Source organism: Ranitomeya variabilis, chromosome 3 (genome assembly GCF_051348905.1).
Source record: "Ranitomeya variabilis isolate aRanVar5 chromosome 3, aRanVar5.hap1, whole genome shotgun sequence".
Taxonomy (NCBI): domain Eukaryota; kingdom Metazoa; phylum Chordata; class Amphibia; order Anura; family Dendrobatidae; genus Ranitomeya; species Ranitomeya variabilis.
Genome location: NC_135234.1, coordinates 276,692,927 through 276,765,015, shown reverse-complemented (window position 1 = coordinate 276,765,015; position 72,089 = coordinate 276,692,927). Strand labels below are relative to the sequence as shown.

At 46.4% G+C, this 72,089-nt stretch overlaps 2 protein-coding genes across 3 annotated transcripts; one reads left to right on the top strand and one right to left on the bottom strand.

The window, feature by feature from the left end:
* The first annotated feature begins 13,855 nt into the window (after nucleotides 1-13,855).
* LOC143815840 (uncharacterized) lies at nucleotides 13,856-16,512 on the top strand. Its single transcript, XM_077295499.1, has 2 exons — nucleotides 13,856-14,131; nucleotides 14,225-16,512. Exons 1-2 carry the CDS (start codon nucleotides 13,950-13,952, stop codon nucleotides 15,225-15,227), a joined length of 1,185 nt encoding a protein of 394 aa, XP_077151614.1. The 5' UTR covers nucleotides 13,856-13,949; the 3' UTR covers nucleotides 15,228-16,512.
* A 13,830-nt stretch (nucleotides 16,513-30,342) lies between these two features.
* UQCC2 (ubiquinol-cytochrome c reductase complex assembly factor 2) lies at nucleotides 30,343-65,118 on the bottom strand. Of its 2 annotated transcripts, XM_077295496.1 has the most exons (5): nucleotides 64,897-65,118; nucleotides 37,823-38,041; nucleotides 32,804-32,878; nucleotides 30,857-30,926; nucleotides 30,343-30,535 (listed from the first exon to the last, which is right to left on the bottom strand). In XM_077295496.1, the coding sequence occupies exons 1-5, from the start codon at nucleotides 65,032-65,034 to the stop codon at nucleotides 30,441-30,443; spliced, it is 597 nt and encodes a 198-aa protein (XP_077151611.1). In that variant the 5' UTR covers nucleotides 65,035-65,118; the 3' UTR covers nucleotides 30,343-30,440. The 2 variants fall into 2 exon arrangements, with proteins under 2 accessions (XP_077151611.1, XP_077151612.1); XM_077295497.1 differs by lacking the exon at nucleotides 37,823-38,041 and having other exon boundaries at nucleotides 64,897-65,086.
* Nucleotides 65,119-72,089: the final 6,971 nt, after the last annotated feature.

The following is a 72,089-nucleotide window of genomic DNA, read 5'->3' as shown; positions in this document are numbered from 1 at the left end:
TGCACGCTTGTGAGGTCTGGTTGGGCCCTGGGGGTAATTAATGCACGCTTGCGGAGTCTTGTTGGGCCCAGGGGGGCAATGCATGCTTGTGGGGTCTGGTTGAGCTCCCGGAGGGTTAATGCATGCTGGTGGGGTCTAGTTGAGCTGCCTGGAGGTTAATGCATGCTTGTAGGGTCTGGTTGGGCCCTGGGGGTAATTAATGCACGCTTGCAGAGTCTGGTTGGGCCCGAGGGTGTAATGAATGCTTGTGGGGTCTGGTTGAGCTCCCGGGGGGTTATTGCATGCTTGTGGGGTCTGGTTGAGCTCCCCGGGGGTAGTAATTGCACTTGCGTGGTCTGGTTGGGCACTGGGGGGGTTAATGCACACTTGCAGAGTCTGGTTAGGCTCCAGGGGGGTTAATGCATGCTTGTGGGGTCTGGTTGGGTCCTGGGGGTAGTAATTGCACTTGCGTGGTCAGGTTGGGCACTGGGGGGGTTAATGCACACTTGCAGAGTCTGGTTAGGCTCCAGGGGGGTTAATGCATGCTTGCGGAGTCTGGTTAGGCTTCTGGGGTTAATGCACGCTTGCGGGGTCTAGTTGAGCTCCCAGGGGGTTAATGTAAACTTGAGGGGTCTGGTTGAGCTCCTGGGGGGGTGGTCAATGCACGCTTGTGGGATCGGGTTGAGCTCCCTGGGGGTTAATGCACACCCATGGGGTCTGGTTGAGCTTCCGGGGGGGGGGTTAATGCAAGCTTGTGGGGTCTGGTTGGGCCCAGGGGGGTTAATGCTCGCTTGTGGGGTTTATACACGCTTGTGGGGTCTGGTTGGGCCCGGGGGGGTACTACATGCTTGCGGGGTCTGTTTGTGCCCCAGGGAGGGTTGATGTATGCCGGTTGGGCCATCGTGGATTAATGCACACTTGTAAGGTCTGGTTGGGCTTGCATAAGGGGGATTAATGCACTCTTGTGGGGTCTGGTTGGGATCCCGGGGGTTAATGCACGCTTTTTGGGTGTGATTGGGATTCCAGAGGGAGGGTGGTTAATGCACAATTGTGGTGTCTTAGTGGCTTGGGGATTGATGCTTGGGCAAGGGGGCATCTGGTGGGGGCTTATGCTCAGAGAGGGCCTGTCTGCATCTGTTGTGACTTGAAGAGGGGAATTGTTTTTGGGGTAGGCGCTCAACTAGCAAGGGTTTATGGTTGGAGAGAGATGCCATCTGGTGAGTTTTATGCCTGGGGGAGGAGCCGTCTGGTGGGGGTTTATGCTTGGGGGTGGGGGGCGGTCCGAGGTGGGTTTATGCTGAGAAATTTGATGTCCTATGAGGGTTTATCCTGGGGGGAGTGGACATCCGATGAGGGTTTATGCTGGGGGGGAGTGGACGTCCCATGAGGGTTTATGCTGGGGAGGGTGAACGTCCCATGAGGATTTATGCTGGGGAGGGTGGACGTCCGATGAGGGTTTATGCTGGGGAGGGTGGATGTCCCATGAAGGTTTATGCTGGGGAGGGTGGACGTATAGCGCCCCCACTGCCGCAGGGCCGAGGGGTACCCGGTGCCGGGCCTCTGAGTCTCTGTTCTGGGGTTGTCACGGTGGCTAGACCCGGTCCGTGACCCTGCTGAGGGGCGTACAATGAAGGTGGAGGATGGTGATGATGTTGTGGTGGTGCAGTGCAGGTCGCAGTAAATAACGAGGACACCAGGTTGCAGTCTCTTTACTGAAGGCTTCGAGATAGTCAATCCGGAGCACTGTTAACAGGGCTGTCTGAGACCGGCCGGTCCAAAGGCACATTAGGAGTTCCCTTGACAGGTGAGAATCAGCTTCTACCTGCTAGCGCCTATGTTTTGTAGTCCTTCCCTGCTGAGCACCCCGGGATAGTCCTCACAACTGATTCTGTCTGCCTCTGATGTTCGTTCTCTCTCCGTCCCCGAGGTGATATGGCTAGGACGCACCCGTATGACGGGGTAGGCCTGGAGTTCTTCCGCGACTCTAGAGTCGCCCCTCTCCCACAGCTGCCTCCGTTGTCTGCTTAGGTCTTTAAGTGAGACAGCCAACCTATAATTGGCTGTCCTGCCGTGGTTTGAAGTAATGCTTAAAGTCTCTTACTTTCTCGGCGTTCCGGCCACCGACTGTTTGCGCCTCAGAAGGATGTTGCTTCGATCTTACAGCACGACTCCTTCTGGTCCTATTGCCTCTTTGCTGTATTCCCGTTGCTCACTTGTTGCGTTGTTCTCTTAGGAGTCTGCCAGGATCCCATCCCTGACAGGTCCTCTCTCTAGCTCTTCCCAGTTACTTCTCCCTCCGTCTTCCTGTCCAACCCCCAGTTTTACCAGAGTGTGAGGAGTGGCCTACTAGATAGAACCACCCCCCCCGGTGGCCGGAGTGTGAAGTGTAGTGTGTGATACCTGGTCAGGTGAACTCCCCTAGTGCAATCAGACGCAACATCACTCCCCTTAGCGGCAGAGCGACGTTACTGCAACGACCAGGACTCTGGGGCATTGCACTCCCTCCCGGTTAAATCCAGTACTCCCGGACTGGGAAAATAAGAACAACAATACATGTTAACAGAAAACACACAAAATTTTGAAACATCATAAACAATTAAACATAACAGTGCTTCCCTTTATGGGAGGTGAGGACTCTTAAACGTTGCAAAAGTTAGGCCATGCACAGTTTATGACTCTCAGTTCAGTGGTTGAAACAGCGGGGACCCCGGGTAAACAAAGGGGTCCCCTTTTAGAAGTTTTTGGAGCAATTCACTGTCCATTACTCCGTTGTCCATTTTTAAAACCTGTAACAAAAGATATGCACACAAACATTTTCAACTAAATAGCAGCCCTCACTAATACCTCCAAGTTTTGTAGCGGAGAGGAGATTGATTCTTGGTGCTGCGTGTCGACCTTCACAGCGTAGGGGTTGCTACTGGCCTAACAGGGCCCACTATGCTTGCTACCGCTGGTGTAGTGCACTGCCTTCTAGCTACACTTCTAGTGAGTCTGGGTAGCACTGGCAGGCTGGAGCTCTCAGGGCTGCTGCTAGCAACAGTGGGTACGGCAGGTTCGCCGATAGCAGAGGGAGGATTTGCCAGTTCAACGGTCGGCACGGCATCTTCAGGTAGGGCTTGTTGAGGTTGCGGGGCCGGATGATCTGGTACCACCATTGGTTCTGGTGGGTTCGGCTGGTGGAACGTTAGAACAGGTACCACGATGGCCTGATTTATCTGAGTCCAGGACTGGGGAAAGTCACCAAGGACAGTGTGGATCATCTTCTCCTTTTCTACAGGTGGGGAGGTTCCTGGATCCATTTCCCTCGCTCTCAGCTTATCGGGGCAGGCTTTAAGGTGGTCCCTGGATATCACCGTCGAGGTCTCCCCTCCATCCTTGCTGATGAGGCAAACCTTCGTGTTGTCAAAATCGGATGGCAGGACGGTATACGGTTCTGCTTCCCATTGGTCGTCGAGTTTGTGTAGCCTCCTCTTTCGTTTGAGTACGTGCTCACCAGGTGGCAAAGGAATTGCAGGGGCATGCTGGTTGTAGTCCCTTTCCTGTTTTTGCCTGGCCTGAGCAAGGCTTCTTTCCACGCACTCTTGTACCTTGCGGTACCTTTGCCGCCTCTCGGTATCCCAATCGGCATCCGGCGATGTATCTTCAGGGGTTAGGACCCCCATGTCCAGATCAACGGGTAACTTGCTAGACCTTCCTCGCATCAGGTACGCTGGAGTGCAGTTGGTGGAATTTACTGGGATGTGATTATATATGTCCACCAAGTCAGGCAGCTTCATTGGCCACAGGCTCCGTTCCTCTACGGGCAAGGTCTTTAGTAAGTCGATCACCACCTGGTTCATCTTTTCGCACATCCCATTGGTTTGGGGATGGTACGGTGTAGTTCTGATCTTCTTACACCCGTACAGTTGGCAGAACTCTTGGAACACTTCCGCTTCGAATGCTGGTCCCTGATCGGTCAGTACCTTCTCCGGGTAGCCATGGGGTCTACAAAAGTACTGCTGGAAAGCCTTGGCGGCCATCCTGGCCGTTAGATCCTTGACAGGCACAACCACCAAAAATCTGGAGTAGTGATCCACGATGGTAAGAGCGTAGACATAGCCTGACCGGCTAGGTGTCAGCTTCACATGATCCAGCGCGACCAGTTCGAGCGGCCCCCTGGTGATGATAGGCTGCAAAGGAGCCTGTTGGCTGCCTCTTTCCCTCCTGCGTAGGCTACAAGGACCGCACTCTCGACACCACTTCTCAATTGCTCTCTTCATGCCAATCCAGTAGAACCTCCCTCGGAGTAGACTCTCCAGCTTCTTCCATCCGAAGTGTTTGGCTCCATCGTGGTAGGCTCCCAGAACCATGGGCGCATCTCGCCTTGGCACTACTATCTGCCATACCAATTCGTGAGTACGTGGGTCGATGCTTCTCCGGCACAGCTTGCCATCATGGATAAAGTTTGCCTCTCCCCTTCCACAGCTGTTGGGTCTCCTGTGGATCATCTGGGCCGGGATGCAACCCTGCCTGCGTCAAGAGCTTTTTCACCCGACGGACCGCGGGGTCACCATCCTGGGTCTCCGCCCATCCGTGATGGGGCAGGAGATTCAGCGTGGCATCCGGTTGGTTCTTGTGCCTGTTCTTCACATGATGGGAGTTCTGAGTGGCTTTGGGGCGATGGAATGCAGGCAGCTCCACCTCTTCAAGTGCCTCTGGGTCTTCCCCCGTTTCTGGCAAATTGGGCATTCGGGACAAGGCATCGGCATTTGCATTCTTGTGTCCTGCCTGGTACTTGATGGTGAAGTCATAGTTGGACAGCCGGGCCATCCACCGCTGTTCCAAGGCCCCGAGTTTGGCGGTATCCAGATGCGTTAGCGGATTGTTATCCGTGAATACGGTGAATTTCGCTGAGGCCAGGTAGTGTTTGAACCTCTCTGTCACTGCCCAGACGATGGCAAGGAATTCCAGCTTAAAGGAACTGTAATTGTCAGGGTTCCTTTCCGTGGGACGAAGCTTCCTGCTGGCGTAAGCGATTACCCTCTCCTTGCCTTTCTGGACCTGGGACAGCACGGCTCCCAATCCTACATTGCTGCCATCCGTGTACAGCACAAACGGTTGGTCGTATTCGGGGTAGGCCAGTACCTCTTCTCCCGTCAGTGCCGACTTTAAGCAAGTGAAGGATTCCTCCAGCCCCTCGTTCCAATCAAATGGGGTGTTCCTCCCCTTGGTCTTCTTCGATTGGCCCACCAACAGGTTTTGCAAGGGCACGGCCTTCTTGGTGAAGTCTTTAATGAACCTCCGGTAATAGCCTACCAGCCCGAGGAACTGCCGGACTTTGTGGAGGTTGCTGGGCTTTGGCCAGTCCTGGATCACCGTGACCTTGTCGGGGTCTGGGGCCACTCCTTCGGCGCTCACCACATGGCCCAGGTACTGCACTTTTGGTTTCAGCAGATGACATTTGGACGGTTTCACCTTTAAGCCAAAGTTGGACAGGGCTTCAAACACCTCAGCCAGGTGCTTCAGATGGTCTTCGTAGGTCTTAGAGAAAACAATGACATCAGCCAAATACAGCAGTACGGTTTCAAAGTTCTTGTGCCCCAGGCGGCACTCCATCATCCTCTGGAACGTCCCCGGGGCATTGCACAATCCGAAGGGCATGTAGTTAAATTCGCAGAGACCCATCGGTGTCGTGAAGGCCATCTTCTCTTTGTCCGCCTCCGCCATGGGAACCTGCCAGTACCCACTGGTGAGATCTAAGGTAGAGAAGTAGTTAGCAGATTTTAAGGCAGCCAGAGACTCCTCTATCCTGGGCAGTGGGTATGCGTCCTTATGTGTAATGCGATTCAACTGCCTGTAATCAACACACATCCTCATTGTACCATCCTTCTTTTTAACAAGGACTAATGGAGCTGCCCAGGGGCTACAACTGTCTCTCACCACCCCAGCCTCCTTCATTTCTCGCAACATGTCCTTGGCACACTGGTAATGAGCTGGGGGTACAGGGCGATATCTCTCTTTTATGAGTTGGTGATCTCCCATGGGGATGTGATGTTGGATCCCTTTCACCTGTCCAAAATCTAAGGGGTGTTTGCTGAATACCTGCTCTTACTCGTGAACCACCCTGTAGGCCCCCTGTTTCTGATGGGATGGGGTAGAGTCAGTGCCCACATGCAATTCCCGACACCAATCTTTCGAGTGCCCTGCAGAACCGTTGTCCTCAGCCACGTTTGACGGGACCAAGGGTTCAGGTGTCTGTATCACACTATTATTGACTGCGAACAGTTTGGCGAGCGTGGCATACTTGGTGAGGTGAACCCCTTCCTCCCCACAATTGAGGACACGTACGGGCACCCTCCCCTGGCGGACGTCGACCACCCCCCGGGCTGTCAGGATAGTAGGCCTATTGTCTGAATATACGGGTTCTACCAAGGCCTGGTAGTCCTTACCCCTGAGGCCTATGGCTGCCCGACACCATATTAACATCTCACTCCTGGGGCTATCGCGATGGGGTTTGAATCACCCACAGTGACACGAACAATCTCACCACCAGTCAGCTCTACCTGCTGTCTCTGCATCAGAGCTCTGATTTCTTTTTGCAGGGCGCGTTGTTCACTGTGGCCAGCGGTTTCTGCTACCTGTTGCAACAAAACAATAACTTCTGCAAGACAATTTTCTATAACATTAGTACCAATAGTCATCATGGGATTACATTCTCGGCAATCAATATCAACAATCACAATCCCTTGGGCTTTCAATTTCACCCGCCCCACCTTGATGGTGACCTCTTTATACCCCACTTGTGGCAACAGCTGACCATTACTGGCTATTATGGTGAAATCGTCATCGGGGCCACGAGTAATATCGGTGTCCTCCCAATACCGTTTATAAAGCACGTAAGGCATAGTCGTCACCTGAGAACCGGTGTCCAGCAAAGCATTCATGGGGATACCGTCAACCACCACAGGAAGAACTGGTCGCCCTCCAATGTATTTGGCTCTCCAATGCTGCGGGCCTGACCGTCCTACTCCTGGGGGTTGGCCCTTTGCCCCAGGGGTTGCTCGTTTAAAGGACAGTACCTTGCAAGATGGCCCACCTGATGACAGCGGCGGCAGATGGGTCTTCCGTCCCGATGGAAGCGATCGTCGTCCCGGCCTCTGGTTGGCGGAGTTCTCCTCTGTCGCATCCAAGGGACATCCTCCGGTCTGGAGGCCAGCAGCATCTTCTCCTTGGGGGCCTCCTGTAGGGACTGCACCGTCCGGGCCAGGGCAGCAACGCTCTTGGTCAGCTCCTGCATCTGGAGGCGGAGTCCTGCAGGGGAGTCGTCCTCTAGGCTCTGGGCATCGGCCTCGGCGGCGACGGGGGCATCCGACGCCACCTCCTGGTGGTACGTGAGAGCGGGATGCCTGGGAGGCGCTGCACGGCTGGGCTGTCGCTCCTCCAATGCCTGGATAGCTTTATCCTTGAATTGCGCAAAAGTCAAGTCTGGATTTTGCATGGCCAGGAAGTGCAATTGGCCCCGTTGGTGACTGCACAGGAGCCCCTCAATGAACCGCTCCTTCAGGAGTTTATCCTCATCCTGCATGCTGTCGGGGTCACTCTGCTTAATGTCCCGCAGCGCCTCCTGGAGATTAAGGGCATAGTCCCGTAAGCTATCCTGCGGTGTCTGTTTGCATCCATAGAAAGTCAGTTTAATTTCTGTAGAAGTGCGGGTATCGAAGGTGGCTTTAAGCTTTGCAAAAACCTGCTGTGCAGTTCCCTTATCCGCGGCGGGCCAGGACTTCACTTCTCTCAGAGCCGCCCCGAAGAGTTGGCCGATTATCATATGAACCTTCTGAGGCTCCATCAGGGGATAGAACTCGAGCAGACTGCAGATTCCTTCTTTAAAATCAGTTAATGTGTGCGACTCCCCGGAGTATCGTGGGAGCCAGGCCGCTCTGGGCAGGTACGGCATAGAGAAGGGCATTATGGCCTTTGTGGTAGCGGCAGTGTCCAACTGGCTGATGGGGGCAGCGGGCTCCGCGGCCAACGGTGGTGGTATTAGGGCCGCGGCTACGTCCGCTACGGGGACCGGAGATGCCTCTGTGTTCACGGCTGCGACCGCCGCCTCCGCTTCCCCTGACTCAGACATGGCTGTCCCTTCCTCCCACTAACCTGCTGGAGGTCGGAGTTCCTCTTCCGGGGTTGGCACTTTACCGCGCTTTCTCGTTCCGCGCTTCTTTTTGACCGGTTCCGCCCACGAAGCTAAGGCTCCTCCCTCCGTGCGCGGCGATGGCGAATTGTGGCGGGAACTCTTGGCGCAATAACAATGCACAGTCTTTGCAATAAGTCACAGTCCAAGCACAATAAATCACAGTTCCAAGGCACACATGACCTGATTCTTCAGGCTTAAGTAGATCCTGTTCGTGATGCCAAATTATAGCGCCCCCACTGCCGCAGGGCCGAGGGGTACCCGGTGTCGGGCCTCTGAGTCTCTGTTCTGGGGTTGTCATGATGGCTAGACCCGGTCCGTGACCCTGCTGAGGGGCGTACAATGAAGGTGGAGGATGTGATGATGTTGTGGTGGTGCGGTGCAGGTCGCAGTAAATAACGAGGACACCAGGTTGCAGTCTCTTTACCTCTTTACTGAAGGCTTCGAGATAGTCAATCCGGAGCACTGTTAACAGGGCTGTCTGAGACCGGCCGGTCCAAAGGCACATTAGGAGTTCCCTTGACAGGTGAGAATCAGCTTCTACCTGCTAGCGCCTATGTTTTGTAGTCCTTCCCTGCTGAGCACCCCGGGATAGTCCTCACAACTGATTCTGTCTGCCTCTGATGTTCGTTCTCTCTCCGTCCCCGAGGTGATATGGCTAGGACGCACCCGTATGACGGGGTAGGCCTGGAGTTCTTCCGCGACTCTAGAGTCGCCCCTCTCCCACAGCTGCCTCCGTTGTCTGCTTAGGTCTTTAAGTGAGACAGCCAACCTATAATTGGCTGTCCTGCCGTGGTTTGAAGTAATGCTTAAAGTCTCTTACTTTCTCGGCGTTCCGGCCACCGACTGTTTGCGCCTCAGAAGGATGTTGCTTCGATCTTACAGCACGACTCCTTCTGGTCCTATTGCCTCTTTGCTGTATTCCCGTTGCTCACTTGTTGCGTTGTTCTCTTAGGAGTCTGCCAGGATCCCATCCCTGACAGGTCCTCTCTCTAGCTCTTCCCAGTTACTTCTCCCTCCGTCTTCCTGTCCAACCCCCAGTTTTACCAGAGTGTGAGGAGTGGCCTACTAGATAGAACCACCCCCCCTGGTGGCCGGAGTGTGAAGTGTAGTGTGTGATACCTGGTCAGGTGAACTCCCCTAGTGCAATCAGATGCAACATCACTCCCCTTAGCGGCAGAGCGACGTTACTGCAACGACCGGGACTCTGGGGCGCTGCAGACGTCCCATGATGGTTTATGCTGGGGAGGGTGGATGTCTGATTAGGGTTTATGCTGGGGAGGAGGGGAGGGTGGATGTCCGATGAGAGTTTATGGTGGGGAGGAGGGGAAGGTGGACATCTGATGAAGGTTTATGCTGGGGAGGGTGGACGTCCGATGAGGGTTTACGTTGGGGGGAGTGGACGTCCGATGAGGGTTTATGTTGGAGGAGTGGACGTCCGATGAGGGTTTATGCTGGGGAGGAGTAGAGGGTGGACGTCCGATGAGGGTTTATGCTGGGGAGGGTGGACTTCCCATGAGGGTTTATGCTGGGGAGGGTGGACGTCCCATGAGGGTTTATGCTGGGGAGGGTGGACGTGCCATGAGGGTTTATGCTGGGGAGGGTGGATGTCCCATGAGGGTTTATGCTGGGAAGGGTGGACGTCCCATGAGGGTTTATGCTGGGGAGGGTGGATGTCTGATGAGGGTTTATGCTGGGGAGGGTGGATATCCGATGAGGGTTTATGCTGGGAAGGGTGGACATCTGATGAGGGTTTATGCTTGGAAGGGTGGACGTCCCATGAGAGTTTATGCTGGGGAGGGTGGACATCCCATGAGGGTTTATGCTGGGGAGGGTGGATGTCCCATGAGGGTTTATGCTGGGGAGGGTGGATGTCCCATGAGGGTTTATGCTGGGGAGTAGCAGAGGGTGGATGTCCGATGAGGGTTTATGCTGGGAAGGAGGGGAGGGTGGACATCTGATGAGGGTTCATGCTGGGGAGGGTGGATGTCCAATGAGGGTTCACATTGGGGGAGTGAACGTCCGATGAGGGTTTATGTTGGAGGAGTGGACGTCCGATGAGGGTTTATGCTGGGGAGGAGGGGAGGGTGGACGTCCGATGAGGGTTTATGCTAGGGAGGGTTGACGTCCCATGAGGGTTTATGCTGGGGAGGGTGGACATCCCATGAGGGTTTATGCTGGGGAGGGTGGATGTCCCATGAGGGTTTATGCTGGGGAGGATGGACGTCCCATGAGGGTTTATGCTGGGGAGGATGGACGTCCCATGGGGGTTTATGTTGGGGAGGGTGGACATCCCATGAGGGTTTATGCTGGAGAGGGTGGATGTCCCATGAGGGTTTATGCTGGGGAGGGTGGATGTCCCATGATGGTTTATGCTGGGGAGGGTGGGTGTCTGTTGAGGGTTTATGCTGGGGAGTAGCAGAGGGTGGATGTCCGATGAGGGTTTATGCTGGGGAGGAGGGGAGGGTGGACATCTGATGAGGGTTCATGCTGGGGAGGGTGGACGTCCAATGAGGGTTCTTGTTGGGGGAGTGGATGTCCGATGAGGGTTTATGTTGGAGGAGTGGATGTCCGATGAGGGTTTATGCTGGGGGGAAGTGGATGTCTGATGAGGGTTTATGCTTACGTCCAATGAGGGTTTATGCTGGGAAGGAGGGGAGGGTGGACATCTGATGAGGGTTTATGCTGGGGAGAAGGATGAATGTCCGATGAGGGTTTATGTTGGGTGGGAGGGTTAACGTCCGATGAGGGTTTATGCTGTCAGTGGCGTCCGATGGAGGGCTATGCTTGGGGGGAGGGGCGTCTGATGGGATTGATGCTGTGGGGGGCTTAAACTGGTGGCTGCCGATGGGGATTTATGCCTGGAGGTCATCTGGTGGACTTTGTTGGGTGTATCCTGTGGGGTCCACTGATTAGTGTGAGATGGAGGTTTAGGATTCGGGGAGTGGGACGGTCCCAACGGACGGTCCTTGCCACCATTCCCCCTACCCTCTCACCCCCTCCCCCAGAGGACGCTGACTTTCTAGTGCTTCCTGCCCTCTGCCTATCAGGATAAGAGTACTTTACTTTTGCAACAGAGCACTAAACTCCTGCTTCCCAAGAGATGTACAGTCCAATTTTGGTTGTATTGGAAATGTTCAGGCCAAAAATCAACCAACAGGACAACTCTCCGACTTGCCAGGAAAAGAGACCTTGCTGCAGGCCAGCCCCCTCCTGGCAGCAATGAACCCATCAACACTGGTCTACTAGGCCTGGTTCTAGCAGACTCTCTTTGGCATGATGGGGTATTTTCACCTTGGATGTTTCTCAGGGTTGCCTGCCATCTCCTTCACTATTCAAGGTAGGTATCATGATCTCTGGTCCAGGACACCGAAACCTCCGACACTGGAAGCAGGCCTGGGGGGTTGAGCCACAGACGCTACCAACAGTTCTGCCCACATGCAACAACAGCATATTACAGTTTTACAATACATAAGAAATATCCCCAAAAAGCGAACCAGAGTATAATCCAAAATATTTTTAATTAATATTAATCACATAGTAGTACTGTAACGATGCAATAAGAAAGGCTGCCAAGCTACACAAAAGGAACTCGCTGATTATATAATTACAGATTATTATAATTATATGTAAACAATCTTTGTGCAAAAAAGGCAAATTATTGTAAAAATCCTTCCAAAGATCGTAAGTGTATTGAAGCCCAATGAATATCAAGTCCCTCAATGGGGTGTCATGTAGTAAGTGTTGTACACCTGAAACAAATCTAAGATAGAAGCCACATGCTAATGAAACCTTTACATGGCTCTTCTCATTGCTTTGATAAGAGGCATGTAAGGCGGTTGGATTCTCACTGGCTTTTACTGTAAGTTCCCTTCTGTGTTTACTGGTTTTCTAATAAAAAACATAAGGGTATGTGTCCACGTGCAGGAAACCCTGCGTGTTTGATGCTGCGCAGAGCCGCAGCGTCAAACACGCAGTGTCCAGATGTTACAGCATAGTGGAGGGGATTTTATCAAATCCCATCTCCACTATGCGTGGTAACACGCACCCGGCGGCCCTGCGATTCCGGACATGCTGCTCGTCTTTTAAGATTGCAGCATGTCCGTGTACCTTGCGGCGACGCTGCGCCGCCGCAAGGTATAACACAGGGCCCTATGTGTGGGGTGTGATGATGCTGGATGTGTGCAAAGAACACATCCGGCATCATCGCGTCACATAAGGGGGCGGGGCTTAGGGCGGAGCGGGTTTGCCGCTCCGTCCAAACCGCCGGCCATCCTGAAGGTGGAAACATACCCTTAGTCATGTAAGGGTTTCATTAGCATGTGGTTTCTGTCTTAGATTTTAAGTTGTACAGTACTTACTATATGATACCCCATTGATGGATTTGATATTCATTGGGCTTCAATACACTTGTGATCTTTGGAAGGATTTTTACAATAATTTGCATTTTTTGCACAAAGATTGTTCACATATGTTTGCACTTTATGCATTATCTGTAATTATATAACCAGTGAGTTCCTTTTTGTGTAGCTTGGCAGCCTCTTATTGCATCGTTACAGTCCTACTATGTGATTATTTATTACTAATAAAATAAATATTTTGGATTATACTCTGGTTTGCTTTTTGGTGATGTTCGTTATGGATGCGTTTTCAGCCCAAGCTTAGTGTTTGTGGGAAATTTTTGTGTGTAATACATAAGAAATGCAAAAAAATGCACTTTTATAAAACTTAAGTTTCTATATTTAGTGTTAAAATCTTATTTATCCAATATTTCTATAAGTAAAAGTCTGAGATTTCCGTGGGAAATGGTAATTTGTTCCTCTTAGGCTGGGCTCACACTACATCGTAAGGCTGGGGTCACACATGCGTGTTTTACGGACGTAAGAGCGCAGAAACTACGTCCGTAAAACACGCATTACATACGGCACAATGATTCTCAATGGGTCTAGTCCTATCAGGCGTATATTACGGATCCGTAATATACGGCATTGTACGGGCGTAGAAAATCGCAGCATGCTGCGTTTGTCAGCGTATCGCGCAAAAAATACGCCAATGAAAGTCTATGGGAGAGCGTATAATACGGAATGCTTACGGACCATGCGTGTGCCTTGCGAGAAATACGCAACTTACTGGCAGATGTCCTGAAACGTCCAAAGGCCTCAATCAGGCAGGTGAGACATGCTAATTAGCTGAAAAAGCCAGACAGTGAACCCGGAAGTCTGCTGCACGCCTCCACGGAGTGATATTCAGCATGGCCAACATTGTGAACGCGGACATGCTTATCATTTTGGTACAAGAGAGGCCTGTCATCTGGGACCAAAGAGACCCAAATTATGCCAACAGGGCACTAAAAGAGGCAGCATGGAGGAGCGTTTGTGTGGCCCTCTTCCCACATTATGACCAGCAGCCACGTGCGGCACAGCGACAGATAAGTAAGTACACCCATGTTTGAAATGTAATTTTATTGGGAATCATCAGGCGCTTACTACTTTGATTTTCTCATCAAGAATGGCAGAAATCTTCATGAAGGAAATAGAAAGCCCACTAGTAGATACATGGTGTTGTACATGATAACCGGTTTTCATTAATAATTACAATCGGTGGCCCTTTTACTACACAGTGTTTCCCATTATTTGTCCTTTCTGTGATGGAGGTTATTGGACTCTGGCCTTGTGGCCTTGCTTGCTTTTTTTTTTAATTTTATATTAAATGTGCTCCCCAAATGCCTATTTGGATGCTCCACTTAAATGTGTCTAGTCAGTTACACCTTTTGTGAGCTCTCTGCTTAATGGGCTAATGAATGTGTGTATTTTTTGTGGTTTCAGTGGGTGATGTTACAACAAGGTGGCGGAGTATCCGCGATCAGTACAGGAGGGAGAGGCAGCAGCGGGAGAGAAGTGGAGCCGGGGCACCTCCCAAAAAAAAGAAATACATCTATTTTGACCGGCTCAACTTTCTGAATCCCAGCATGGACCTCAGGCCGTAAGTAACCACCTCAATTAATTTTTTTAATATCTTTTTTAGTGTAATTTTTTTGGGGCAAAATTTTGTACCTAAAACATTGTTCTTTTTCAGAACTCAGTCTAACCTCACTGACAGGGAGACAGGGTCTGACTCGGAACTGGTCATTGACCCAGTTGGTGAAGGTGAAGAGGTGGCTGGTCCATCTGCTGCTCCCTCTGGCTCCATCCCTCCTGGATCCCTCTCATCTGGTCAGGCAGCTCCATCTGCATCCATACCACACCAAGAGGACCCACAGTTTGCCTCTTCCGCCGCAGCATCATCAGCAGCACCACCACCTAGCCAGGATGACCCTGGAAATAGCAGCAGCCCGACTGTTGCCCTGGATCCATCCCCACAGGCTGCAGTAAGACCACAGCGTGCACGCCGCAGAAGACAGCTGATCCAAAGCCGCCAAAACGTGGATGCTGGGGTCATGAGCTATTTGGCACGTGTCCGAGACGATGATGGGGAGGAGGGTTTTACCAGGAGCCTTGCCCAGTACTTAAGGTCCATAGAGCGGGAGTTAAGGCTTCGTGTGAGAGGCTGTTTTCAGATCCTTGTGGACGCATGCACCCCCCCAAATAACCCATACAATCTCATGCTGATGATTGAACAGTGGCAGATGTCACCTGAAAATGTTCTGCGGCCTCAGAGATTACAAGGCCTGGCAGCTCCACAAGGATCTGAAGCACCCCCTCCACGTCAGCCAACACCTCAGCCCCAACCCACAACAAACACACAATGGCCACCTCAGCAACATATGGCGGGATATCATCAAACATCCCAATATGGCCACTTGTCCACACCCAGTGCTGGAGGCTGGTCCCAACCTGGGTATGGACAATATGGTCATTTTGGTTTGGGTTATGATTCCCGGCCATATGGTCATCCCCAGCAGGGGTATCTCCAAAATCCACGCCCCACTCTTCCAAGTTCCCAGCATCATAGCTGGGCTAATGTCCCTCAGGCCACTACAACATCTGCACAGGGTGCTGGACAATTGGGCCTACAAGTGCCACCTGATGCAGACACTGAGCAAGCTACTTCTCCTGCACCAACCTACCAGGACTTGTAATTTTTTTGTTTTTTGTTTTTTTGTTTTTTTATGTTTCTTTAAACTTTTTTTTAAATTTTTTGTTAATATGATTTTTAGACACAACTTTCATTTGTATTGTCCCTACAGAGCATTGTTTATTGTGGATGTAGTACCAAGTTTTGGATGACAACAAAAATAGGCCTTTCTTAGGCTAAAAAAAAGGTTAGGACAAAATAATAACCTAGACATTTCAAAAAGTTATACAGTAAAACGTTTGATTATTACCAATCACCGTCTGGATGCGCTGTATTCATTCTTCAATCACACACACATGATATGCTGATAACCATATGTGAAAAAATAAATTACAACACACAGAGTTTTAAACTTGGTTAACACATACTTTATAGAGCTAATTAATTACACATGCAAAAAGGAATAGTCTTGCCAGGGAGTAGCACCTTCAGGAGTCAAAAAATAATTTGTAAAGATATCACGAACTTTAAGACCAGAAAGTGGACGACGCGGAGGAGGGACATATGGGGTAGGCCTACTAACATTGTTCATGAGGTTATCTTCAAAATTTGGCGAGGAACAATCATGTATTCTTGTGAAATTATGTAGAATTACACAGGCTTTTATCACTTCGTTGATTGAAGCCTCACTCAGCTGGATGGCAGACTGAAGAACACGCCATTTGGCAACAAGAATCCCAAAGGCGCACTCAACCAGTCTCCGTGCCCTGGCAAGTCTCAAATTAAACACCCTCCGCCGGTGGTCAAGGTTGCGCCTGGGGTAAGGCCTCATGACGTGCCTCGACAGTTGGAAGGCCTCATCTCCAACCAAAACAAAAGGCACTGCTTCCGCATTTGAGCCTGGGAGTTGTTGTGGTGGTGGGAGGTTCAACTGGTTGTCACGTAGCCGCCGACCCATTATGGACGAATTGAAGACCCTAGAGTCTCCAGTTCGCCCATAGGCCCCAATGTCTACAATTATAAACCTGTAGTTACTGTCAGCAACTGCTAACAGAACTACAGAGAAAAACTGCTTGTAATTGTAGAATTGGGAACCAGAGTTCGGCGGCTTACGCACCCTGATATGTTTCCCATCCACAGCTCCAATGCAATTAGGGAAGTCACAATTATTTCTGAAACCTGTGGCGATTTGAATCCAATCGTCCTGTTTTGGCTCAGGCAACACAGCTTCATGTAGTTTCTGCCAGATTTGGGAACAGGTTGTCCTAACAATGCCTGAAATGGTCGACCGCCCAATCAGAAACTCCAGGTGTAGACCCGCATAGGACAAGCCTGTGGCCAGGAAGCTGCAATACAACAAAAAGGGGAAAAAAAAAACATGAGGACGACGAAAAAAGGAATAAGCACAAGTGTATATTTCATTTACTATTCAATTATTTACAGTATAAAAAGTTTCAATAGAAAATCTAAATCGACTTGAAGCTTGACAACATTCTTTTATATGTGCTTGTGGCTTCATGTCCAAGTGAAGTTAATGAAACCTAGTAGGACACCACACATTTTGAACCCCCAAAAATACCAAAAACCGTATTTGCAAATGTGGAATACCTACCGTAAGGTTAGGAGCAGACGCTCCTCAGCAGAGATGGCTTTTCTCATCCAGGTGTCCTGAAAGGTGAGGCCAGGACGTAAGATCTCCAACAACATGTCAAAAGTCCGGATGGACATACGAGTATACTGGTAAAACTTGTCTGGATGTGCCCTCAAAGCTGAATATAGTCTCGGGAAATGGCCTTTACTCTGGCGTTGGGACAATATAGGATGTACCCACAATCTTTGTCTCCTCCTTCGCGGATCCACATTGACCTGATATGGCTGGCCAAAGCGACGAGACAACACCCAGTGAAGCAACACCCGCTGAGTTGTGCTTAAATACACAGGGTCAGACATGTTTGTAATCTCAAAGCAACACAGCCAAAATATGCTAGAGAACATATAGGGCAGATGGGAGGGCTACACCTGGTGTAGAGGGCTTAAATAGTGTGGTTAATGATGGTTTAAATGATTTGCAGGCCTGAAAACCGTTAAATGTCCATTTTGTCATGGTGCGTGATAAATACGCCATACGGATCACATACGGATTACACACGCACAAGCACATGCGCAAAATACGCGACCACACCTAAGCAACGCAGTAACTACGGAAGTCGATTACGGAGACATTTTGGCGTATTGAACGCGTAGTACGGACGTATAATACGTGGCGTATTGTCTTACGCCATGTGTGACCCCAGCCTCATACGGATGAGTGTTCAGCGATAAAAAATCGCATAGCACTCGGCCCAATGTTAATCTATGGGGCAGCTCCCATCATCCATTTTCTTTTCTCATCCGTATTACACTTGCAAGTGAAATCGCAGCATGCTGCGATTGTCTGCCTATCTCAGCTAAGAAACGCCAATGCAAGTCTATGGGTGCGGGAAAAAAATCACACAGCACACGGACCATCAGTGTGACTTGCGAGAAATTCTCAGGCATTGGGCAGGTGACAGGAAAGGCTCAGCCATTATTTGCTCATTTTGCAAGTGTGTGAGAATCTCACCATACAGATGACATACGGATGACACACGGATGCTTTTTTGAGAAAAAAACGCATCCTGGCATTGCACACGGATGAGATACGGATCACCATACGGAGAACATTTGTGCGATTCTCAGCAGACAAAATTGGACAGATTTTTTTATACATTGTGTGTGACCCCGGCCTTAGGGCTCATACCCATATGTGAGAAAAAAATGGTCCGATTTCTGGACCAAAAAAAACATGAGGTAAAACATGCGATTGTCATGCGAGTGTCAATGCGAATTTTTTATCGCAGTATCCGTATTACATCCGTGTGCAATTCGATTTTAACATGAGCTTTTACATACAGCAGTTCTCTGACATTTACACATCGTTTTACAACTAAATATTGTTCAAAACACACATCTACTATATAATTGTCTAAGGGTCACTTCCGTCTGTCTGTCTGTCCTTCTGTCTGTCACGGATATTCATTGGTCGCGGCCTCTGTCTGTCATGGAATCCAAGTCGCTGATTGGTCGTGGCAAAACGCCCACGACCAATCAGCGACGTGCACAGTCCGGAAGAAAATGGCCGCTCCTTACTCCCCGCACTCACTGCCCGGCGCCCGCATACTCCCCTCCGGTCGCCGCTCACACAGGGTGAATGCCGGCGGTAACTGACCACGTTATGCCACGGGTAATGCACTCTGTAACCGCTGCTATTAACCCTGTGTGTCCCCAATTTTTTACTATTGATGCTGCCTATGCGGCATCAATAGTAAAAAGAAATGTAATGTTAAAAATAATAAAAAAGCAAAAAACCTGCTATACTCACCCTCCGTAGTGTGACACACACTCAGGACGAGCGGTGGATGCCGCGTCCGCATAGCACAGCACCGGCACCAAGTGTAGCCTGCTATTTATAGCTGTACCAGCCACAAGCAGAGGGATTAATCTCCTATTAGAACGTCAATCTGTGAAATACTCTGAGAGGTACGTTGATGAAGGTCTAATCTGAGACCGAAACGTCAATATTGTATGTACTCTCTTTCAATTAAATCTCACTTTCATTTGACCACGTGTGTGCCAAGTTTATCCACAACATAAGTACGGTTTGGGCACCTACTTGTGCACCACAATTTATAGTAGTGCCTACGGCTATCTTCCACGTAAAATGCAGAGTCATGAAAATAAAAAGTTTTTTTTTTCCTCAAAAATGATTTTTTTTTAGCCCCCAATTTTTTATTTTCCCAAGGGTAACAGGAGAAATTGGACCCCAAAAGTTGTTGTCCAATTTGTCCTGAGTACGCTGATACCCCATTTGTGGGGGGGGGGGGGACCACTGTTTGGGCACACATCAGGGCTCGGAAGGGAAGTAGTGACGTTTTAAAATGCAGATTTTGATGGAATGATCTGCGGGTGTCATGTTGCAGTTTCAGAGCCCCTGATGAACCTAAACAGTAGAAACCCAACAAGTGACCCCATTTTGTAAACTAGACCCCCCCAAGGAACTTATCTATATATGTGGTGAGCATTTTGAATGCCCAAGTGCTTCACAGAAGTTTGACACAGAGCCGTGAAAATAAAAAAATTTTTTTTTTCCACAAATAATTTTTTAGCCCCCAATTTTTTTTTATTTTTGCAAGGGTAACAGGAGAAACTGGACCCCAAAAGTTGTTGTCCAATTAGTCCTGAGTACATTGATGCCCTATATGTGGGGGTAAACCACTGTTTAGGCGCACGGCAGAGTTCAGAAGGGAGGGAGCACCATTTGACTTTTTGAGCGCAAAATTGGCTGTTGCATTTGGAGACCCCCTGATGTACCTAAACAGTGGAAACCCCCCAATTCTAACTCCAACACACCCCTAACCCTAATCCCAACCCGATTCATAATCCTAATCACAACCCTAACCCCAAAACACCGCTAACCCTAATCCCAACCCTAACCATAAACATAATCAAAACCCTAAGCCCAACACACCCCTAATCCTAATCTAAACCCTAACCTCAAACCTAACCCTAATCCCAATACACCACTAAGCCTAATCCCAAACTTAACCCTAATCTCAACTCTGACCCCAACTTTAGCCCCAACCCTAGCCCTAACTTTAGCCCCAACCCTAATTTTAGCCCCAACCCTAACTTTAGCCCCAACCCTAACCCTAATTTTAGCCCCAACCCTAACCCTAGCTTTAGCCCAACTGTAACACTAATTGGAAAATGGAAATACATCCTTTTTTTATTTTATTATTTTTTCCTAACTAAGGGGGTGATAAAGGGAGGGTTATTTACTATTTTTTTTTATTTTGATCACCGTGACAGGATCTGTCACAGTGACCAAAATGAAACAAGAGGAAGAATCTTCCTCTGCTGGCCAGCAGATCATGGCAGGCGCACTGCGCATGCACCCACCATTTTCTTACCGGAGGAAGAAGCTGGTGGCCAGTAGGGTACGCAGGAGGACCCAGGGACAACAGTAAGTATGAAGAGGGTCCCCGATCCCCCTATTTCTCTGTCGTCTGATGTGCGATCACATCAGAGGACAAAGAATGACAGACACATCTATTTTTTTTTTTTGCTGTCGCCAGTAAACGGTTAATTACCGGCGATCGCAAAACAGGGGTCGGTAAAAACTGACCCAGATCATGTTCTTTGGGGTCTCGGCTACCCCCGGCAGCCGAGACCCCAAAGATCTACTGGGTGTCGGCCGGTGGGTGCACTGCACATGCGCCCGCCATTTTTTGGCCAGAAGATGGCGGTGCCCATGGTGGAACCACGAGGAGCACCGGGGGACACGGGTAAGTATCGGGGGTGATCGGGGACCCCATTTCTCTGTCCTCTGATGTGCGATCACATCAGAGGACAAAGAAATTAAATGGCAAATTGCGTTTTTTTTTTTTTTTTTTTGCGGCCGCCGGTAAACGGTTAATTACCGGCAATCGCAACCCGGGGTTCAATAAAAACCGACCCGAATCATATTCTCTGGGGTCTCTGCTACCCCCGGCAACTGAGACCCCAGAGAAAATCCGACTCTGAGGGGCGCTATTCACTTTTTTAATTAACGGCGCTGTGGTTTAAGTACCCTTAACTACCGCCGTTAAAAAGCGTATCGGTGGTCATTAAGGGGTTAAAGTGAAAAAATGCATGGGTATGAAGAGGTTAAAGAAATTTACATTTTTTTCTGTTTGTATTTATTTTTTATTTTATATAAAAAAAAACTAATATTTTCTTCAACTGTACAATACAGGAACATAAAGATAATGCAATGTATCTATGTGTACCTATATCCTCTGCTTCTGAACTCAAAACCTGCAATACAGCTCACTATTAACAAACGTTGCAATCTTTTTTCAGTGTGGGCTGTTGACCACTGGTAGAGCTGTTACCTGTGGGCATTATTTTTATTGATTTTAATATGCTTTGAATAAAGTTTAGTCTATTTCTATTTTTTAATGGTGATGCAAAGTTTTTTCTCTCTCTATATATACTCCATTCCGATGTCATCACTAATATACACCTACCAGGAGCCCATACATTCTGATATAATCACGAATATACTGTATACCTGACAGGGGCCCATACATTCTGATATCATGACTGATATATACCTGACAGGAGCCCATACATTCTGTATCATCACTAATATATACCTGACAGAAACCCATACATTCTGATATCATCACTAATATAAACCTGACAGGGGCCCATACATTCTGATAATCACTAATATAAACCTGACAGGAGCCCATACATTCTGTATCATCACCAATATATACCTGACAGGGGCCCATACATTCTGATATTATCACTAATATAAACTTGACAGGGGCCCATACATTCTGATATTATCACTAATATAAACCTGACAGGGGCCCATACATGCTGATATCATCACTAATATAAACCTGACAGGAGCCCATACATGCTGATATCATCACTAATATAAACCTGACAGGGGCCCATACATGCTGATATCATCACTAATATAAACCTGACAGGAGCCCATACATTCTGTATCATCACTAATATATACCTGACAGGGGCCCATACATTCTGATATCACTAAGATATACCTGACAGGGGCCCATACATTCTGATATCATCACTAATATATACCTGACAGAAACCCATACATTCTGATATCATCACTAATATAAACCTGACAGGGGCCCATACATTCTGATATCATGACTGATATATACCTGACAGGAGCCCATACATTCTGTATCATCACTAATATAAACCTGACAGGGGCCCATACATTCTGATATCACTAAGATATACCTGACAGGGGCCCATACATTCTGATATCATCACTAATATAAACCTGACAGGGGCCCATACATTCTGATATCATCACTAATATATACCTGACAGGGGCCCATACATTCTGATATCATCACTAATATAAACCTGACAGGGGCCCATACATTCTGATATCATCACTAATATATACCTGACAGGGGCCCATACATTCTGATATCATCACTAATATATACCTGACAGGGGCCCATACATTCTGATATCATCACTAATATATACCTGACAGGGGCCCATACATTCTGATATCACTAATATATACCTGACAGGGGCCCATACATTCTGATATCACTAATATATACCTGACAGGGGCCCATACATTCTGATATCATCACTAATATATACCTGACAGGGGCCCATACATTCTGATATCATCACTGATATATACCTGAGAGGGGCCCATACATTCTGATATCATGACTGATATATACCTGACAGGAGCCCATACATTCTGTATCATCACTAATATAAACCTGACAGGGGCCCATACATTCTGATATCATCACTGATATATACCTGACAGGGGCCCATACATTCTGATATCATCACTGATATATACCTGAGAGGGGCCCATACATTCTGATATCATGACTGATATATACCTGACAGGAGCCCATACATTCTGTATCATCACTAATATAAACCTGACAGAGGCCCATACATTCTGATATCACTAATATATACCTGACAGGGGCCCATACATTCTGATATCATCACTAATATAAACCTGACAGGGGCCCATACATTCTGATATCACTAATATATACCTGACAGGGGCCCATACATTCTGATATCATCACTAATATAAACCTGACAGGGGCCCATACATTCTGATATCACTAATATATACCTGACAGGGGCCCATACATTCTGATATCATCACTAATATAAACCTGACAGGGGCCCATACATTCTGATATCACTAATATATACCTGACAGGGGCCCATACATTCTGATATCATCACTAATATATACCTGACAGGGGCCCATACATTCTGATATCATCACTGATATATACCTGACAGGGGCCCATACATTCTGATATCATCACTAATATATACCTGACAGGGGCCCATACAGCCTACATCTACAATAACATATACCTGACAGGAACCCATACATTCTACACTCACCGGCCACTTTATTAGGTACACCTGTCCAACTTCTTGTTAACACTTAATTTCTAATCAGCCAATCACATGGCGGAAACTCAGTGCATTTAGGCATGTAGACATGGTCAAGACAATCTCCTGCAGTTCAAACCGAGCATCAGTATGAGGAAGAAAGGTGATTTGAGTGCCTTTGAACGTGGCATGGTTGTTGGTGCCAGAAGGGCTGGTCTGAGTATTTCAGAAACTGCTGATCTACTGGGATTTTCACGCACAACCATTTCTAGGGTTTACAGAGAATGGTCCGAAAAAGAAAAAAAATCCAGTGAGCGGCAGTTCTGTGGGCGGAAATGCCTTGTTGATGCCAGAGGTCAGAGGAGAATGGGCAGACTGGTTCGAGCTGATAGAAAGGCAACAGTGACTCAAATAGCCACCCGTTACAACCAAGGTAGGCCTAAGAGCATCTCTGAACGCACAGTGCGTCGAACTTTGAGGCAGATGGGCTACAGCAGCAGAAGACCACACCGGGTACCACTCCTTTCAGCTAAGAACAGGAAACTGAGGCTACAATTTGTACAAGCTCATCGAAATTGGACAGTAGAAGATTGGAAAAACGTTGCTTGGTCTGATGAGTCTCGATTTCTGCTGCGACATTCGGATGGTAGGGTCAGAATTTGGCGTAAACAACATGAAAGCATGGATCCATCCTGCCTTGTATGGAGCATCTTTGGGATGTGCAGCCGACAAATCTGCGGCAACTGTGTGATGCCATCATGTCAATATGGACCAAAATCTCTGAGGAATGCTTCCAGCACCTTGTTGAATCTATGCCACGAAGAATTGAGGCAGTTCTGAAGGCAAAAGGGGGTCCAACCCGTTACTAGCATGGTGTACCTAATAAAGTGGCCGGTGAGTGTATATCTACAATAATATATATCTGATAGGAGCCTGTACAGTCTATATCTACAATAATATATACCTGACAGGAGCCCATACAGTCTAGTGTCTTCACTAGTGAGCCGGCTAGACTGTATGGGCAGCAGTCAGGATCTGACAGGAACCCATATATTCTACTGGCTTTAATAATTTATACCTTGAAGGAGGACATACAGGTCCTTCTCAAAAAATTAGCATATAGTGTTAAATTTCATTATTTACCATAATGTAATGATTACAATTAAACTTTCATATATTATAGATTCATTATCCACCAACTGAAATTTGTCAGGTCTTTTATTTTAATACTGATGATTTTGGCCTACAACTCCTGATAACCCAAAAAACCTGTCTCAATAAATTAGCATATCAAGAAAAGGTTCTCTAAACGACCTATTACCCTAATCTTCTGAATCAACTAATTAACTCTAAACACATGCAAAAGATACCTGAGGCTTTTAAAAACTCCCTGCCTGGTTCATTACTCAAAACCCCCATCATGGGTAAGACTAGCGACCTGACAGATGTCAAGAAGGCCATCATTGACACCATCAAGCAAGAGGGTAAGACCCAGAAACAAATTTCTCAACAAATAGGCTGTTCCCAGAGTGCTGTATCAAGGCACCTCAATGGTAAGTCTGTTGGAAGGAAACAATGTGGCAGAAAACGCTGTACAACGAGAAGAGGTGACCGGACCCTGAGGAAGATTGTGGAGAAGGACCGATTCCAGACCTTGGGGAACCTGAGGAAGCAGTGGACTGAGTCTGGTGTGGAAACATCCAGAGCCACCGTGCACAGGCGTGTGCAGGAAATGGGCTACAGGTGCCGCATTCCCCAGGTAAAGCCACTTTTGAACCATAAACAGCGGCAGAAGCGCCTGACCTGGGCTACAGAGAAGCAGCACTGGACTGTTGCTAAGTGGTCCCAAGTACTTTTTTCTGATGAAAGCAAATTTTGCATGTCATTCGGAAATCAAGGTGCCAGAGTCTGGAGGAAGACTGGGGAGAAGGAAATGCCAAAATGCCTGAAGTCCAGTGTCAAGTACCCACAGTCAGTGATGGTGTGGGGTGCCATGTCAGCTGCTGGTGTTGGTCCACTGTGTTTCATCAAGGGCAGGGTCAATGCAGCTAGCTATCAGGAGATTTTGGAGCACTTCATGCTTCCTGGCACCTGCTCACAGTGCCAAAACCACTGGTAAATGGTTTACTGACCATGGTATTACTGTGCTCAATTGGCCTGCCAACTCTCCTGACCTGAACCCCATAGAGAATCTGTGGGATATTGTGAAGAGAAAGTTGAGAGACGCAAGACCCAACACTCTGGACGAGCTTAAGGCCGCTATTGAAGCATCCTGGGCCTCCATAACATCTCAGCAGTGTCACAGGCTGATTGCCTCCATGCCACGCCGCATTGAAGCAGTCATTTCTGCCAAAGGATTCCCGACCAAGTATTGAGTGCATAACTGAACATTATTATTTGATGGTTTTTTTGTTTGTTATTAAAAAACACTTTTATTTGATTGGACGGTTGAAATATGCTAATTTATTGAGACAGGTTTTTTGGGTTATCAGGAGTTGTAGGCCAAAATCATCAGTATTAAAACAATAAAAGACCTGACAAATTTCAGTTGGTGGATAATGAATCTATAATATATGAAAGTTTAATTGTAATCATTACATTATGGTAAATAATGAAATTTAACACTATATGCTAATTTTTTGAGAAGGACCTGTATATTCTAGTGTCATGTATGGGCTGCAGTCAGGGCCAGGCAGCAGCCGCCAAAGTCTACTTTCTTCAAGAATATATACCTAGAAGGAGCGCACACAGTCTAGCATCTTCAGTAGTAAGATGCTAGACTGTATGGGCTGCAGTCAGGGGACCTGGAAGGAGCCTACATCTACAATAACATATACCTGACAGGAACCCATACATTCTATATCTACAATAATATATATCCATACCTCCCAACTTTTGAAGATGGGAAAGAGGGACAAAGTTTAGGCCACGCATCTGACCACACCCATTCATAGTTTGGCACACCCATATCCACGTCCCAACCACACCCATTTAGCACTGCTGATCACACTGTTTCATATACAATAATTAAACAAAAAAATATGGCCACACAGTGCTCCATACCGTATAATGGCCACACATGATGCTCAATACTGTATAATGGCCACACAGTGCTCCATACTGTATAATGGCCACACATGATGCTCAATACTGTATAATGGCCACACAGTGCTCCATACTGTATAATGGCCGCACATGATGCTCCATACTGTATAATGGCCGCACATGATGCTCCATACTGTATAATGGCCGCACATGATGCTCCATACTGTATAATGGCCGCACATGATGCTCCATACTGTATAATGACCGCACATGATGCTCCATACTGTATAATGACCACACATGATGCTCCATACTGTATAATGGCCACACATGATGCTCCATACTGTATAATGACTGCACATGATGCTCCATATTGTATAACTAGATGGTGGCCCGATTCCAACGCATCGGGTATTCTAGAATATGCACGTAGTATATTGCCCAGTCACGTAGTATATTGCCCAGCCACGTTTGTCACAGGTTAAAAAATAAAAAATAAACATATACTTACCTTTCCGAGAGCCCCTTGTAGTCCACGGCAGCTTCTGGTCCCAGGGTTGGTCTGAGCGCAGGACCTGTGATGACGTCGCGGTCACATGACCGTGTAGCGGTCACATGACCGTGACGTCACGTCAGGTCCTTTCCGCGCAGGCCTTGTGATGACGTCGCGGCCACCGCAACCTGCAACGGAAGATGGCGGGCGGCTCAGCGGACTACAGAGGGTGAGTATAGCAGGTTTTTTTTTTATTTATCATTTTTAACATTAAATTTTGTACTATTGATGCCGCATAGGCAGCGTCAATAGTACAAAGTTGGGGACACACAGGGTTAATAGCGGCAGTAACGGAGTGCGTTACCCGCGGCATAACGCGGTCCATTACCGCCGGCATTAACCATGTGTGAGCGGTGACCGGAGGGGTGTATGCGGGCAGTGAGTGCGGGGAGTAAGGAGCGGCCATTTTTTTCCGGACTGTGCGCGTCGCTGATTGGTCGCGGCAGCCAGGACAGGCAGCTGGCAAGACCAATCAGCGAACGAATAACCGCGACAGACAGACAGAAGGACAGACGGAAGTACCCTTAGACAATTATATAGTAGATGACCGCACATGATGCTCCATACTGTATAACGACCACACATGATGCTCAATACTGTATAATGGCCACACAGTTCTCCATACTGTATAATGATCCCACATGATGCTCAATACTGTATAATGACCCCCCCTCCTGTATACATGGCTCATCTCCCTCCCATCCCATATACATGGCTCATATTCCCCCCCCCCCGTATGCATGGCTCATATTCCCCCCCCCCCCCCGTATGCATGGCTCATATTCCCCCCCCCTGTATGCATGGCTCATATTCCCCCGCCCCTTTATGCATGGCTCATGTTCCCCCCCCCCTGTATGCATGGCTCATATTCCCCCCCTGTATGCATGGCTCATAACCTCCCCCCCCTGAATGAAAAGGTGTGTAAATGGGTGTGGCTTAAAAATGGGTGTTGTTTTCCTACACACAAACACAGAACTTGTTGTTAAAAATTTGAATCCCACCCCTTGGGGTGAGGCTTCCGTCGGGCTACTAAAGGCCTGACTGGTGGAGGGCTGCAATGATAGTTGACTTTGTGGAACTTTCTCCCATCTCACTACTGTATCTCTCGAGCTCAGCCACAGTGATCTTGGGGTTCTTCTTTACCTCTCTCACCAAGGCTTTTCTCCCACAATTGCTCAGTTTGGCTGGATTGCCAGGTCAAGGAAGACTTCTGGTGGTACCAAACGTCTTACATTTAAGGATTATGGAGGCCAATGTGCTCTTAGGAACCTTGAATACTGCAGAAATTCTTTTGTAACCTTGGTCAGATCTGTGCCTTACCACAATTCTGTCTCTGAGCTCCTTGGCCAGGTTCTTTGATCTCATGATTCCCATTTGGTCTGACATGCACTGTGAGGTCTTGTATAGACTGGTGTGTGCCTTTCCAAATCAAGTCCTATCAGTTTAATTAAACACAGCTGGTCTCCAATGAAGGAGTAGAATCATCTCAAGGAGGATCACAGGGAAATGGATAGCATGTGACTTAAATATGAGTGTCTGAGCAAAGGGTCTGAATACTTATGACCATGTGATATTTCAGTGTTTCTTTTTTAATACATATGTAAAAATGTCTACATTTCTGAGTGATGGGATGCAGAATGTACATTAATATGAAAAAAATGAACTTTTTTGAATTTGCCGAATGGCTGCAATGAAACAAAGAGTGGAAAATTTAAAGGGGTCTGAATATTTTCTGTACCCAACATATAAAAAAAAATTGGTAGTCACAAAATATGGTTGCTTTCTTTCAGGAACAGCTGACCATGCTCAGTGCTTGGTATTGCAACTAAACCCTATTGAAGTGAATAGAGCTGAACCACAATACTATGAACAACCCATGCTCAGAGGAAGCACTATTTTTGAAAGAAAGCAGTCATGTTTTTCTAATCTTGAACAACCCCTTTGGTGAAATGCTGCTAACGTCTTGGTGTCAGATAGTGTAGGACACCTTCTGGAGGTTCTCAGAGGCTTTGATGAATTTGAGATATTTTTCAGCGTCAACAGGAGAAACTAATTAATGATAGGTGGTGTTAATGCTATAATTGATTGGCTTACATGTTCAAAATGTTTTCAGAGTTATAGAAAAATATATAAAACTTGCTGGTAGGTAAGGAACTTCCAGAAAGACTGTCTAGAATACAATCTGTTACTATCAGGAGATCAGACAAACCCCATACAAAAGTCCCCCATATACATTAAATAGCCACTTTCAGAATAAAAAGGAACTTATGACTGCATGTTATGCCCATGAAGGCAAGTCTGTCTCTGGTGCTCTGGATTCATTGCTGGCTGAGGGTCAACCGATGCTAAGTTTGTAGAAAATCCAGCACTCCATAAACTTCTATTTCAATCAATCAGGAATGGATGTGACGTGTGCATTTATTAATGTTCATAACAGTGACCTACAGTTTTTTTTTTTTTACATTTTGTGGCATAGAAAAAAGGATAATAAACCGAATCGGAGGAGACTGGGTTAAACTTGTTCATAAAAGAGAAGCAGCCTGGATTTTGTATCTGAACACCGGGATACCTAATGGGTTGCACTGGAAACAGACTTGTTCTATATTTATTGAAGCTTTTCAGGTTTACAAATATTTTTCTGTATATATTTCTCAGCATTCTAATTATATACTGTTTAGTAACATTGGTGCATGGAGTTATTTCTGAGGAACATGTTGCTATAGTGTCATTTCTCATACAGTCGTGATGTTCATTCCTGATTGGCTGATGGTTTGTTCTTATAGAGCATACATCCTATCATTCTCTCCATCACTAAGGGCGATAATGCTCAAAATGCGCATGACATCTATAGATATAAATTTCAAATTAAAAAAATGGATCGTATGTCGTGCCGGATTATCTGAAAACTTTACAACATCCAACTTCCCTGATTCCTCCATACAAATAAGCGCTGAACTCAGCAAAGTGCTGCTGTGTATTTTCTGAGAGATCCACAGTCTCCCAAATAACAAAATGGTTAACCATTGGAAGTTTAATGTGCTAGATCTTTCTCTTCCCCAACATAATCTGTCATGAGGGCCTCTCGACTCTCCCCCTGATAGATGCCGTCAGGGGAAAGAATCTAGCAAGGTGGAATTCCTACAGCTGATCCTTTTGTTCTCGGATGGTACGCCCCATCAGAGGAGTCTGGCAGCGGCTCTCTCAGGACACAGCAGAGCTCCTGGGTATAGAGAAGTTCAGGGAGATAGCGGTCAGATGAGCGATGTTATGGAGCCTATTTGGTGAGGCCCTCTCTATTAGCAAGTGATTTTCCAGATAAATCTGTCATCTGTTTCTGGCACAGAATTGCAAACGTATAAGAATTTCTAAATTATGTAACATTGGATTAATGTAATGTTTTGGAGTTTTTCAAGAAAGCTCATCAAGACTGTGTTATACTCAATTCGCATTTTAGAACAGAAGGACAAACTGCTTCCTAGAATTGGAAAAAAGTCCTTGTTATATAAATTTGCATGAAATATCGGGAAAAGTTTACACACAGTTTTGTGGGTTAAAGCAAGACCCTATGAGGAATGGGGTGAAAAATGTCTTTATTGGGAGGCGTCAAATGTAGAAAAAGAAGGGTTTGTACACGATGGGAGGAGGAACAGTTTGTGATCTTAACAGGGGCTACTCCTTCATTTCATCCTGGGATTTCGCATTGAACTTGTCTTTGAGTCTCGTCCACATTCCTTTTTTCATTTCATCCATCTGTTTCAGAGTATCTGCCAGTGTAAAGGAGATTTATTCACTTGGGAGAAATATACAAGAAAGGCTTACAGAATAGAAATACTCAGGCTTTTCATTCTGCAGTCACAGTCTTGAGTGAGATTTAGGAAAACTGAATGTATATTTGCATATGCTATTATGGGAAAGTTCTGCGCTCTTGATAAATGTTGTTACTCAGCAGAATAGAGTATTATAGCTGAGATTTCTTACAAAGCATGGAAGTAACTGTGCTCTGTCTCTCAACGAGAATACATAATGCAGACGTCAGTTCTATAAAGACACTTACAGCCACATCTGGAAATTCAGCATAGTCTTACCAGTAGCGAGCACCATTCGATATTCATCTACAGTGATTTCGGTAAAGCTTGTATCTTGAAGTCGTGGATACTATTACCATGAAGAAAAAAAAATATATATAAAGAAATTTAATTTGCCACAAATATTTTTGGGGCAAGCTGCCTACAGTTCCACCCCTCTGCTCCAGGCTGGACACTACAACCATCATCTGAGTGTTACAGATAGCGCTCGCCCCAACGGCAGCCTTTCATTCAGATTATACTGTCTCATTCATGCTACCACCAAACCTCAGCACAAGTATGTTTGAATAACTTAGTGGTTTTGCAGGTCATCATTGCGGACAGACTTGCTTTAATGTGTGCTTAGTCTGTTATTATCATAAATTCACAGTGAAACGCTGCATTGTGGTACATAGTCCTACATGCCATTTACAACCAATCTGATATCTGGACACACTTATAGTAGTAAATTAAGCAGTTTTTGACTCCTATGAGTTGATCAGAAATTATTCAGCCGCTAACTGCTGCACAATCCAGTCCATCCTATCTGAAGGCAAGCCACGCACATTAGGTAAGAGGGGGCTTAAAGCAACAAATCTATCCGGGACTGCCATGCAGTCCACCCTTATGCAGCGCCCCAGAGTCCTGGTCGTTGCAGTACTGATGCTCCGCCGCTAAGGGGGGCTCTGGTACGTCTGATGGCACTGAAGGAGTTCACCTGACCAGGTTTTACAGACACCAATACACTTCACAGTCTGGCCTCCAGGGGGAGCTAAGGGTGCTATGTATTAGGCCACTCCTCACAATCTGGTAAAACTGGGGGTTAGATAGGAAGTTAGACAGAAGCTGACTGGGTTGGAACCAGGCAACATTTGGAGAGGGGCGACTCTAGGGTCCCGGAAGACCTCCGAGCCTACCCGTCATACGGGTGCGTCCTAGCCATATCATCTGGGGGACGAAGAAGAACATCATAATCGAATTGTGAGGGAACTTCAGAAACAGACACCAGTTGTGAGGACTATCCCGTAAGCACAGCAGGGAAGGACTACAACACACAAGCGCTAGAAGGTAGGCACAGATTTCCACCTGCAAAGGGAACTCTGGAGGTGCCATCGGACCGGCCGGACTCAGGTAGCCCGGTTAACCGTATTCCGGACTGAGGATCCTGAAGCCTTCGGTAAAGAGACTGCAACCTGGCGTCCTCGTTATTCACCGCGACCTACACCACACCACAACATCATCGCATTCTCAACTTTCATTGGACGCCCCTCAGCAGGGTCACGGACCGGGCCTAGCCACCGTGACAACCCCAGAACTGAGACGCAGAGGCCCGGTACCGGGTGCCCCTCGGCCCTGCGGCAGTGGGGGCGCTCCACTTACATTAATATATTTTTTCTTAATCTAAATAGGTATATACTGCAGATTAAAAGTATCCTAATTCCAGTCAGAAAACGAAGCTCCCAACACTATAAACAAATAAGAACCGTATCGGCACATTGATGCCAGGTTCCCAGAGACCTCTATCCCTCACAGGCCCTATCATGGTTTCTTCGGAATGAATAGACACCTGGCATAAAATAGATCATGGACATAACAATATGGCAAAATAGATTCCACTATGTAAGGATCAGTATACTGTGGGCGGATAATGCTCAGGAGATGACAGCCAGGTGCAGTAAGCAGACAATACGCATTTCTAGACACAAAATGTGTCATAGAAATGGAGCGGAAGACATGAGTAGACTGTTCTATCAGCTTCCAAGTGCAGGAAACCAGCTCATGATAAAACTGAAGGCACAAGATGAGTCCTTGATCTTGCTTCCTGTGGCTTAAGTACTAGGGATAGGGAGAAGTACCGTAAATGCATATTAAATAAAGCCAATATTTTATACAATTTATCAGCGCATAAGACAAAATAACAGTATTAGTCAGACGCGTAGCGAGACTGCGCCACCATTTCTATAATACCTTTTCTCTGTAATAGTTGCTGTTCAGCCTGCTGAGGCTCTCATACATTTGGTCACAGGATTCTGGATCTTGAAACTGCAAAATTGAAAAAAAAAAAAAAAAAAAAAAAAAAGAATAAATTGCAAAACTGTATGGAATGCTCAGAACAGCAGCAGACATATTGAGTCTGCTATATACAGTGACAGGCAATTCCACTATGGCGCATTTATTACAAAGAAAAAAGCACGTACAGTACAAGAAGTATTAATTATTAAAGTGAACGGCTCGCGGTCCCCCTCTTCACTATACAAGGTAGCGCCAGACATACAGGATCGTAAGGAACGACGCAGCTCCCCCACCCAACAAGACACTTCTTTATAGAAAGTCACCACACAACATAAATAATGATCTCATAGACCCCCTAACTGTGCGGCACATCTTATTACACTTCTGGGGTTGGCATGTCTCAAGATTTCTCAAAGGCACCCTTAAAGTACTTAAAGGGGATTTCCATTACATAAAAAAAATGAATACCTGTGGGCCAGAGAGGTGTTCTTTTTATAACACTGACCTCCCCTTTCTGGACAGGCGCCGTTCCCGCGCTCGTGCAGCCGTGTGGATGCAGTCTAATATCGTCCGATACAGGAATAAAGTCTCCGAAGAATGGAGAAAGCTGCAGCCAATCAGTTCATAAAGCTTTTCAGCGGTTCTCTTGCTACATACCTATTTTATTTTTACCAGCCTATCGTTACGGTTACAATCATTGGTTGAGCATGTGCAGAATATTACAAATTGGAATTATGGGACTTGTAGGAAGTTTATTCATGATGAACAGTCCCTGCCGTCTTTCCAAATGAGTAATGGAGGGGGACTGAGTAGTCACTAATGTAAATTGTGGCAGACATCAGATTGCCATCAGCGCACAGTGTACACAGAGTAAGGCATTTCCGAAGCATTATTGTGCTCTTAGCTAACAGAAGAGCATCACACAGTACTCCCCTCTGATGTGCAGCGGTCATGTGATGCCCTCGCCGGATGTAGATCCCAGGGGACCAGAGGGGAATACATTGCGAGTACAGGGGAGTAACACTGGTCTGGGAGGGAAGCATTTATTTTTTCTCCCCGTCGTTATGCCCATTAATAAGGCAACTTGTCGAATATTCATTGATGGTCTTCTCCTGCAACCTACTATCCAGGCTTGTGTCCGCATACATGAACTGAGGCCTTATTCACACAGGGTAAGGCTTTGACATTAGAAGTTAGGACCATACCGAATTAGGGTACATCTTGACACTGGTGGGATGGCATTTACATTTTATTTTATTTTTTATAACAAAAAGCGGTGTTTACCAAGTACCCAATGTTATTTCTATGCACTACTGCTTCTACTTACAGCAGGGTATCATTTATTTTGTTTCCGTCATACATAGAGAGGTACATAGCAGGTCAGGAGGGGTTCCCTAGTTCATTACTAACCCTTGTGTTGATATTACCATGTCATGGTGACATACACTAGCTCTAGTACTGTGCACACGTTGCTGTTCACACTTCGCCATTGCCTTCCGTCACCTATACATCAGGAGGATATTCATTTATTAAGCTGCCACATACTACTGAGTGCGCTCTGCATAGGTCGGCACCATCTTCACTAAATGCATACCGGCCTAGGCATGCCAAAAGGGCACTGTTCCGAAAGGTGCGAGCCCTGGGAGCTTTCCAGTCATACACATAGGGCAGAAGTGACGTGTCCACACAGGCAGGTTTCTGGATTTTGTTGGACTGCATAGCACAATGATGTCCAGTCAGTACAAAAAGAAACCTGATAGATACCAGAACAGTACTGCGACCTGCAAGGATAAGTGCGGCATCCTTAATGCAGATGTGAACAAGACAGTTAACTTACATCAGTGATTAACGCCAACCATGGCGGCATTATGCTACAAGACATCTCCACCACATGAGCAGAAGAAAACAAGAGCTTCACTTTAACTGCCCATTTACGAAATCCAGAAAACAAATGTATCAGGTGAAATGGACATCGTCAAAGCGGAACAAACACAAATTGCACCTTAAATGAAGAGCGGCTTTCTTCTCCACACAAGCATTTCTATAGACAGGAAAGTACAATAAAATCCAGCAGTGGAAAGAGGCCGAACATCAGAGAATAGTGTGCCGCCAGCCCCCACTGTCCGTCACTTGTATGGATTACCAAGCGCCCCCCCGGCTAAGAGGGCCGCTGTGACATATTCAATGACAGTTCTGGAGATCAGATACAAATAGCGGCCCATTTATGACGCTTTGCTTATTGTTCCCTCGCCAGGGTAAACTAGCTAAATGGGCAGCGACACAGATTTGCCTGTCACATCAAAAGCAGCCCCTGCACTTTATGGGCAGGATTCCATGTATTCCGGTGTATGGATGGCGGATTAGATATATCATGCTGCAGCACAGTCTAAATCGGAAAAAAAAATGAACTGGAGTACGAGTTGGAATGCATGGAAAATAGGAGCATGTTCACACTAGCCAAAAAACAGACAAAACCCAAAATAAAAAGTATCAAGAAATATATATATAAGAAAAAATATAAATTTGTCTTCACACACAGCAATAATGACTCCGGAACGCAGTGCTAAGTTACAAGGTACAGCATTTAGCAAACCTTTACATCCTTGACACATCGACCACTCTGTCCCAGAATATATTCAGGCAGCCTAGAATAAATATTCACATTGAAATACAAATTGGATTGTTTCTACATAGGTGTAACATTCTGTACAGACTTTATAAGATTTTATAATGGTGACCGATTTTTTTATGGCCCAGAGTTCCACATCCCCTGTAAAGATAGATTTAAAGTGGGCCCGCTGGTTATACTGTGCAGTAAGCCTGTCGGTGCAGGAGATTACTACCGTACTCTAATTTGTCATTGGTGACCAGCATCAGACTGGGGTGTCTGGGGCCCACAGGGAAAATGGACTCCAGGGGCCCACCCTACAGCTATATGGAAATATCTGTTAGCTGTTATCCCCGATATAATGGGGCGTCGACTGTAAAACACAGGCGGCTCCTGCATATGTACCACCATAACTGGGATGTACAATTACGGTAGTTTGCATCAAGGTTTTTTTTTTTTTTTTATAAAAACAAGTCATCACTGATCCACAGGTTAGGTAGGTGAGAAGTTATTGATCGGTGGAATCTGAACAATTGGAAACCGCAATGATCGGAAGAAAGGGGAACTTTAGTCCCTGGCAGGGAACTTTTTCCTCATTATAAAATGGAGCGGCAGGTGGGATGTCTGATCGCAGCTCCATTCATCCTCTTTGGGGGCTTCTGCAGATCGGTGCAGGTCCCAGCAGTCGGACCCCCACCAATCAATCAATAACTTAGCACTTATCCTTTGGTCGCATTCACACTTTCAGTATTTGGTCAGTATTTTTTATCAGTATTTGTAAGCCAAAACCAGGAGTGGAACAATCAGAGGAAAAGTACAATAGAAACACGTCACCACTTCTGCATTTATCATCCACTCCTGGTTTTGGATTACCAATACGGAGGCAAAATACTGACCAAATACTGAATGTGTGAACATAGCCTTAGAATAGGTGATTGCTTGTTTTCACAGTAGAACTCCTGAAAGTGCATATTTGCTACTGTATAATAGTCACAGGACAAGGAGGGGTTAAACATTCAAGTATTTAATCTCTATTGGAAATCAAGTATCCTCTCCTTATTGATGTCAGAGGGAACAAGTGACCTCCATACACAAAACAATCCACTAGACCAAGACCAGTAGTACCACATACCAGGAACCAGTACCGCCACACTGTGACCAGGACTACATATCATCACCACACAGTGACCAAATAATACCAGATACAAGGGATAAATACCGCCACACCATGACCAGATCACATATAACCACCAAATAGTGACCAAATAATGCCACATACAAGGTATAAATACCGTCACACCATGGCCACGTATTAATAGCACATAGTGACCAAATACTATAATATTGATCATAATGCTAATATTACAACTGGTGATATTGTACACATAAGCTCGGCATAGAGTGTCAGTGTACAGGTAATGCAGTGATCACCAGTGACATTATACACAGGAGCTCTGTATATAGTGTCAGTGTACAGGTAATGCAGTGATCACCAGTGACATTATACACAGGAGCTCTGTATATAATGTCAGTGTATAGGTAATAGAGTGACGACCGGTGACATGATACTCAGGAGCTCTGTACATAGTATAAAGTGTATAGTGTCAGTGTACAGGTAACACACTGATTCACCAGTGAAGTCTCTAGCTGAAGTACTTCTTCTTTGCTTTTCTTCTTCATCCAGTGAAGACCACCATCACTTTTTCTAGCCAGGGCTAGTCTTTGCAGATACAGTAGTAAGACACAGTTATCTACAGCTGATCGCTTCTAGAGCACATTCACCACTTTGTCCCTGACTTAAACACTACATCAGATGAAGAAAAAAAGTGACAGTGTTGCCCTGCACAGTAACAGGACCCCCATTTGTTCCCCCATAGAAGACATCCTCAAAAATAAATTTAAGTACAGCAGTAATAAAGTCCCCTTATTGGCTCCTACAGTAATAATGTCCCCACCATAAACTACTAATGTATGTTCCTCATCCTGACCTCCATGCAGTTATTGCGTCAACTCTTTATTTAATAAGGTTTCAGATCCTGTGACACTTTATTTAATGTTCCCATGTTAGGCTCCAATGTTGCCCCCATCCTGGACCCCAATGTCCACCTTAATAATGTCCCCCATCCTGGGCCCCTTTATTCATTGTTCCCCATCTTGGGCCCCTATATTCAATGTCCCGCATCCTGGGCCCCTTTATACAATGTCCCCCATCCTGGGCCCCTATATTCAATGTCCCCCATTCTGGGCCCCTTTATTCAATGTCACCGTCCTGGTACCCTACTGTGCCCTGTCCTGTGCCTCCGTGCACAGCTCTGCCCAATCACAGGTGGGGAAGGAAAAAAAAAAAAAAAAAAAAAGCTTCTCACCTTCCTTGGCTGCCGGCTATAGATGTGATGGCGCTCTTGCGACAGGCCGCGCGCTGACATCACATAACAGTAACATTGAAAGGCTGCCGGCGTCAGCGTGTAAGCCTCCGATAGGCAGTCGTTCATCTTGATCTGCTTCGTCGCCAGGGCTAGCTCCAGGTTTTCGTGGACCCCAGGTGAAAGACTCTCAATGGACCCCTTTAACACATACCACGATTCCTGATGTACAGATAAGAAATGTAGGTATTGTACAATGCCAAAGATTTCACTTATTACATTACATAAGTGACATCTATTGTAAATTCTACAATAGCTCAGAAACCGGCGAATGCTCTTAGCGCACAGTGCGTGCCCTGTGGGAATTCAAAAGTCTTCATTTTAGATCGGACAGTATAGTCCTCCATACAGTATTATGGGCACCATATAGTCCTAGATACAGTATTATGGGCACCACATAGTTCTCCATACAGTATCATGAACACCACATAGTACTCCATACAGCATTATGGGCACCACATAGTCCTCCATACATCATTATGGGCCCAATATAGTCCTCCATACAGTATTATGGGCACCACATAGTCCTTCATACAATATATGGGCCACATATACTGCTCCACACAGAATGGGCACTACATAGTCCTCCATACAGTATAATGGGCACCACAGTCCTCCATACAGTATAATGGACCCTATATAATGATCCATACTGTATAACGGCTACACACGGTGCTCCATACAGTATGTAATGGGCCCCATATAATGCTCCACACAGTATAATGGGTCCCATATAATGCTCAATACAGAATAATGGCTCCATATAATGCTCCATACAGTAAATGGGCCCCATAAAAAGCTCCATACAGTATGTGATGGGCCCCATATAATGCTACATACAGAATAATGGTCCCACATTGCTCCATCTAGTATAATGGTTCCCATATATTGCTCCACACAGTATATTGGCCCCATATAATGCTCCATACAGTATAATGGGCCCCATACAATGATCCATAAAGTAAGATGTGCCCCATATCATGTACCATACAGTTTAATGGGTGACGCCAGCCCTGGTCGTGACATGGCATGTGTCTGCGTGTGCCCCTGCCTCCTACACTTTTAAAGGGCCAGTGTCCCTAAAAACATTTTCCCCCCCCTTCTCTTTCTGGGGCCCACAGGGTACTTCACCGGTACCCCAACAGGCCAGTCCAACCCTGTTAGTAGCCCCTAAGGGTTCTTTCACATTGCAATTTTCTGGACATTGAAATGGGATTCAGAGAGTACGTGTGCTCTGATGTGCATCATTTTCGGGGGTATATGCCTACTAAGAGGTGGACACTCAGATGTAGTGGACAGTCTGTTGGTCTCCGCCTCCAGTAGACATACCAGTATATATTTTCGAAAATGATTCAGGGCAGAGCACATGTTCGACAGATAGCACTCGTCTGATTATTATGGTCATGTGCACGAGCCCTTAGGCTAGTGTTCTTGGATGAGAAGATAGCTAGTTTAACTAATAGGAAAAAAACCTAACGTGATTTTCGTCTTGTGTTTATTTTGTGTTCTTTTTTTTTGTTTTTTTTTAATTCTGTGGTTTTTGCCTCTTTTTGGCATGTCAGGATTTATAAAAGCTCCTTTTTTGTAAATACTTCCTGGTATTGTACAGCTTTTTTGAAAGAGTCATGTGTGGATAAGGCTACTTTCACATTAGCGTCGTGCACTGCACGTCGCAATACGACGTTGCGGCGCACCGACGCATACTGTGGAAGCGCCGCACAACGGGGGCAGCGGATGCTGTTTTTCAACGCATCCGCTGCCCCATTGTGAGGTGCTGGGAGGTGGGGGCGGAGTTCCGGCCGCGCATGCGCGGTCGGAAAAGCTGGACACGACGCACCAAAAAACGTTACAAGCAACGGTTTTTGGTGGCGACGGTCCGACGCAACCGTCGCACGACGGTTGCGACGTGTGGCAATGCGTCGCACTGCGTCGCTAATGCAAGTCAATGGAGAAAAAACGCATCCTGCAAGCACTTTTGCAGGATGCGTTTTTTCTACAAAACGACGCATAGCGACGTGCAGTGCACAACGCTAGTGTGAAAGTAGCCTCAAATGCGATTTTATTACCATTTTTAATCTGCAGATTTTCTGCATTTAATACAATTCCATTAATTCCAGCGTAAAACCAAAATAAATTGAGTGGGCATGAGAATTCTGTAAATTCCATTCACTGTGCTAGAGCGGGAAGACATTACGTTTTTTATGCAGCAAAAATACGGAGCATCAAGAACGACCTAAAACTCATTAAGGGAACTTAAACTATGCTGGGATCCACCATTCTAGGGTTATGTGGACTGATGAATAGCACAGCTCTATGAAGCCATGGGGTATCCTTGGAATCTAGACAGAGGTTATGTTTAAGCCAAGTTCTGAATGAGCCCTAAGTGGAAAACTCGACTTGTTTGCTTTTTTTCCTTTTTGTCTGGTCCATGTGCAGTCCATTATTCAGACAGCACTCTTTAAAAGGTAATTGGGCTAAGCTGCATAAGTGATTTTCCAAAAGGAATGTTGATCCATCTGGTAAAAATTGTGCTTTGCAGACATTGGTGTTAAAGGGTTATTTCCACAGACGAGCTTATGCCACTGAAAAATAGTTGGTAACCAGGCTCGGACTGGCCCATAAGGGAACAGGGGAATCCCCGGTGGGCCCCTGTGCAGACCTGGGCCCCCAACCCCACTGTATGGGCAGCACTTGGCATAATTCACTTTATTCACTCTGTACAGAAAAAAAACCAAACAGCATCTGAGCATTCATTAACCAAACTACCCAGTTAACTATTCTATAGAGATATAGGTAAATTTGTGATTGAGGGTAGTGTAATATTTGTATGCAGGGGAAAAGCGGGCTCCCCCAAAGTCCAAATTACTGGTGGGCCCTTGGCACCCCAGTCCGACACTGTTGGTAACGACTGGTGTGGAATAAGATAAAGTCGCCTGCGACATGTTGAACATTGAGTGTATTCAAGTGTTGTTAGAAGAAAGCGACTGGTATTAGGTGTTCGAACATTCTTGTCAGACTTGTACAGTGCTCATTTTATGACATCATTTGTCAAACTTGTCAAATCTGGGAGAATAATCACTAATGTTCAATGTGAAAAGAAAATAACATCATGCAGGATGAGTGAAGACAACAGGCAAAGTATGAGGAATGAATGACACCTTAAAAGGAGCAGAGGAACCATCAGGGAAAAAGGTAGGGAAATTATGTATATGCACACTAACCCTTTATATGCCGCATACATTTGGTATTCAAAGCTTTATCTTTAGCTCTATCCTAAAGCGTTCTCTATACTTTCTCTGACAGTCCAACTATCCAGACTATCCGCCTCCTATAGGTTCCATGAGGTCAGATTAAAAATTCCCAAGCATACAAATGTAACGGAGAGCCGACCTCCCAAAGATGTATAGATAAAATATACATAAGAATATGGCCATACAATACACTAAATAATGCCTATATTACAGCCTACGACAGCCCCATAACTAATGCTCCATACTGACAAATAAAAAGCCGTGTCAGTGCCCACATTAGTATGATGATAGTCTTATACATAGTTACATAGTTATTAAGGTTGAAGGAAGACTGTAAGTCCATCTAGTTCAACCCATAGCCTAACCTAACATGCCCTAACATGTTGATCCAGGGGAAGGCAAAAAAAACCCATGTGGCAAAGAGTAACTCCACCATGGGGAAAAAAATTCCTTCCCGACTCCACATACGGCAATCAGACTAGTTCCCTGGATCAACGCCTTATCAAGGAATCTAGTGTATATACCCTGTAACATTATACTTTTCCAGAAAGGTATCCAGTCCCCTCATAAATTTAATTAATGAATCACTCATTACAACATCATACGGCAGAGAGTTCCATAGTCTCACTGCTCTTACAGTAAAGAATCCGCGTCTGTTATTATGCTTAAACCTTCTTTCCTCCAGACGTAGAGGATGCCCCCTTGTCCCTGTCTCAGGTCTATGATTAAAAAGATCACCAGAAAAGTCTTTGTACTGTCCCCTCATATATTTATACATTAAAATAAGATCACCCCTTAGTCTTCGTTTTTCCAAACTAAATAGCCCCAAGTGTAATAACCTATCTTGGTATTGCAGACCCCCCAGTCCTCTAATAACCTTGGTCGCTCTTCTCTGCACCCGCTCCAGTTCAGCTATGTCTTTCTTATACACCAGAGACCAGAACTGTGCACAGTATTCTAAGTGTGGTCGAACTAGTGACTTGTATAGAGGTAAAATTATGTTCTCCTCATGAGCATCTATGCCTCTTTTAATACATCCCATTATTTTATTTGCCTTTGTAGCAGCTGCCTGACACTGGCCACTGAATATGAGTTTGTCATCCACCCATACACCCAGGTCTTTTTTGCCCAGAGTTTTAGAATTAAGCACATAGTTATACATCTTATTACTTCTACCCAAGTGCATGACCTTACATTTATCCCCATTAAAGCTCATTTGCCATTTATCAGCCCAAGCTTGTAGTTTACATAAATCATCCTGTAATATAAAATTGTCCTCCCCTGTATTGATTACCCTGCAGAGTTTAGTGTCATCTGCAAATATTGAAATTCTACTCTGAATGCCCCCTACAAGGTCATTAATAAATATGTTAAAAAGAAGAGGGCCCAATACTGACCCCTGTGGTACCCCACTGCTAACCGTGACCCAGTCCGAGTGTGCTCCATTAATAACCACCCTTTGTTTCCTATCCCTGAGCCAGCTCTCAACCCACTTACACATATTTTCCCCTATCCCCATTACTCTCATTTTATGTAACAACCTTTTGTGTGGCACGGTATCAAAAGCTTTGGAAAAGTCCATATATACTACGTCCACTGGGTTCCCTTGGTCCAGTCCGGAACTTACCTCTTCATAGAAGCTGATCAAATTAGTCTGACATGAACGGTCCCTAGTAAACCCGTGCTGATACTGGGTCATGAGGTTATTCCTCTTCAGATACTCCAGCATAGCATCCCTTAGAATGCCCTCCAGGATTTTACCCACAGTAGAGGTTAAGCTTACTGGCCTATAATTTCCGAGTTCAGTTTTTGTCCCCTTTTTGAATATTGGCACCACATTTGCTATACGCCAGTCCTGTGGTACAGACCCTGTTATTATGGAGTCTTTAAAGATTAAAAATAATGGTCTATCAATGACTGTACTTAGTTTCTGCAGTACTCGGGGGTGTATCCCATCCGGGCCCGGAGATTTATCAATTTTAGTTATTTTTAGACGCCGCTGTACTTCCTGCTGGGTTAAGCAGGTGACATTTAATGGGGAATTTTTATCACTAGTCATTTTGTCTGCCATGGGATTTTCTTTTGTAAATACTGATGAAAAAAAGTCATTTAGCATATTGGCTTTTTCCTCATCCACCATTTCACCCAGACTATTTTTAAGGGGGCCAACACTGTCATTTTTTAGTTTCTTACTATTTATATAGTTAAAGAATATTTTGGGATTATTTTTACTCTCTCTGGCAATGAGTCTCTGTGTCTCAATCTTTGCTGCCTTGATTTGCTTTTTACAGAATTTATTTAATTTTCTGTATTTATTTAATGCCTCCTCACTACCTACTTCCTTTAATTCTCTAAATGCTTTCTTTTTGTCCCTTTATTGCGCCCCTTACAGCTCTATTTAGCCATATTGGTTTCCTCCTATTTCTAGTATGTTTATTCCCATACGGTATATACTGTGCACAGGTCCTATCCAGGATGCTAATAAAGGTCTCCCATTTTCTTTGTGTATTTTTGTGTCTCAGGATATTGTCCCAGTTAATTGCACCAAGATCCTCTCTCATCCGTTGGAAATTTGCCCTCCTGAAGTTTAGTGTCCTTGTCACCCCCCTACTACCCATCTTATTAAAGGTTACATGAAAACTTATTATTTTGTGATCACTATTCCCCAAGTGACCCCCAACCCTTATATTTGATATGCGGTCTGGCCTGTTGGTTAATATTAGGTCTAGCAGTGCCCCCCTCCTTGTTGGGTCCTGAACCAGTTGTGAAAGGTAATTGTCTCTCATAGTTGTCAAAAACCGATTACCTTTGCTGGAACTGCAGGTTTCTGTTCCCCAATCTATTTCAGGGTAGTTGAAGTCCCCCATAATAATGACTTCTCCTTGAGTCGCAGCTTCATCTATTTGCTTTACGAGGATATTCTCCATTGCTTCCATTAGTTTTGGAGATTTATAACAAACCCCTATCAGTAATTTATTATTTTTTCCCCCTCCCCTTATCTCCACCCACAGGGACTCTACATTTTCATTAAATTCACCTATATTATCACGCAGGATGGGTTTTAAGGAAGATTTTACATATAGACACACCCCTCCCCCTCGCTTATCTGTACGGTCATTTCTGAACAGGCTATAGCCCTGCAAGTTAACAGCCCAGTCATGGCTCTCATCCAGCCACGTCTCAGATATCCCCACCATGTCATAATTATGCTCCAACAACATTAGTTCTAATTCATCCATTTTGTTGGCGAGGCTTCTGGCATTAGTATACATGCACTTGATGTTACTCTCTGTACCTCTATTCTTTCTTAAATTACTAACTGTTCTAACCCCACCCCCCATGCCACCGCCAACTTCCTTATTTGTGCCCAGGTCTCTATCTGCACTATCTTCCCCTCCTATAAAATGAATACCCTCCCCCCATTCCCTAGTTTAAACACTCCTCCAACCTTCTAACCATTTTCTCCCCCAGCACAGCTGCACTTTCCCCATTGAGGTGCAGCCCGTCCCTAGCGTAGAGCCTGTAGCCAACTGAGAAGTCGGCCCAGTTGTGCAGGAACCCAAACCCCTCCTTCCTACACCAATTCTTGAGCCACTTATTAACCTCCCTAATCTCCCGTTGCCTCTCTGGCGTGGCACGTGGTACAGGCAGTATTTCGGAAAATACCACGTTGGAGGTCCTTGCTTTCAGCTTGCAGCCTAATTCCCTGAAATCATCTTTAAGGACCTTCCACCTACCTCTATCTTTGTCATTTGTGCCAATGTGCACCATGACCGCTGGGTCCTCACCAGCCCCTCCCAGTAATCTGTCCACCCGATCAGCGATGTGTCGGACTCGACTTATACCAGCCATATTAACGCATGCTGGAACAAGATGTGCCAAATTAATTAAGAAACACACTTATTCGTGAACTTGGGACATCTCACCACTGACTTACATCTTGCTAGAAACATTATTCCAATCAGGGACTGGAGTGACATTTCTGGCGTAAGGAACGGCTCTATTTTCCATGAGCGGGTTCAGCCACGCCCTGACCCTTCTGCACCAATTTAAAGGGAATCTGTCACCTCATGTTTCGCATATAAGCTGCGACCAACGCCATTAAGGGCTTATCTACAGCATTCTAGGCCTACAGCAGGGTAGGTACAGAAGCTCAAGGACCAAAGTCCCAGGCAAGAACCAGGCTAGACGTATAAATCAGAAAGATCAGAAGAAATATAGATATCTAAAGAGATCCGCAAAGATAATCACTGTAGTGAGTGTCTGAGATACATCTATAATGGCCAATTTCAGTATGAATGTAGTAAACAAGGTATGGAGCAGAAACCGAGAGTGAAATACACCCATTGTACTCCAATACCAATAATGAACCGCAGTGAGTTATTACAGTTATTGTGATAGAAACTTATAAACACCGCAGTCCCAGAATAGGTTTAAAAAAACCTTACTGCCCAGCAATATATGGTGATAGTCATAACCACAATACAATGAGGACTGTACAGACCAGTAATCGGCTGCATGTGCTTAACAGCACAGGACTGTTCCTTCATCGGTCCTCCTAGGCTCAGGTTAAACCTTTGTTACAGACCAGCGTACCTTACTACAAGGAGACCTGCAGGACAGAGACCCTGGACTGCGAGAAGATCAAACCAATAACAGTTAGTACCTGGATAATGGCAGAGCATTGGGATGTACGCACATTACCTCTACTAATTAGTATAAGGGGGCACCACAGAACATTAGAGACTGGGATCCAACTATGACCTCAAGAAACCATATGGACACAAAAACAAGAAAAAGCAGAGGCCATAAAAAATGGGGATCACCAGGCAGCATGAATATGTGCAAAAACAACACAACTTTATTAAAGTTAAAACAATGGACAATAAGCATTTAAAAACATTTAAAAACATTTAATGTTTCCCTATATGGACAGCATGTTTATTTCCATTATGATCGAGGTTTGGTGTATGATTCCTGGTTACCCCAATACCCTTGCTGTACTGACTAAGTTTTACTTATATTACATCAGGTTCTGTCTGTATTTTTCTCTATATGGACAGCATATTTATATCTACATCCATCAGGGACCATTGATGCTTCAACTTGCTCCAAATCCTCTTGGGTTGCCATCTCTTGCATTTTTTTGATAGGGGGAAATACGCCATCTGTTACAACAGTCTTTTCAGAACCCTTGTAGTTTGGAATGGGACGGTGGTGTGTCTACAGGTACACGTGTAGTGTTTCCCCTGGTCTGGCCCACACCTAGGGATAACACTAACGCATGTGTGTTCAACTACAGTTCTACTTGGATGTCTTTTTTGTATTTTATTTACACTTGACTCAATTCGAATATGGCGCTCAACCTAGGGTTAAGCGTACCCTATCATTTGTGCCATTACACAAGAGTCATATATGGCGTGGGCTGCATTTGGCATGTTTGTTATACCGGTATTTGTATATCGGCGCGCATTACTACGTGGTATGCCATACAGTGTACTCCGTCATTGGGTATTTGGTACAATGGGCATGTCTGGTAACTATGATTTGTATACTTTGTATTTTTCTTATGATATATGATACAGTCTAATAATTGGTGTTCTATTTCTTTCTTATGATTAAACTAAGCAACTGCATCATGATACAGTCGTACCATTATTATTATTATTTTATTTTATTTGTTCGTTTGTTTGTTTGAGAGCACACTCAGACTGTGGCTTGGCTCCTTTCCTGATGCCTAGTTACTGGTTTGAACCATGGGCATGTTATTTTTGTATCCTAGTCATACTTAGGCTTGTTTCACACTTGCGTTTTGATCTGCAGCGTTTTTACCGAAAAAAACAAATGCGTTTTTTTTCCTATGTTTAACATTAAAAACGCATGCGGTTTTTTTGTACGCGTTTGGCCGCGTTTTACGACGCATGCTTTTTTTTGCTGCATGCGTTCTTTTGCAGAAATGCAACATGTAGTAATTTTCAGAGGCGTTTTTTTGGCCACAAAAAAAGCATGCATTCATTTGCGTTTGATTTGCGTAAAAAAATACATTGTCTATGGAAATGCATGCGTTTTTGCGTACATGCGTTTGCTTGCATTTTAAACGCATGCGTTTTTATAGAAAAAAACAAGAATACACCCTGATAAGCCACCCCCCACCATCAGGGTGATAAAGGGATCCTAACCCTAACCCTACCCCTAACCCTAGGGATCCAAACCCTACCCCTAACCCTACCCCTAACCCTAGGGATCCAAACCCTAACCTTAACCCTACCCCTAACCCTACCCCTAACAATATGACAGTGAATACTCTCCGAGTTTATATTTTTAGTACTCTATAGCAATACCGTATATCTTGGGGTGTCCACATTGAACAAAGAATGTCCTGGTCTCCAGGTCAACATAATAGCCAATCCCTATGGATCCCTAGGATCCCTTGGGTTAGGGTTTGGATCCCTAGGGCTAGGGTTAGGGTTTGGATCCCTAGGGTTAGGGGTAGGGTTAGGGGTAGAGTTTGGATCCCTTTATCACCTTGATGGTGCTAGGTGGCTTATCAGTGACCTGGTGACCAGGACATTCTTCTAATAAAAAGCTACCCCTAACCCTAACCCTAGGGATCCTAACCCTAACCCTGACCTTAGCTAATTCTATTAATAGTGGGTTTTCTAGTTGATTTTGATGATTGGCAGCTGTCACACACTTCTCAGCATGCGTTTCAAAAACGCAAACGTAGGAAAAAAACGCATGTAAATGCGTCAAAACGCCGCGTTTTTTTTCTGCATGCAAAAATGCATGCGTCTAAAAAACGCAGCGTTTGCACGCGTTTACATGCGTTTTTTCACCACCTACGTTTTTTTTACAAATGCTGCAGATCAAAACGCAAGTGTGAAACCAGCCTTATGTGTATATACATTGGACATTATTCCAATGGCTCTATATGGGGCTTGACTGCTGTAGATCAGAGCAGCCACATAATCAGGTTTTTCTGTGTGTACGGGCGCTATTTTTACAAGTCTTTTTGTGCAACTGCTAGGCGGTGGGAATTTTCAGCACAGGTATATCTGCGCCTGTTCACATGTCTTTGTGCTTTCATGTGCATTTGATGGGAATATGTTTATGTGCAGGTACAGTCTGCACTTGTCTAAGTGCTCTATGGCGGTTAATAGACGTTTTGAGTGTCCAGTATGCATTTGTTGCCTAGTGACGGCAACTTCCGGTTTTCTTAACCCCTTCATGACCCAGCCTATTTTGACCTTAACCCCTTCACCCCCGGAGCTTTTTCCGTTTTCATTTTTCGCTCCCCTCCTTCCCAGAGCCATAACTTTTTTATTTTTCCGTCAATTTGGCCATGTGAGGGCTTATTTTTTGCGGGACGAGTTGTACTTTTGAACGACATCATTGGTTTTACCATGTCGTGTACTAGAAAATGGGAAAAAAATTCCAAGTGCAGTGAAATTGCAAAAAAAGTGCAATCCCACACTTGTTTTTTGCTTGCCTATTTTGCTAGGTTCACTAAATGCTAAAACTGACCTGCCATTATGATTCTCCAGGTCAGTACGAGTTCATAGACACCTAACATGACTAGGTTATTTTTCACCTAAGTGGTGAAAAAAAATTCCAAACTTTGCAAAAAACAAAACAAAACAAAATTGCGCCATTTTCCGATACTCGTAGCGTCTCCATTTTTCGTGATCTGGGGTCAGGTGAGGGCTTATTTTTTGCGTGCCAAGCTGGCATTTTTAATGATAGCATTTTTGTGCAGATACGTTCTTTTGATCGCCCGTTATTGCATTTTAGTGCAATGTCGTGGCGACCAAAAAAACGTAAATCTGGCGTTTCGATTTTTTTTCTCATTACGCCGTTTAGCGATCAGGTTAATGCTTTTTTTTATTGATAGATCGGGCGATTCTGAACGCGGCGATACCAAATATGTGTAGGTTGGGGTTTTTTTTTATTGATTTATTTTGATTGGGGCGAAAGGGGGGTGATTTAAACTTTTATATTTTTTTTATTTTTTTCACATTTTTTTTTACTTTTTTTTTTTCTACTTTTGCCATGCTTCTATAGCCTCCATGGGAGGCTAGAAGCAGGCACAACGCGATCGGCTCTGCTATGCAGCAGCGATCATAAGATCGCTGCTACACGGCAGAAATGCCGGTGTGCTGTGAGCGCCGACCACAGGGTGGCGCTCACAGCCACCGGCGATCAGTAACCATAGAGGTCTCCAGGACCTCTATGGTTACAATGTACAAGCATCGCCGACCCCCGATCATGTGACGGGGGTCGGCGATGCGCTCATATCCGGCCGCACGGCCGGATGCGGTAGTTAAATGCCGCTGTCTGCGTTTGACAGCGGCATTTAACTAGTTAATAGCGGCGGGTGATCGCGATTTCACCCGCCGCTATTGCGCGCACATGTCAGCTGTAAAAAACAGCTGACATGTCCAGACTTTGCTCACCGCCGGAGCGCACATCAAAGCAGGGGACCCGACATCTGACGTACTATAACGTCAGATGTCGGGAAGGGGTTAATGACCTGGCCGTTTTTTGCAATTCTGACCAGTGTCTCTTTATGAGGTAATAACTCAGGAACGCTTCAACGTATCGTAGCGATTCTGAGATTGTTTTTTCGTGACATATTGGGCTTCATGTTAGTGGTAAATTTAGGTCGATAATTTCTGAGTTTATTTGTGAAAAAAATGGAAATTTTGCTAAAATTTTGAAAATTTCGCAATTTTCACATTTTGAATTTTTATTCTGTTAAACCAGAGAGTTATGTGACACAAAATAGTTAATAAATAACATTTCCCACATGTCTACTTTACATCAGCACAATTTTGGAAACACATTTTTTTTTTGCTAGGAAGTTATAAGGGTTAAAATTTGACCAGTGATTTCTCATTTTTACAACAAAATTTACAAAACCATTTTTTTTAGGGACCACCTCACATTTGAAGTCAGTTTGAGGGTTCTATATGGCTGAAAAAACCCAAAAGTGACACCATTCTAAAAACTGCACCCCTGAAGGTGCTCAAAACCACATTCAAGAAGTTTATTAACCCTTCAGGTGTTTCACAGCAGCAGAAGCAACATGGAAGGAAAAAAATGAACATTTAACTTTTTAGTCACAAAAATGATCTTTTAGCAACAATTTTTTTACTTTCCCAAAGGTAAAAAGAGAAACTGGACCACGAACGTTGTTGTCCAATTTGTCGTGAGTACGCTGATACCTCACATATGGGGGTAAACCACTGTTTGGGTGCACGGCAGGGCTCGGAAGGGAAGGAGCGCCATTTGACTTTTTGAATGAAAAATTGGCTCCAATCTTTAGCGGACACCATGTCGCATTTGGAAAGCCCCTGTGTGCCTAAACATTGGAGCTCCCCCACAAGTGACCACATTTTGGAAACTAGACCCCCCAAGGAACTTATCTAGAAGCATAGTGAGCACTTTAAACCCTCAGGTGCTTCACAAATTGATCCGTAAAAATGAAAAAGTACTTATTTTTTCACACAATTTCTTTTAGCCTCAATTTTTTCATTTTTACATGGGCAACAGGATAACATGGATCCTAAAATTCGTTGGGCAATTTCTCCTGAGTACGATGATACCTCATATGTGGGGGTAAACCACTTTTTGGGTGCACGGCAAGGCTCGGAAGGGAAGGCGCGCCATTTGACTTTTTGAATGAAAAATTAGCTCCAATCGTTAGCGGACACCATATCGCGTTTGGAGAGCTCCTGTGTGCCTAAACATTGGAGCTCCCCTACAAGTGACCCCATTTTGGAAACTAGACCCCTCAAGGAACTTATCTAGATGCATAGTGAGCACTTTAAACCCCCAGGTGCTTCACAGAAGTTTATAACGCAGAGCCGTGAAAATAAAAAATAATTTTTCTTTCCTCAAAAATGATTTTTAGCCCGGAATTTTTTAATTTTCCCAAGGGTAACAGGAGAAATTGGACCACAAATGTTGTTGTCCAGTTTCTCCTGAGTACGCTGATACCCCATATGTGGGGGTAAACCACTGTTTGGGCACACGTCGGGGCTCGGAAGGGAAGCAGTGACTTTTTGAAATGCAAATTTTGATGGAATGGTCTGCGGGTGTCACGTTGCATTTGCAGAGCGCCTGATGTGCCTAAACAGTAGAAACCCCCCACAAGTGACCCCATTTTGGACACTGGACCCCCCCCCAAGGAACTTATCTAGATGTGTGGTGAGCACTTTGAACCCCCAAGTGCTTCACAGAAGTTTATAACGCAGTTATCGTTTAGTTCGACCTATATATAATTTGTTGCAGGGGCATTTAATAGAGTAAATAACCCCTGTCGTATTGCAAGATATAAAATCTTTTATTCGCCACTCCGTGCTTCCGTTAGTAAGTGAGAGTTGTTTTTTTGTTTTTAATAATTTACACGCTTTACACTTCATGCAGGGATAGAACTAAACGACCATTGCAAATAAGGATCAATGAACATTTGAGAAACATTAATAAAAAGTTTCAAGGCCACCCGCTGTCGAAACATTTTTTCACTCATCATAATGGCGCAAGCGTGGATATTCTAATCACAGGCCTTAAAGTTGTTAATAAAAGCTGGCGGAGAGGAAATTATATTCAGCAGATGTCCAGGGAGGAAACAAAAATGATATTTCAACTGGACACTCTAGCACCGAAGGGCCTGAATAGTGAGATTGAGCTTTTCGCCTTTAATATATGATGTGGACATATGACCAATGCGGGCTATATAGGTGGAGGACATCTAGAACGGACCATCCCTGATGAAGGAATACGTCCTATTCCGAAACTAGTAGGAAATTGGTCCACCGTGCTATCTGTAGCAAGTCACGTGAGCAATCACATGACCGTGACGTCACGCAAGGTCCTGCAGAGGCAGAGAACCGAGAGCTGCACAACAGTGCATAGTCGCTACTAGCAGTGAGCAAGCATAGGGCTGTTTGCCGCCGGCCGGGGCACTGCCTGGAGCCCGCTCACGTGAAAGGAAAAGAGAAAAAAAACTCCACCGAAGCCGCATTTTTCCACATTTGGACTTTTACAAAGACCGACTAAAGGGAACTGTGGACATTATCGACTATACCGCACCAGGTAAAAAATCAATTACCTCGCTCAGAATTTCCTTATGGTAATGTCGTGCTCCACGGTGGAGCTATTTTAAAACACAGCACAAACTTATTTTTTAATAGTTTTTTAAAGTCATATAAAAGGTGCAAATACTTATTTATTTATTTTTTTTTGGAGGTATTTAGTGGTCACAAAACTGGAGAACCCAGCGCGGATTATTTTTATATATATACCTGTTTATAGCTACTAATACAGAAGGGTGGCACTGTATTTGTATCCGCTGCAGGATTCACAGTTTCTGAAGCGCTACTGGTGTGCTTAATTTTATCCCCAATTTTTTATTTTCGCAAGGGTAACAGGAGAAATTGGACCCCAATAATTGTTGCCCAGTTTGTCCTGAGTATGCTGGTACCCCATATGTGGGGGTAAACCACTGTTTGGGCGCACGTCGGGGCTCGGAAGGGAGGGAGCACCATTTGACTTTTTGAACGCAAGATTGGCTGGAATCAATGGTGGCGCCATGTTGCGTTTGGAGACCCCTGATGTGCCTAAACAGTGGAAACCCCTCAATTCTAACTCCAACACTAACCCCAACACACCCCTAACCCTAATCCCAACTCTAACCATGACCCTAATCACAACCCTAATCCCAACAAACCCCTAACCACAACCCTAACCCTAATCCCAACCCTAATTCTAATCCCAACCCTAACTCTAACCCCAACCCTAACCACAACTTTAACCCCAACACACCCCTAACCATAACCCTAACCACAAGCCTATTCTTAACCCTATTTCCAACCCTAGCCCTAATTCCAACCCTAACTCTAATTCCAACCCTAAGGCTATGTGCCCACGTTATGGATTCCTGTGAGATTTTTCCGCACCATTTTTGAAAAATCCGCAGGTAAAAGGCACTGCGTTTTACCTGCGGATTTACAGCGGATTTCCAGTGTTTTTTGTGTGGATTTCACCTGCGGATTCCTATTATGGAGCAGGTGTAAAACGCTGCAGGATCCGCACAAAGAATTGACATGCTGCGGAAAATACAATGCAGCGTTTCCGCGCTGTATTTTCCGCACCATGGGCACAGCAGATTTAGTTTTCCATAGGTTTACATGGTACTGTAAACCTGATGGAACACTGCTACGAATCCGCAGCGGCCAATCCGCTGCGGATCCGCAGCCAAATCCACACCGTGTGCACATATCCTAATTCTAACCCTAGTTCTAACCCTACCCCTAACGCTAACCCTACCCCTAAACCTAACCCTAATTCTAACCCTAGTGGAAAAAAAATATATTTTCTTTATTTTATTATTGTCCCTACCTATGGGGGTGATAAAGGGGGGGTTCATTTACTATTTTTTTTATTTTGATCACTGTGATAGGTTTTATCACAGTGATCAAAATGTAGCTGGAACGAATCTGCCGGCCGGCAGATTCGGCGGGCGCACTGCGCATGCGCCTGCCATTTTGGAAGATGGCGGCGCCCGTGGAGAAGACGGACGGACACCGGGAGGCTCGGTAAGTATGAGGGGGGGGATCGGAGCACGCGGGGAGCGGGCAGGAGGACGGGGGAGCGGACAGGAGGACAGAGGGGAGCACGGGACAGAACCGAGGACTGGGGAGGCGATCGGTGGGTGTGGGGGGGGACAGATTAGGTTTTCCAGCCATGGCCGATGATATTACAGCATCGGCCATGGCTGGATTGTAATATTTCACCAGTTTTCATAGTGAAATATTACAAATCGCTCTGATTGGCTGTTTCACTTTCAACAGCCAATCAGAGCGATCGTAGCCACGGGGGGGGGGGGGGGGGGGTGAAGCCACCCCCCCTGGGCTGAAGTACCACTCCCCCTGTCCCTGCAGATCGGGTGAAAGGGCTAACTCCAATTTCACCCAATCTGCAGGGACGCGATCATTCCATGCCGCCACATAGGCGTCATGGGTCGGATTGGCACAGGTTTTCATGACGCCTACGTGGCGTCATGGGTCGGGAAGGGGTTAATGCCGGCGCCGGTGCAGTTTATATGTGTAGGTGTTCTGATTGGATTACACCTCCGTTGCGCCTTGATATGGGCGCAGTCTGCACACGTCTGAATGTTCTACAGCGGTAAACAGACGCTTGAGCGCTATGTATGCATCTGCTGCCCAGCGACGACAACTTCCGGTTTTTTTAAATGCCGGCGTCGGTGCAGCTTATACGTGCGTACGCCCGATTGGACCACACTTTTGCTGCGCTGTTGCGTGGGCGCAGCTTGCTAAGCGTCCACACATCTAAGTGTTGCTAGGCACCCACTGCTTCCGGCCTCTATGAATTGGCGCATGCGCAGCTAGTACTGCCGGACACTGGATACCTCTGGCTTGTTCCTTGTTCCACGCGGCCGAGATACACAACACAGCTGCTTCAACTTACTCTTTTGGTATTAAGGTATTTAAACATGGACATTTGCTGCGAAAACCACACCCCTGATGAAGCCACTGCTGTGGCGACACGCGTAGGGTATCCGCTTTCCTCTATGCCTGTGTAAGATTGCATAGGGCTATTATGCCCAAGTGTTGATGGGGATTTGGCTGTCCTGCTTTTTTGCACACCTAGGTATTTTGCGGTATTAGAGCATTACATCTGCACTCTAAATGACTTTTTGTGCATTGTGTGTGTTTTCTCTGTGGGACAGTAGGGTCTATATGCTTACTATTCAATAACATATATTTAGAGACACCCTATTTGTTGAGTGTGGCATTTCTTTAGGTGTACTGTGGTGATGATGTTACTCCATGCTTGCAGCAGTCTATGCCTTCTATTTATAGGGCCTGATGTTCTAACTTGAGGGCTTCATGCCCAGTAGTGCTACATTACATGTGGAGTCAACTGTATACCCTAACACCTACACTTCCTTTGTGCAGATATATTGGCACATCCCTTTGCCACTTCATGTAGTGCTTCCACCCCTTGCACTTAGTAAATATGCTGTCCATATAGGTGTGTATGACCTGTGTTTACATTTTTACATTTTTTCTTTCCCCTTTCCACTTCTGTACAGGCATGTGCCATATCATAGGCACTGTTCTTAGTGTTTTTAAATGTTTTTAAATGCTTATTGTCCATTGTTTTCAGTTTAAAAAAGTTGTGGTGTTTTTGCACATATTCATTCTGCCTGGTGATCCCCATTTTTTATGGCCTATGCTTTTTCTTGTTTTTGATGTACGCACATTACTCATCCAGGAGATCACGTCTATTCCGAATCCTTAGATGTCTAAATTATTTTGACACAAGAGATTATTTGAAACTGCCTCTATAACGAGTCATTAGTCCAGATATAGATAGATAGACAGACATATCCTAAAAGGCAATATTCCCAGGGATATTTATATACCCAGACTGCCATGGTGGGAGTAACCATGCTCTATGGCTAGAGAAAAGTAGGTTTCTTCCCATCACAGAGGGAGATTATCTACTGTGAGGCAGTGAGACTATGGGTTCTTAACAGCAAGAGCCCTGGATACAGTTTCATTTATCTTAAGAGCCGTGAGAATGGGATCCTCTGCCACATGACGCAGTGCTGCTGATTCGCCACAAGGTACAAAAGGCAGTGTTGCCGTCCCTGGTAAACATAACGCAACAGATTTATGGGTCAAGAATCTGTCTACTGGATGTTCGTCAAGGCAACTAGTCTGATTGCCGCATTTGGAGATGGGAAGGATTCTTTCCTTCCACCTCGTGGGATTTTCTGCTCCCAGGACAGTAGTATGTCCTTTTATAGGATGAACTAAAAAGACGTACAGTGCTGTGCAAATTAATTGGGACAAAGCATTTTTTTAAGTAAAATTGTAAGTTGGTTACCAGTCAGTGATTCAAACCAGTTTTAATATATATAATAAATAAATCGTGGTCAACTAGCCAGTGGAAAAAGGTAATTTTCAGAATTAGTATGTAGCAGTGCATTATAACATTTTATTTTTTGCTTTGTCCCAATTAATTTGCACAGTACTGCATGTCACTTTTTAAAGCTAATTATGAAATAGACTTGCCTTTAGCACTCAGGGTAGTAGCTCACGTGAGAGATCTGTTCCAAAAGGAAGAACTGCCAATTTACTAAGCCAATTCAAGCATAGCTGTTTGTTTGGCTAAGCCTTGTTGTAAAGAATGAAGCAACAGAAGTGGGATCTGGGTACAAAAACATGAGGACTCTAACCAGAGTTGAGGCCCAAGACAAAAATGTGAAGTGGTAGGCCGATGATACAAGGTGAAGCCACGCAACAAGGCACACGTCAAAGTCTAACCCAGAGGCAAAAAAGGCACAAAGTCTGAGGTACTATGAAGCACAGAGGCACTATGACACACTAATGATACCCCATCAGAACAGGGCACCGAAGCAATATGACGCACCATGATACAATATGATACACAAAGGCACTATGATGCATATAAGAACTATGAAGCAATATGATGCACAGAGCCACCATGATACAATATGTAGCACCATGATATGTAGCACCATGATACAACATGAAGCACTATGACACAATATGATGCACAGAGGAACTCAATATGATGCATACAGGCACTATGGTGCAATATGATGCACAGAGACACTATGAAGCAATATGATGCATAGAGGCACTATGATTCAGTATGATGCAGAGGCACTATGAAGCAATGTGATGCAATATGATGCACATAGGAACCACGAAGCAATATGATGCACTCAATATGATGCATAGAGGTAGTATGATGCAATATGATGCATAGAGTGACTAGGCCATGCTTGAAGGTGCAAAACAAGAGACCAGGCCCACACTTTCAAGCAAGAGAGCAATCTCTCAGAGTTCCAGATAAATCTCCACTCTGAAAAGTATATCTCATTTGTCAGATTGACCCCACCCGAAGGAGCTAATTAATGAGCCACAGCTGGTGGGTAGTCTTCATGGAGACAATGTGCTGCATTAACACCCTGTGTCCTCCTATGGGTGGAGTAGTTAAGTTGCAAAGAAAAGTGAAACACTTGTTTATTGAACCAAAACATGGAAAACATGCTTCACAAAAGTCACTCTGAAGTCCAATCATAAGGCTCTGTGCAGACATGACCTGCAACAAACTGAAGTCAAATCATGAGATTTAGCCTGGATATATGGCCTTACTATAGCCTAGAGGTCCAAGGCCTAGCTGCATATATGTGGAAACACACCTCAGCACATGGGTTCCAGACCCAGTTTTGGCACAAAGGCATGAGACTAGCATCAGCCCAGAGGCTTAAGCCATCAACGCAACATTCCACCATGCACTCACCTGTGCTGGTTCCATACCTGCTAGAAAAAAGGGGGCACTGGCAACACCGAGAGCCCACCATGGAGGGAAGCAGCGTCCCGTCAGGAATGCTGCATTACTGTCAATGATTTCCTTTCCTGTGACCTACTTCCGCGTTCCTCCGTGGAACGCACGCCGACCTTATGTCGCCCCGCTCTGACGTCACTGGAAGTGCAATGGCCTTCTCCACCATGCGGCTTCTGGAAGTAGGGGTGTTTGCCGGCTGGCGTCCGAGCAGAGAGCCCCCCTCATTGGGAGGAAGCGGCTCTACCCAGAAGCTTGTCCGCTCGACTGGTCTCTGGAGCTGAGGAATTCCCCATTGGGGAGTTTCCACCCTGGGCTCCTTGACAGGGGGAAGGATTGGACATGCCCCACGATTACTCTGAGCGCATTGCACAGGCTGGCTGTTGGCAGAGGAACCTCTCAAAGAGGAGTCGGCCACGGTCTGTCTGACCGGGGGAAGAGAAGACTGAGACACCAGATCCCTGAGTCCGTCTGGTACAGCAACTGATAGATGAGGGACCTCTACCCAGTGAGGTGTTGGCCACGGACCGCTTGATAGGGAAGGGAAGACAAGGCTGTAGACGTCCACAAGCTATCTTCACTCTAGGAGCAACCTCTCATACAACCATACCCTGTAGGGAGAGGAAAAACACTGGAGGGTGGAGGAGGGAGGGGCCTTTCAACCTCAAGGTGATCCTGTCCCGCTATAGGTCAAGGAAGGACTACCTCCATGGTGCTGTCTGGAGGGACGTAATGGAAAAAAAAAGCCGGATTACTTACCGGTAATGTTCTTTTAATGAGTCCACGACAGCACCCCACATGAGAGAGAGGGATCCGCCCATAGGAACAGGAAACCTACAGAATAAAAGGAGGCGGTCCCCTCTCCTCCTCAGTTTAGTTTACAGAGTATAAAAAGGGAACCGCAAAAGCTTTAGTATTAATTCTTATTCAGCAACATAAAGGTCTTAAACTCTATACAACCATTATTTGTGAGCTTAAAAGAAAGAACTGTGCATAATCAGGGAGGGCTGTAAATGGGTGCTATCGTGGACTCATTAAAAGGGCATTACCGGTAAGTAATCCGGCTTTTTACCCTTCGCCACGACAGCACCCCACATGAGAGATTTTCAGAGAATCATTATCTGGGTGGGATTACTGTACTAAGAACAGCTCTAACAAAGGTCAGGTCAGAAGATAGATCAAGTCTATAATGGTTGTAAAAGGTAGAAGGTGTTGACCAGGTTGCGGCCTTACATATTAAATGGATTGGTACATCTGCTTGTTCCGCCCAGGAGGAAGCCATGGCTCGTGTTGAATGTGCTTTTATCCCCACTGGAGGAATCTCGCCCTTTGATGTATAGGCCAAGCAGATAGCTTCTCTGATCCACCGAGATATGGTAGCTCTTGTGACCCCATGTCCTTTCTTGTGGCCCTGAAAGGAGACAAACAGAGCCCTACTCTGCCTCCATGTCTGAGACCTTTCTATATAGGTCAGGATGGCTCTTCTGACATCTAACGTGTGGAACTTATGTTGTTCTGGAGTTACAGGAGAATCAAAAAAGGAAGGTAGAAAAATTTCCTGTGATCTGTGGTAGGTGGATGCCACCTTAGTGAGATATGAGGGGTCTGGTTTTAGTATTACCCGATCTTGAAATATTAGTAAGAAAGGTGGGTCTACTAATAGGGCCTGGATGTCAGTAACCCTTCTAGCTGAGGTTAGGGCTACCAATAGGGCTACTTTATATGTTACGACATTTAAAGGTATGGAATCTAGTGGCTCAAAGGGGGAGCTGGTTAAGGCCTCCAGTACTAGATTTAAATCCCACGGAGGTAGACGGGGAATATAGACCGGTTTACTACGTTCACAAGACTTTATAAATCTAGAGATCCACCTATTAGCTGCTATATTGCATCCATATAGGGCTCCTAATGCCGAGACCTGAACTCTTAAGGTATTTACCGATAACCCTAATTCTCTGCCTTTTTGTAAGAATTCTAGAATAGGTGTCACCGGAACTTGCTTAGTGAACGGTACTGTATAGAAATTTAAGAATTTATTCCATACCCTACTATATATTAGGGTGGTGGATCTTTTCCTACTTAGTAAAAGGGTGTTTACTAGTTCCACTGAAAACCCACTTGAACTTAATAGTTGCCTCTCAAATTCCACGCCGTCAAGTGAAGACCTTTCACTTGTGGGTGGAAAAAGGGGCCCTGGAACAGCAGCTCCTTGTCTGATGGAAGAATCCATGGGTCGCATAGACACATGGTCTGGAGACAAGAGAACCATGTTCTTTAGCCAAAAGGGTGCCATGAGGATTACTCTTGCTTGTTCACTTCTGATTTTCCTGATCACTAGTGGAATCAGAGACATTGGAGGAAAGGCGTATGCCAGTTTGAACTTCCAAGGATGGTGGAGAGAATCCAACATGTCTGGATGATCCATGAAGTTTAGGGAAGCGAACCTTTTTACTTGTCTGTTGACTCTTGTGGCAAACGGATCTATCTGTGGTATACCCCATGATCTTGTTATCATTTTGATTATGGTTCTGTTTAAGGTCCATTCCCCATGGCGTAACATGTTTCGACTGAGGTAGTCTGCTTTGATGTTTTCTACACCTCTGATGTGTAGGGCTGTTAGGGATGCGAGATCAGTCTCTGCTAGCTGGAAGATGTCTGCTGCTATGGTCATCAGACTTCCTGACCTTGTACCACCTTGACGGTTCACATATGCCACTGTGGTGGAATTGTCCGAGAAAACCCTTACATGTGCTCCTTGAATCTGTGGAAGAAAATGATTTAAGGCATATTCTACCGCTCTTAACTCTTTCCAATTGGAAGAACATGTTAATTCTGCCTGGTCCCAAGTATCTTGGGCCAGACTATCCTCCATATGCGCACCCCACCCCATAGGGCTGGCGTCAGTAGTAATTATCTTAGAAGGGTCTATTATAAATGGTACACCCTTTGAAAGGTGCTCCATATCTAGCCACCAGGATAGGGATTCTATGACATCTTTGGAAAGAGTTAGTTTACTTTCCAGATGTCCTTTTCCCTGAGCCGACAATACTTCAGACTGTAATTGACGGGTATGAAATTGTGCCCAGGGCACAGCCGGGATACATGAGGATAATGATCCCAGTAAGGACATAGCTTTCCTTAGTGTCATGTGTGGTTTGTCCATTGCCTCTGACACTTTTGATTCTATAGTCACTCTTTTTGACTGTGGGAGGAAGCATTTCTGACTTACGGAGTCTAGCTGGATTCCTAGAAATGTTTGAACGGTTTCTGGATTCAGCCTGGACTTTTCGAAGTTGACGATCCAACCTAACTCCTGTGGGGACGAGATTGTATTAGATAATCAAATTTTACATTGAAGTATAGAATTTCCTACTACTAGAAAATCATCTAGGTAGGGTATTATCAAAGTGTCCCGTTGGCGTAGATGAGCCATCACTTCTAATATCACTTTTGTAAAGATGCGGGGAGCCATAGAAAGCCCAAATGGCATTGCTACGTATTGAAAGTGACGAACCTGTCCTGCCAGGATGACTGCTACCCCTAGGTACTGCTGATGTTCGGCATGTATGGGAAGATGATAGTAGGCATCTTTTAGGTCTATCCCGGCCATGACACATCTAGGGAACAAAAGTTTGATGGTAGAACTAATGGATTCCATTTTAAAGGTATGATTACGCAAAAAGGAATTTAATTTTTTGAGATTTATGATGGTTCTGAATGAACCATCTGGTTTATTGATCAAGAATAAAGGGGAATAGAACCCTCTCCCTTCTTGATCCTGAGGAGGAGAGGGGACTGCCTCCTTTTATTCTGTAGGTTTCCTGTTCCTATGGGCGGATCCCTCTCTCACACGTGGGGTGCTGTTGTGGCGAAGGGTAAAAGTTAGATTTAGCTCACCCAAGGGCGGTTCGGGTCCGATGGGCTTCGCATCTTCATGCGATGACGTCATCTTCCTTGCTTCTGTCGCGGCTCCTGAGCAGGCGTAATTCTCTGCCATGTTGAGGGCAGAGCAAATTACTGTAGTGTGCAGGCGCCGGGAAAGGTCAGAGAGGCCAGGCGCCTGCACACTGCAGTACTTTACGCTGCCCTCAACAGGGCAAATCCGGGTTGGTCCTTAGCTGCCAAGGACTGCTGGGCAGTGGGGATGGGTCCTAGTCCTATGGGAGTGACTGCAGATGGACTGTTGGCTCCCAAAATCCAGATGGGAGCCGCGGTTGCTGTATGCCTCGTGGAAGACGCAGGGAAAGTGCAGTAAGTATTACTCTATTTTTCTCAACTTTCTTCATGTTCATTAAAAGTTTCTAACATTTGGACAGAACGTGACCTGTGGTGTATCTGAGGACGTGTTTCCAGCGCAGAGAGCAATCCTGTGATATAGGTAACTGACTGTGCTCTACAGGACCATGACTTTACCTGTCTTTCTATGTGCAAGCGGCTGGGGTGCTCACTGACTGTGCCTTAGTGGACTCGGCTAGGACTACAACCCCGTGTCACCTTGTTACACATCGCTATTTAAATTCAGCGACCAGAGTAAGATCCGATCACTGAAGTTTAACCACTTAACTGTCAATCTCTGACAGCAGCACCTAACGGACACCATTGCCAAAACTATAATCACAATGATCGGGAGAACCATATTGCCAGGATACTTTTATAGTAGAATGAATGTCCCCTCCAGAAAAAAAAAAACCTAAACAACTGAACTGAGTTTGCGTTTTTTTTTTTTTTTTTTTACTATTTGCAATTTTTTTGGTGCAGTTTTTCAGTACATTGTATGGTAAAATGGATCGTGCCATTGAAAACGACAACTTGTTCCACAAAAAACAAGCCCTCATACGTCAAGACAGAAGTAAAATAGTGTATGCAAATCATGGTAAAAATCACCTGGCAGCATGTTTCTCCAGGTCAATACGATTATAGCGATAAACTTGAAGAATGTAAAAAAAAAAAAAGGCCACCATGGCCACAATGTGCTAATGCATTGATTCTTTTTCCATCAGTCAGTGGAACACACTGCACTCAGATCAATAGTCCATGTGGGGGAACAGGGAATCACAGGCCGGAGGGAGGCGGAGGAGATGGGAAATCACAGGCCGGAGGGAGGCGGAGGAGACGGGGAAATCACAGACGGGAGGGAGGCGGAGGAGACGGGGAAATCACAGGCCGGAGGGTGGCGGGGAAATCACAGGCCAGAAGGGGGCGGAGGAGATGGGGAAATCACAGGCCGGAGGGAGGTGGAGGAGACGGGGAAATCACAGGCCGGAGGGGATCGGGAATCACAGGCCGGAGGGAGATGGAGGGGATCGGGAATCACAGGCCGGAGGGAGATGGAGGGGATCGGGAATCACAGGCCGGAGGGAGATGGAGGGGATCGGGAATCACAGGCCAGAAGGAGATGGAGGGGATCGGGAATCACAGGCCTGAAGGAGGCGGAGGGGACAGGGAATCACAGGCTGGGCTGAGGGGGACGGGGAATCACAGGCTTGGCTGAGGGGGACGGGGAATCATAGGACGGGCGGCGGCGGAGGGGACAGGGAACTACAGAGAGAAGAACACCCCATGTACAGTTGGCCCCTGTGCACAGAAATCTAATTCAAATGCTGATTACAGAAAAACAAAAGTGGATAATACAAGTCTATGCGGAAAATGGCACAGAAAACTCATCATACTCCAGAGAAATTGACATTTTGCAGATTGCAAAACTGCACCAGGTCAGTTTTCACAGTATAGAAATCCCATCCCCGATGCTGGAACTTTAAGGCTATGTGCACATGTTGCAGATTAGCCTCTGGAATTTTCTGCATCTCTTGGCAGAAAACACAGGTGCAGATTTGATGCGTTTTTGAATCTGCTGCGTTTCCATGCAGATTTTTCCGCACCATCAGCACAGCATTTTTTTTTTGCCATTGATTTACATTGTACTGTAAATCACTTGCAGATCTGCAGTGTTTCTGCGTGGAAAAAAAAATGCTGCGGATCCGCAGGAAATCTGCAATCTATGTGCCCAGGATCAGGACTCCGCTCACCTGCGCTCTACAGAACAAGCACAGTGGGTGAGATATATGGAAACCTCATGCCCACTGCGCTTCTAGTTGACCCTGTGTAGACTCCCCGCAGCATGTGAATTTCCACAACAGAATGTATTGGACGCGGTAAATCTGCACGGCCCAGTTCACATGCGGAGACACCGGGATCTGCAGCAGCAATCTACGGCGTCAGAAATCCCCATGGGAACAGAATCTCACAGTCTCTCAGTTTAGCGTCCCCATGTTTTGCCGCTGGTAATCTACAGAGCCGGGTAGGGGCACGGTGATCGGGCACTGGCAGCAGCCTAAGGCTACGTTCACATTTGCGTTGCGTCGGGTGCAGGTTCGGCGACGCATAGCGGCGCATGCGTCATGCGCCCCTATATTTAACATGGGGGCGCATGGACATGCGTTATCTTGCGTTTTGTGACGCATGCGTCTTTTTTGGCGCACGCGTCAGGGCGCAGAGGACGCAGCATGTTGCATTTTTTGTGCGTCAAAAATCATGCCACAAAAGGACGCATGTGTCACAAAACAATGCGTTTTGCATGCGTTGTGCGTTCAAACAACGCAAATGTGAACGTAGCCTAAGGCTACTTTCACACTAGCGTCGGGCTCGGCCCGTCGCAGTGCGTCGGGCCGAGGTTACCGACGCTAGCTTTCTCTGCGCCGCACAACGGGGGCAGCGGATGCATTTTTCCAGCGCATCCGCTGCCCCATTGTGAGGTGCGGGGAAGTGTGGGGAGGTGGGGGCGGAAAAAGCGAAAAAGTGGACCGTCGGCAGCAAAAAACGTTACATGGAACGTTTTTTGCAGCCGAAGGTCCGCCACAACACGGCGCAACCGTCGTGTCAATGCGTCGCAAATGCGTCGCTAATGTTAGTCAATGGGAAAAAACGGATCCTGCAAGCACTTTTGCAGGATGCGTTTTTTGCCAAAATGACGCATTGTGACGTATTGAAAAAAACGCTAGTGTGAAAGTAGCCTTATACATTGGGTCACATGAAATGCTTTGATTGCACCATGTAGAAGGTGAGTGCAGAGCCCGAATACCGGCGCTCCAGGAGCGGAGCTTTCATTGTCAGCACTTAGCGCACTGATCACACAGATTCCGATATTGCTAGATCAGAGCTTAACACCGCTTTATATGCCGGGGCCCCGCACAGCGCAGCGGTCAGAAGACGTGACGTGACCGTGAATCTCGCGGTCAGTGTAGAGCTGGCTGAATGCGCTTCTCACAGCATGAATACGGTACCTCCTCTTCCTACCGATCATGTGACATTTCTCATACTGTGCGCCCACTAGCTGTCAGGCCCTATGGGTCCGATACGCACCTCTGTGTTCTCGCCCTCCTTGAAAGCCTGGGCTACCCGCTGCCTCAGGACCGCGCCCAAGTCCCTGCCTCTCCTGCTCTCGTCTACCGGCCATTCTTCGCATAATTTCAGAAAGCGCCGGTAACGTGAGGCCGCCATTTACATCACACTCGCCAATGAAATGACTGGCAAATCAGCACACAGGGGTGTGCTCACAGCTAGCCAATTGCATTGCCGCTGTTGTGGGCACGTCTTGTTGCCTAGCGCTGTGTGGGCGTGTCTACGCCTGCTGGGCTGAGCTGATGACGGAGGTAGACGCTGTGTCATTACAGCGGGTGACGGGTGTCCGCTCATAGCCGTGCAGCATACTGGTTTCTGTGTGCATGTGACGTCACTACTCTTTATACCGCTACTTGGGACTTCCTTACAATCGCATCACGTAGATAACATTTACCATCATTTTTCATATTCAGGAAGAAATTAGTAGAGATTGTTAATATTGCGCTAAGTCACTTTGGCTTCATTTTCCCTTAAATGCAGTATTATTTTTTGCCTTTAATCCGTTAGGCAGCACTAGGAAGCTGCCGTCACCTCATACACCAACAGGCACAGATAGAAAGCTGACGTCATATCATACACCGACAGGCACAGAGAGAAAGCTGCCGTCACATCATACACCGACAGGCACAGAGAGAAAGCTTCCGTCACATCATACACCGACAGGCACAGAGAGAAAGCTTCCGTCACATCATACACCGACAGGCACAGAGAGAAAGCTTCCGTCACATCATACACCGACAGGCACAGAGAGAAAGCTTCCGTCACATCATACACCGACAGGCACAGAGAGAAAGCTGCTGTCACATCATACACCGACAGGCACAGATAGAGAGCTTCCGTCACATCATACACCGACAGGCTCCAATAGAAAGCTGACATCACATCATACACCGACAGGCACAGATAGAAAGCTTCCGTCACATAATACACTGACAGGCTCCGATAGAAAGCTGACGTCACATCATACACCGACAGGCTCCGATAGAAAGCTGACATCACATCATACACCGCCAGGCACAGAGAGAAATCTGCTGTCATATCATACACCGACAGGCACAGATAGAAAGCTGCCCTCACATTATACACCGACAGGCTCCGATAGAAAGCTGATGTCACATCATACACCGACAGGCTCCGATAGAAAGTGGACGTTACATCATACACCGACAGGTTCCGATAGAAAGCTGACATCACATCATACACCGACAGGCAGAGATAGAAAGCTGCCATGACATCATAACCCGACAGGCTCCGATAGAAAGCGGACGTCACATCATACACCGACAGGCTCCGATAGAAAGCGGACGTCACATCATACACCAACAGGCTCCGATAGAAAGCTGACATCACATCATACACCGACAGGCTCAGATAGAAAGCTGACGTCACATCATACACCGACAGGCTCCGATAGAAAGCTGACGTCACATCATACACCGACAGGCTCCGATAGAAAGCTGATATCACATCATACACCAACAGGCACAGAGAGAAATCTGCCGTCACATCATACACCGACAGGCACAGATAGAAAGCTGCTGTCACATCATACACTGACAGGCACAGAGAGAAAGCTGTCGTCATATCATACACCAACAGGCTCCGATAGAAAGCTGACATCACATCATACACCGACAGGCTCAGATAGAAAGCTGACGTCACATCATACACCGACAGGTTCCGATAGAAAGCGGACATCACATCATACACCGACAGGCTCCGATAGAAAGCTGACGTCACATCATACACCGACAGGCTCCGATAGAAAGCTGATATCACATCATACACCGACAGGCTCCGATAGAAAGCTGCCCTCACATTATACACCGACAGGCTCCGATAGAAAGCTGACATCCCATCATACACCGACAGGCTCCAATAGAAAGCGGACGTCACATAATACACTGACAGGCTCCGATAGAAAGCTGACATCACATCATACACCGACAGGCTCCGACAGAAAGCGGACGTCACATCATACACCGACAGGTTCCGATAGAAAGCTGACGTCACCTCATACACCAACAGGCACAGATAGAAAGCTGACGTCATATCATACACCGACAGGCACAGAGAGAAAGCTGCCGTCACATCATACACCGACAGGCACAGAGAGAAAGCTTCCGTCACATCATACACCGACAGGCACAGAGAGAAAGCTGCCGTCATATCATACACAGACAGGCACAGATAGAAAGCTGCTGTCACATCATACACCGACAGGCACAGATAGAGAGCTTCCATCACATCATACACCGACAGGCTCCAATAGAAAGCTGACATCACATCATACACCGACAGGCTCCAATAGAAAGCTGACATCACATCATACACCGACAGGCACAGATAGAAAGCTTCCGTCACATAATACACTGACAGGCTCCGATAGAAAGCTGACATCACATCATACACCGACAGGCTCCGATAGAAAGCTGACGTCACATCATACACCGACAGGCTCCGATAGAAAGCTGACGTCACATCATACACCGCCAGGCACAGAGAGAAATCTGCTGTCATATCATACACCGACAGGCACAGATAGAAAGCTGCCCTCACATTATACACCGACAGGCTCCGATAGAAAGCTGATGTCACATCATACACCGACCGGCTCCGATAGAAAGTGGACGTTACATCATACACCGACAGGTTCCGATAGAAAGCTGACGTCACATCATACACCGACAGGCTCCGATAGAAAGCTGACGTCACATCATACACCGACAGGCAGAGATAGAAAGCTGCCATGACATCATAACCCGACAGGCTCCGATAGAAAGCGGACGTCACATCATACACCGACAGGCTCCGATAGAAAGCGGACGTCACATCATACACCAACAGGCTCCGATAGAAAGCTGACATCACATCATACACCGACAGGCTCAGATAGAAAGCTGACGTCACATCATACACCGACAGGCTCCGATAGAAAGCTGACGTCACATCATACACCGACAGGCTCTGATAGAAAGCTGATATCACATCATACACCAACAGGCACAGAGAGAAATCTGCCGTCACATCATACACCGACAGGCACAGATAGAAAGCTGCTGTCACATCATACACTGACAGGCACAGAGAGAAAGCTGTCGTCATATCATACACCAACAGGCTCCGATAGAAAGCTGACATCACATCATACACCGACAGGCTCAGATAGAAAGCTGACGTCACATCATACACCGACAGGTTCCGATAGAAAGCGGACATCACATCATACACCGACAGGCTCCGATAGAAAGCTGACGTCACATCATACACCGACAGGCTCCAATAGAAAGCTGATATCACATCATACACCGACAGGCTCCGATAGAAAGCTGCCCTCACATTATACACCGACAGGCTCCGATAGAAAGCTGACATCCCATCATACACCGACAGGCTCCAATAGAAAGCGGACGTCACATAATACACTGACAGGCTCCGATAGAAAGCTGACATCACATCGTACACCGACAGGCTCCGACAGAAAGCAGACGTCACATCATACACCGACAGGTTCCGATAGAAAGCTGACGTCACATCATACACCGACAGGCTCCGATAGAAAGCTGACGTCACATCATACACCGCCAGGCACAGAGAGAAATCTGCTGTCATATCATACACCGACAGGCACAGATAGAAAGCTGCCCTCACATTATACACCGACAGGCTCCGATAGAAAGCTAATGTCACATCATACACCGACCGGCTCCGATAGAAAGCGGACGTCACATCATACACCGACAGGCTCCGATAGAAAGCTGACGTCACATCATACACCGACAGGCAGAGATAGAAAGCTGACATCACATCATACACCGACAGGCACAGAGAGAAAGCTGCCGTCACATCATACACCAACAGGCTCCGATAGAAAGTGGACGTTACATCATACACCGACAGGTTCCGATAGAAAGCTGACGTCACATCATACACCGACAGGCTCCGATAGAAAGCTGACGTCACATCATACACCGACAGGCAGAGATAGAAAGCTGACATCACATCATACACCGACAGGCTCCGATAGAAAGCGGACGTCACATCATACACCGACAGGCTCCGATAGAAAGCGGACGTCACATCATACACCGACAGGCTCCGATAGAAAGCTGACGTCACATCATACACCGACAGGCTCAGATAGAAAGCTGACGTCACATCATACACCGACAGGTTCCGATAGAAAGCGGACATCACATCATACACCGACAGGCTCCGATAGAAAGCTGACGTCACATCATACACCGACAGGCTCCGATAGAAAGCTGACATCACATCATACACCAACAGGCACAGAGAGAAATCTGCCGTCACATCATACACCGACAGGCACAGATAGAAAGCTGCTGTCACATCATACACTGACAGGCACAGCGAGAAAGCTGTCGTCATATCATACACCGACAGGCACAGATAGAAAGCTGCCCTCACATTATACACCGACAGGCTCCGATAGAAAGCTGACGTCACATCATACACCGACAGGCTCTGATAGAAAGCGGACGTCACATCATACACCGACAGGCTCCGATAGAAAGCTGACGTCACATCATACACCGACAGGCTCAGATAGAAAGCTGACGTCACATCATACACCGACAGGCTCCGATAGAAAGCGGACATCACATCATACACCGACAGGCTCCGATAGAAAGCTGACGTCACATCATATGTAGCGCCCCCACTGCCGCAGGGCCGAGGGGTACCCGGTACCGGGCCTCTGAGTCTCTGCTCTGGGGTTGTCACGGTGGCTAGACCCGGTCCGTGACCCTGCTGTGGGGCGTACAATAAAGGTGGTGGTATAAGATGATGTTATGGTGCGGTGTAGTGCCGGTCGCAGTTAATAACGAGGACACCAGGTTGCAGTCTCTACCTCTTTACTGAAGGCTTCAGGTGTCCAATCCAGGGCACTGTTAACCGGGCTGTCTGTGACCGGCCGGTCCGAAGGCACATCAGGAGTCCCCTTCACAGGTGGGAATCAGCGTCTACCTTCTAGCGCCTGTGTGTTGTAGTCCTTCCCTGCTGAGCACCCCGGGATAGTCCTCACAACTGCTTCTGTCTGTCTCTGATGCTCGTTCTCTCCGTCCCCCAGATGATATGGCTAGGACGCACCCGTATGACGGGGTAGGCCTGGAGTTCTTCCGGGACTCTAGAGTCGCCCCTCTCCCACAGCTGCCTCCGTTGTCTGCTTAGGTGTTTTAGTGAGACAGCCAACCTATAATTGGCTGTCCGGCCGTGGTTTGAAGTAATGCTTGTAGTCTCTTACTTGCTCGGCGTTCCGGCCACCGACTGTTGCCCCTCAGAAGGATGTTGCCTCGATCTTACAGCACGACTCTTTCTGGTTCTATCACTTCTTTGCTGGGTCCCCGTTGCTCACTGGTTTGTGCTATTCTTAGGAGTCTGCCAGGATCCCATCCCTGACAGGTCCTCTCACTAGCTCTTCCCAGTTACTTCCCTCTGTCTTCCTGTCCAACCCCCAGTTTTACCAGAGTGTGAGGAGTGGCCTACTAGATAGAACCACTCCCCCTGGTGGCCGGAGTGTGAAGTGTAATGTGAGTGTTACCTGATCAGGTGAACTCCTTTAGTGCAATCAGACGTAACATCACTCCCCTTAGCGGCAGAGCGACGTTACTGCAACGACCAGGACTCTGGGGCGCTGCACTCCCCCCCCCCGGTTAAATCCAGTACTCCCGGACTGGGAAAACAAGAACAACAATACATGTTAACAGGAAACACACAACAATTTGAAATATCATAAAGAATTAAACATAACAGTGCTTCCCGTTATGGGAGGTGAGGACTTCTTGAACGTTGCGAAAGTTAGGTCATGCACAGTTTATGACTCCCAGTTCAGTGATTGAAACAGCGGGGACCCCGGGTAAACAAAGGGGTCCCCTTTTAGAAGTTTTTGGAGCAATTCACTGTCCATTACTCCGTTGTCCATTTTTAAAACCTGTAACAGAAGATATGCACACAAACATTTTTCAACTAAATAGCAGCCCTCATTAATACCTCCAAGTTTTGTAACGGAGGGGAGTTTGATTCTGAGTGCTGCGTGTGGACCTTCGCAGCGCAGGGGTCGCTATTGACCTAACAGGACCCGCTATGCTTGCTACCGCTGGTGTAGTGCACTGTCTTCTGGCTACACTTCTGTCTTCTGGTAGCACTGGCAGGCTAGAGCTCTCAGGGCTGCTGCTAGCAACAGTGGATACGGCAGGCTCACCGATAGCAGAGGGAGGATTTGCCAGATCAGCGGTCGGCACAGCATCATCAGGTAGGGCTTGTTGAGTTTGCGGAACCAGATGGTCTGGTACTGCCATTGTTTCTGGTGGGTCCGGCTGTTGGAACGTTAGAACAGGTACCACGATGGCGTGATTTATCTGAGTCCAGGACTGAGGAAAGTCACCAAGGACAGTATGGATCATCTTCTCCTTTTCTTCAGGTGGGGAGATTCCTGGAGCCGTTTCCCTCTCTCTCAACTTATCAGGGCAGACCTTAAGGTGATCCCTGGATATCGCCGCTGAGGTCTCCCCTCCGTCCTTGCTGATGAGACAGACCTTCGTGTTGTCGAAATCAGATGGCAGGATGGTATACGGTTCCGCTTCCCATTGGTCATCGAGCTTGTGTAGTCTCCTCTTTCGTTTGAGTACTTGCTCACCAGGTGACAGGGGAATCGCAGGAGCGTGCTGGTTGTAGTCCCTTTCTTGTTTTTGCCTAGCCTGGGCGAGACTCCTCTCTACGCACTCCTGTACCTTGCGGTACCTTTGCTGCCTTTCTACATCCCAATCTGCATCCGGTGAGGTATCTTCGGGGACTAGGACCCCCATGTCCAGATCAACGGGTAACTGGCTAGACCTTCCTCGCATCAGGTACGCTGGAGTGCAGTTGGTAGAATTTACTGGGATTTGATTGTATATATCCACCAAGTCAGGCAACTTTGTCGGCCACAGGTTCCGTTCCTCTACGGGCAAGGTCTTCAATAAGTCAATCACCACTTGGTTCATCTTTTCGCACATCCCATTGGTTTGAGGATGGTACGGTGTGGTTCTGATCTTCTTACACCCGTACAGTTGGCAGAACTCTTGGAACACTTCTGCTTCGAAGGCTGGTCCCTGATCGGTCAGTACCTTCTCCGGGTAGCCATGGGGCCTACA

Bases quoted from the DNA above. Each gene is read 5' to 3' on its own strand.
- LOC143815840 (XM_077295499.1), top strand. From the start codon at position 13,950: ATGTGTGTATTTTTTGTGGTTTCAGTGGGTGATGTTACAACAAGGTGG. The intron at 14,132-14,224 runs GTAAGTAACCAC...GTTCTTTTTCAG, and splicing joins CCCAGCATGGACCTCAGGCC to AACTCAGTCTAACCTCACTG.
- UQCC2 (XM_077295496.1), bottom strand. From the start codon at position 65,034: ATGGCGGCCTCACGTTACCGGCGCTTTCTGAAATTATGCGAAGAATGG. The intron at 32,879-37,822 runs GTGAGAAGCTTT...TCAATTTTGCAG, and splicing joins ATAGCCGGCAGCCAAGGAAG to TTTCAAGATCCAGAATCCTG. The intron at 30,536-30,856 runs GTAAGACTATGC...TTACACTGGCAG, and splicing joins TCGAATGGTGCTCGCTACTG to ATACTCTGAAACAGATGGAT.